This window comes from Symphalangus syndactylus, chromosome 3 (assembly GCF_028878055.3).
Source record: "Symphalangus syndactylus isolate Jambi chromosome 3, NHGRI_mSymSyn1-v2.1_pri, whole genome shotgun sequence".
In the NCBI taxonomy this organism is placed as follows: domain Eukaryota; kingdom Metazoa; phylum Chordata; class Mammalia; order Primates; family Hylobatidae; genus Symphalangus; species Symphalangus syndactylus.
In genome coordinates this window covers 5,338,977-5,411,065 of record NC_072425.2, presented here as the reverse complement: position 1 = coordinate 5,411,065, position 72,089 = coordinate 5,338,977, and positions in this window count along the sequence as shown.

Genomic DNA, 72,089 nt, shown 5'->3' with positions numbered 1-72,089 from the left:
AAAAGGAATATATTCAAATATAAACTACACAGAAGCATTGTATGAAACTTCTTTCTGTTCTGTGCATTTAACTAACAGAGTTGAACCTTACGTTTGATTGAGCCTTTCTGAATCACTCTTTCTGTAGAAACTGCAATTTAACATTCTGAGCGCTAAGAGGCCTATATTGGGAAAAAGAATGTCTACAAATAAAAACTACACAGAAGCATTGTGTGAAACTTCTTTCTGTTCTGTTTGTTCAACTAAAAGAGATGAACCTTAGTTTTGATTGCGCAGTTCTGAACACTCTTTCTGTAGAAAATGCAAGTGGACATTCGGAGCGCTAAGAGGGTAATAGTGGAAAAAGGAATATATTCAAATATAAACTACACAGTAGCATTCTGTGAAAATTCTTCCTGTTCTGTGCATTCAACTAACAGAGTTGAACCTTACTTTTGATTGAGCCGTTCTGAAACACTCTTTCTGTAGAAACTGCTATTGGACATGCTAAGCGCTAAGAGGCCTACATTGGGAAAAAGAATATCTTCAAATAAAAATTACACATATGCATTCTGTGAAACTTATTTCTGATCTGTAAATTCAGTTAACAGAGATAAAACATATTTTTGATTGAGCAGTTATGAAACACTCTTTTTGTAGAAAATGCAAGTGGAGATTCGGAGCGCTAAGAGGGTAATAGTGGAAAAAGGAATGTCTTCAAATATAAACTACACAGAATCATTCGGTGAAACTTCTTTCTGATCTGTGCATTCAGCTAACAGAGTTAAACCATACTTTTGATTGAGCAGATCTGAACACTCTTTCTGTAGAAAATGCAACTGGACATTTGGAGCGCTAAGAGCGTAGTAGTGGAAAAAGGAATATATTCAAATATAAACTACACAGAAGCATTCTGTGAAACTTCTTTCTGATCTGAGCATTCAGCTAACAGAGTTAAACCATACTTTTGATTGAGCAGTTTTGAAACACTCTGTCTGTAGAAAATGCAACTGGACATTCGTAGCGCTAAGTGGGTAATAGTGGAAAAAAGAATATGTTCAAATATAAACTACACAGAAGCATTCTGTGAAACTTCTTTCTGTTCTGTGCATTCAACTAACAGAGTTGAACCTTACGTTTGATTGAGCCGTTCTGAATCACTCTTTCTGTAGAAACTGCAATTGGACATTCTGAGCGCTAAGAGGCCTATATTGGGAAAAAGAATGTCTACAAATAAAAACTACACAGAAGCATTGTGTGAAACTTCTTTCTGTTCTGTTTGTTCAACTAAAAGAGTTGAACCTTAGTTTTGATTGCGCAGTTCTGAACACTCTTTCTGTAGAAAATGCAAGTGGACATTCGGAGCGCTAAGAGGGTAATAGTGGAAAAAGGAATATATTCAAATATAAACTACACAGTAGCATTCTGTGAAAATTCTTCCTGTTCTGTGCATTCAACTAACAGAGTTGAACCTTACTTTTGATTGAGCCGTTCTGAAACACTCTTTCTCTAGAAACTGCAATTGGACATGCTAAGCGCTAAGAGGCCTACATTGGGAAAAAGAATATCTTCAAATAAAAACTACACAGATGCATTCTGTGAAACTTATTTCTGATCTGTAAATTCAGTTAAAAGAGATAAAACATATTTTTGATTGAGCAGTTATGAAACACTCTTTTTGAAGAAAATGCAATTGGAGATTCGGAGCGCTAAGAGGGTAATAGTGGAAAAAGGAATGTCTTCACATATAAACTACACAGAATCATTCTGTGAAACTTCTTTCTGATCTGTGCATTCAGCTAACAGAGTTAAACCATACTTTTGATTGAGCAGATCTGAACACTCTTTCTGTAGAAAATGCAACTGGACATTTGGAGCGCTAAGAGCGTAATAGTGGAAAATGGAACATATTCAAATATAAACTACACAGAAGCATTCTGTGAAACTTCTTTCTGATCTGAGCATTCAGCTAACAGAGTTAAACCATACTTTTGATTGAGCAGTTTTGAAACTCTCTGTCTGTAGAAAATGCAACTGGACATTCGTAGCGCTAAGTGGGTAATAGTGGAAAAAAGAATATCTTCAAATATAAACTACACAGAAGCATTGTATGAAACTTCTTTCTGTTCTGTGCATTCAACTAACAGAGTTGAACCTTACGTTTGATTGAGCCGTTCTGAATCACTATTTCTGTAGAAACTGCAATTGGACATTCTGAGCGCTAAGAGGCCTATATTGGGAAAAAGAATGTCTACAAATAAAAACTACACAGAAGCATTGTGTGAAACTTCTTTCTGTTCTGTTTGTTCAACTAAAAGAGTTGAACCTTAGTTTTGATTGCGCAGTTCTGAACACTCTTTCTGTAGAAAATGCAAGTGGACATTCGGAGCGCTAAGAGGGTAATAGTGGAAAAAGGAATATATTCAAATATAAACTACACAGTAGCATTCTGTGAAAATTCTTCCTGTTCTGTGCATTCAACTAACAGAGTTGAACCTTACTTTTGATTGAGCCGTTCTGAAACACTCTTTCTGTAGAAACTGCAATTGGACATGCTAAGCGCTAAGAGGCCTACATTGGGAAAAAGAATATCTTCAAATAAAAACTACACAGATGCATTCTGTGAAACTTATTTCTGATCTGTAAATTCAGTTAACAGAGATAAAACATATTTTTGATTGAGCAGTTATGAAACACTCTTTTTGTAGAAAATGCAAGTGGAGATTCGGAGCGCTAAGAGGGTAATAGTGGAAAAAGGAATGTCTTCAAATATAAACTACACAGAATCATTCGGTGAAACTTCTTTCTGATCTGTGCATTCAGCTAACAGAGTTAAACCATACTTTTGATTGAGCAGATCTGAACACTCTTTCTTTAGAAAATGCAACTGGACATTTGGAGCGCTAAGACCGTAGTAGTGGAAAAAGGAATATATTCAAATATAAACTACACAGAAGCATTCTGTGAAACTTCTTTCTGATCTGAGCATTCAGCTAACAGAGTTAAACCATACTTTTGATTGAGCAGTTTTGAAACACTCTGTCTGTAGAAAATGCAACTGGACATTCGTAGCGCTAAGTGGGTAATAGTGGAAAAAAGAATATGTTCAAATATAAACTACACAGAAGCATTGTATGAAACTTCTTTCTGTTCTGTGCATTCAACTAACAGAGTTGAACCTTACTTTTGATTGAGCCGTTCTGAAACACTCTTTCTGTAGAAACTGCAATTGGACATTCTGAGCGCTAAGAGGCCTATATTGGGAAAAAGAATATCTACAAATAAAAACTACACAGAAGAATTGTGTGAAACTTCTTTATGTTCTGTTTGTTCAACTAAAAGAGTTGAACCTTAGTTTTGATTGAGCCGTTCTGAAACACTCTTTCTGTAGAAAATGCAAGTGGAGATTCGGAGCGCTAAGAGGGTAATAGTGGAAAAAGGAATGTCTCCAAATATAAACTACACAGAATCATTCTGTGAAACTTCTTTCTGATCTGTGCATTCAGCTAACAGAGTTAAAACATACTTTTGATTGAGCAGATCTGAACACTCTTTCTGTAGAAAATGCAACTGGACATTTGGAGCGCTAAGAGAGTAGTAGTGGAAAAAGGAATATATTTAAATATAAACTACACAGAAGCATTCTGTGAAACTTCTTTCTGATCTGAGCATTCAGCTAACAGAGTTAAACCATACTTTTGATTGAGCAGTTTTGAAACACTCTGTCTGTAGAAAATGCAACTGGACATTCGTAGCGCTAAGTGGGTAATAGTGGAAAAAAGAATATGTTCAAATATAAACTACACAGAAGCATTGTATGAAACTTCTTTCTGTTCTGTGCATTTAACTAACAGAGTTGAACCTTACATTTGATTGAGCCTTTCTGAAACACTCTTTCTGTAGAAACTGCAATTGGACATTCTGAGCGCTAAGAGGCCTCTATTGGGAAAAATAATATCTTCAAATAAAAACTACACAGAAGCATTGTGTGAAACTTATTTCTGATATGTTCATTAAGCTAACAGAGTTAAACCATACTTTTGATTGCGCAGTTCTGAACACTCTTTCTGTAGAAAATGCAAGTGGACATACGGAGCGCTAAGAGGGTAGTAGTGGAAAAAGGAATATATTTAAATATAAACTACACAGAAGCATTCTGTGAAACTTCTTTCTGATCTGAGCATTCAGCTAACAGAGTTAAACCATACTTTTGATTGAGCAGTTTTGAAACACTCTGTCTGTAGAAAATGCAACTGGACATTCGTAGCGCTAAGTGGGTAATAGTGGAAAAAAGAATATGTTCAAATATAAACTACACAGAAGCATTGTATGAAACTTCTTTCTGTTCTGTGCATTTAACTAACAGAGTTGAACCTTACTTTTGATTGAGCCTTTCTGAAACACTCTTTCTGTAGAAACTGCAATTGGACATTCTGAGCGCTAAGAGGCCTCTATTGGGAAAAATAATATCTTCAAATAAAAACTACACAGAAGCATTGTGTGAAACTTATTTCTGATATGTTCATTAAGCTAACAGAGTTAAACCATACTTTTGATTGCGCAGTTCTGAACACTCTTTCTGTAGAAAATGCAAGTGGACATACGGAGCGCTAAGAGGGTAATAGTGGAAAAAGGAATATATTCAAATATAAACTACACAGTAGCATTCTGTGAAAATTCTTTCTGTTCTGTGCATTCAACTAACAGAGTTGAACCTTACTTTTGATTGAGCCGTTCTGAAACACTCTTTCTGTAGAAACTGCAATTGGACATGCTAAGCGCTAGGAGGCCTACATTGGGAAAAAGAATATCTTCAAATAAAAACTACACAGATGCATTCTGTGAAAGTTATTTCTGATCTGTAAATTCAGTTAACAGAGATAAAACATATTTTTGATTGAGCAGTTATGAAACACTCTTTTTGTAGAAAATGCAAGTGGAGATTCGGAGCGCTAAGGGGGTAATAGTGGAAAAAGGAATGTCTTCAAATATAAACTACACAGAATCATTCGGTGAAACTTCTTTCTGATCTGTGCATTCAGCTAACAGAGTTAAACCATACTTTTGATTGAGCAGATCTGAACACTCTTTCTGTAGAAAATGCAACTGGACATTTGGAGCGCTAAGAGCGTAGTAGTGGAAAAAGGAATATATTCAAATATAAACTACACAGAAGCATTCTGTGAAACTTCTTTCTGATCTGAGCATTCAGCTAACAGAGTTAAACCATACTTTTGATTGAGCAGTTTTGAAACACTCTGTCTGTAGAAAATGCAACTGGACATTCGTAGCGCTAAGTGGGTAATAGTGGAAAAAAGAATATGTTCAAATATAAACTACACAGAAGCATTCTGTGAAACTTCTTTCTGTTCTGTGCATTCAACTAACAGAGTTGAACCTTACGTTTGATTGAGCCGTTCTGAATCACTCTTTCTGTAGAAACTGCAATTGGACATTCTGAGCGCTAAGAGGCCTATATTGGGAAAAAGAATGTCTACAAATAAAAACTACACAGAAGCATTGTGTGAAACTTCTTTCTGTTCTGTTTGTTCAACTAAAAGAGTTGAACCTTAGTTTTGATTGCGCAGTTCTGAACACTCTTTCTGTAGAAAATGCAAGTGGACATTCGGAGCGCTAAGAGGGTAATAGTGGAAAAAGGAATATATTCAAATATAAACTACACAGTAGCATTCTGTGAAAATTCTTCCTGTTCTGTGCATTCAACTAACAGAGTTGAACCTTACTTTTGATTGAGCCGTTCTGAAACACTCTTTCTGTAGAAACTGCAATTGGACATGCTAAGCGCTAAGAGGCCTACATTGGGAAAAAGAATATCTTCAAATAAAAACTACACAGATGCATTCTGTGAAACTTATTTCTGATCTGTAAATTCAGTTAACAGAGATAAAACATATTTTTGATTGAGCAGTTATGAAACACTCTTTTTGAAGAAAATGCAAGTGGAGATTCGGAGCGCTAAGAGGGTAATAGTGGAAAAAGGAATGTCTTCAAATATAAACTACACAGAATCATTCGGTGAAACTTCTTTCTGATCTGTGCATTCAGCTAACAGAGTTAAACCATACTTTTGATTGAGCAGATCTGAACACTCTTTCTGTAGAAAATGCAACTGGACATTTGGAGCGCTAAGACCGTAGTAGTGGAAAAAGGAATATATTCAAATATAAACTACACAGAAGCATTCTGTGAAACTTCTTTCTGATCTGAGCATTCAGCTAACAGAGTTAAACCATACTTTTGATTGAGCAGTTTTGAAACACTCTGTCTGTAGAAAATGCAACTGGACATTCGTAGCGCTAAGTGGGTAATAGTGGAAAAAAGAATATGTTCAAATATAAACTACACAGAAGCATTGTATGAAAATTCTTTCTGTTCTGTGCATTCAACTAACAGAGTTGAACCTTACTTTTGATTGAGCCGTTCTGAAACACTCTTTCTGTAGAAACTGCAATTGGACATTCTGAGCGCTAAGAGGCCTATATTGGGAAAAAGAATGTCTACAAATAAAAACTACACAGAAGAATTGTGTGAAACTTCTTTATGTTCTGTTTGTTCAACTAAAAGAGTTGAACCTTAGTTTTGATTGAGCCGTTCTGAAACACTCTTTCTGTAGAAAATGCAAGTGGAGATTCGGAGCGCTAAGAGGGTAATAGTGGAAAAAGGAATGTCTCCAAATATAAACTACACAGAATCATTCTGTGAAACTTCTTTCTGATCTGTGCATTCAGCTAACAGAGTTAAACCATACTTTTGATTGAGCAGATCTGAACACTCTTTCTGTAGAAAATGCAACTGGACATTTGTAGCGCTAAGAGAGTAGTAGTGGAAAAAGGAATATATTTAAATATAAACTACACAGAAGCATTCTGTGAAACTTCTTTCTGATCTGAGCATTCAGCTAACAGAGTTAAACCATACTTTTGATTGAGCAGTTTTGAAACACTCTGTCTGTAGAAAATGCAACTGGACATTCGTAGCGCTAAGTGGGTAATAGTGGAAAAAAGAATATGTTCAAATTTAAACTACACAGAAGCATTGTATGAAACTTCTTTCTGTTCTGTGCATTCAACTAACAGAGTTGAACCTTACTTTTGATTGAGCCTTTCTGAAACACTCTTTCTGTAGAAACTGCAATTGGACATTCTGAGCGCTAAGAGGCCTCTATTGGGAAAAATAATATCTTCAAATAAAAACTACACAGAAGCATTGTGTGAAACTTATTTCTGATATGTTCATTAAGCTAACAGAGTTAAACCATACTTTTGATTGCGCAGTTCTGAACACTCTTTCTGTAGAAAATGCAAGTGGACATACGGAGCGCTAAGAGGGTAATAGTGGAAAAAGGAATATATTCAAATATAAACTACACAGTAGCATTCTGTGAAAATTCTTTCTGTTCTGTGCATTCAACTAACAGAGTTGAACCTTACTTTTGATTGAGCCGTTCTGAAACACTCTTTCTGTAGAAACTGCAATTGGACATTCTAAGCGCTAGGAGGCCTACATTGGGTAAAAGAATATCTTCAAATAAAAACTACACAGATGCATTCTGTGAAACTTATTTCTGATCTGTAAATTCAGTTAACAGAGATAAAACATATTTTTGATTGAGCAGTTATGAAACACTCTTTTTGAAGAAAATGCAAGTGGAGATTCGGAGTGCTAAGAGGGTAATAGTGGAAAAAGGAATGTCTTCAAATATAAACTACACAGAATCATTCGGTGAAACTTCTTTCTGATCTGTGCATTCAGCTAACAGAGTTAAACCATACTTTTGATTGAGCAGATCTGAACACTCTTTCTGTAGAAAATGCAACTGGACATTTGGAGCGCTAAGAGCGTAGTAGTGGAAAAAGTATATATTCAAATATAAACTACACAGAAGCATTCTGTGAAACTTCTTTCTGATCTGAGCATTCAGCTAACAGAGTTAAACCATACTTTTGATTGAGCAGGTTTGAAACACTCTGTCTGTAGAAAATGCAACTTGACATTCGTAGCGCTAAGTGGGTAATAGTGGAAAAAAGAATATGTTCAAATATAAACTACACAGAAGCATTGTATGAAACTTCTTTCTGTTCTGTGCATTCAACTAACAGAGTTGAACCTTACGTTTGATTGAGCCGTTCTGAATCACTCTTTCTGTAGAAACTTCAATTGGACATTCTGAGCGCTAAGAGGACTATATTGGGAAAAAGAATGTCTACAAATAAAAACTACACAGAAGCATTGTGTGAAACTTCTTTCTGTTCTGTTTGTTCATCTAAAAGAGTTGAACCTTAGTTTTGATTGCGCAGTTCTGAACACTCTTTCTGTAGAAAATGCAAGTGGACATTCGGAGCGCTAAGAGGGTAATAGTGGAAAAAGGAATATATTCAAATATAAACTACACAGAAGCATTCTGTGAAAATTCTTCCTGTTCTGTGCATTCAACTAACAGAGTTGAACCTTACTTTTGATTGAGCCGTTCTGAAACACTCTTTTTGTAGAAACTGCAATTGGACATGTTAAGCGCTAAGAGGCCTACATTGGGAAAAAGAATATCTTCAAATAAAAACTACACAGATGCATTCTGTGAAACTTATTTCTGATCTGTAATTTCAGTTAACAGAGATAAAACATATTTTTGATTGAGCAGATATGAAACACTCTTTTTGTAGAAAATGCAAGTGGAGATTCGGAGCGCTAAGAGGGTAATAGTGGAAAAAGGAATGTCTTCAAATATAAACTACACAGAATCATTCGGTGAAACTTCTTTCTGATCTGTGCATTCAGCTAACCGAGTTAAACCATACTTTTGATTGAGCAGATCTGAACACTCTTTCTGTAGAAAATGCAACTGGACATTTGGAGCGCTAAGAGCGTAGTAGTGTAAAAAGTATATATTCAAATATAAACTACACAGAAGCATTCTGTGAAACTTCTTTCTGATCTGAGCATTCAGCTAACAGAGTTAAACCATACTTTTGATTGAGCAGGTTTGAAACACTCTGTCTGTAGAAAATGCAACTGGACATTCGTAGCGCTAAGTGGGTAATAGTGGAAAAAAGAATATCTTCAAATATAAACTACACAGAAGCATTGTATGAAACTTCTTTCTGTTCTGTGCATTCAACTAACAGAGTTGAACCTTACGTTTGATTGAGCCGTTCTGAATCACTATTTCTGTAGAAACTGCAATTGGACATTCTGAGCGCTAAGAGGCCTATATTGGGAAAAAGAATGTCTACAAATAAAAACTACACAGAAGCATTGTGTGAAACTTCTTTCTGTTCTGTTTGTTCAACTAAAAGAGTTGAACCTTAGTTTTGATTGCGCAGTTCTGAACACTCTTTCTGTAGAAAATGCAAGTGGACATTCGGAGCGCTAAGAGGGTAATAGTGGAAAAAGGAATATATTCAAATATAAACTACACAGTAGCATTCTGTGAAAATTCTTCCTGTTCTGTGCATTCAACTAACAGAGTTGAACCTTACTTTTGATTGAGCCGTTCTGAAACACTCTTTCTGTAGAAACTGCAATTGGACATGCTAAGCGCTAAGAGGCCTACATTGGGAAAAAGAATATCTTCAAATAAAAACTACACAGATGCATTCTGTGAAACTTATTTCTGATCTGTAAATTCAGTTAACAGAGATAAAACATATTTTTGATTGAGCAGTTATGAAACACTCTTTTTGTAGAAAATGCAAGTGGAGATTCGGAGCGCTAAGGGGGTAATAGTGGAAAAAGGAATGTCTTCAAATATAAACTACACAGAATCATTCGGTGAAACTTCTTTCTGATCTGTGCATTCAGCTAACAGAGTTAAACCATACTTTTGATTGAGCAGATCTGAACACTCTTTCTGTAGAAAATGCAACTGGACATTTGGAGCGCTAAGAGCGTAGTAGTGGAAAAAGGAATATATTCAAATATAAACTACACAGAAGCATTCTGTGAAACTTCTTTCTGATCTGAGCATTCAGCTAACAGAGTTAAACCATACTTTTGATTGAGCAGTTTTGAAACACTCTGTCTGTAGAAAATGCAACTGGACATTCGTAGCGCTAAGTGGGTAATAGTGGAAAAAAGAATATGTTCAAATATAAACTACACAGAAGCATTCTGTGAAACTTCTTTCTGTTCTGTGCATTCAACTAACAGAGTTGAACCTTACGTTTGATTGAGCCGTTCTGAATCACTCTTTCTGTAGAAACTGCAATTGGACATTCTGAGCGCTAAGAGGCCTATATTGGGAAAAAGAATGTCTACAAATAAAAACTACACAGAAGCATTGTGTGAAACTTCTTTCTGTTCTGTTTGTTCAACTAAAAGAGTTGAACCTTAGTTTTGATTGCGCAGTTCTGAACACTCTTTCTGTAGAAAATGCAAGTGGACATTCGGAGCGCTAAGAGGGTAATAGTGGAAAAAGGAATATATTCAAATATAAACTACACAGTAGCATTCTGTGAAAATTCTTCCTGTTCTGTGCATTCAACTAACAGAGTTGAACCTTACTTTTGATTGAGCCGTTCTGAAACACTCTTTCTGTAGAAACTGCAATTGGACATGCTAAGCGCTAAGAGGCCTACATTGGGAAAAAGAATATCTTCAAATAAAAACTACACAGATGCATTCTGTGAAACTTATTTCTGATCTGTAAATTCAGTTAACAGAGATAAAACATATTTTTGATTGAGCAGTTATGAAACACTCTTTTTGTAGAAAATGCAAGTGGAGATTCGGAGCGCTAAGAGGGTAATAGTGGAAAAAGGAATGTCTTCAAATATAAACTACACAGAATCATTCGGTGAAACTTCTTTCTGATCTGTGCATTCAGCTAACAGAGTTAAACCATACTTTTGATTGAGCAGATCTGAACACTCTTTCTGTAGAAAATGCAACTGGACATTTGGAGCGCTAAGACCGTAGTAGTGGAAAAAGGAATATATTCAAATATAAACTACACAGAAGCATTCTGTGAAACTTCTTTCTGATCTGAGCATTCAGCTAACAGAGTTAAACCATACTTTTGATTGAGCAGTTTTGAAACACTCTGTCTGTAGAAAATGCAACTGGACATTCGTAGCGCTAAGTGGGTAATAGTGGAAAAAAGAATATGTTCAAATATAAACTACACAGAAGCATTGTATGAAACTTCTTTCTGTTCTGTGCATTCAACTAACAGAGTTGAACCTTACTTTTGATTGAGCCGTTCTGAAACACTCTTTCTGTAGAAACTGCAATTGGACATTCTGAGCGCTAAGAGGCCTATATTGGGAAAAAGAATATCTACAAATAAAAACTACACAGAAGAATTGTGTGAAACTTCTTTATGTTCTGTTTGTTCAACTAAAAGAGTTGAACCTTAGTTTTGATTGAGCCGTTCTGAAACACTCTTTCTGTAGAAAATGCAAGTGGAGATTCGGAGCGCTAAGAGGGTAATAGTGGAAAAAGGAATGTCTCCAAATATAAACTACACAGAATCATTCTGTGAAACTTCTTTCTGATCTGTGCATTCAGCTAACAGAGTTAAACCATACTTTTGATTGAGCAGATCTGAACACTCTTTCTGTAGAAAATGCAACTGGACATTTGGAGCGCTAAGAGAGTAGTAGTGGAAAAAGGAATATATTTAAATATAAACTACACAGAAGCATTCTGTGAAACTTCTTTCTGATCTGAGCATTCAGCTAACAGAGTTAAACCATACTTTTGATTGAGCAGTTTTGAAACACTCTGTCTGTAGAAAATGCAACTGGACATTCGTAGCGCTAAGTGGGTAATAGTGGAAAAAAGAATATGTTCAAATATAAACTACACAGAAGCATTGTATGAAACTTCTTTCTGTTCTGTGCATTTAACTAACAGAGTTGAACCTTACTTTTGATTGAGCCTTTCTGAAACACTCTTTCTGTAGAAACTGCAATTGGACATTCTGAGCGCTAAGAGGCCTCTATTGGGAAAAATAATATCTTCAAATAAAAACTACACAGAAGCATTGTGTGAAACTTATTTCTGATATGTTCATTAAGCTAACAGAGTTAAACCATACTTTTGATTGCGCAGTTCTGAACACTCTTTCTGTAGAAAATGCAAGTGGACATACGGAGCGCTAAGAGGGTAATAGTGGAAAAAGGAATATATTCAAATATAAACTACACAGTAGCATTCTGTGAAAATTCTTTCTGTTCTGTGCATTCAACTAACAGAGTTGAACCTTACTTTTGATTGAGCCGTTCTGAAACACTCTTTCTGTAGAAACTGCAATTGGACATGCTAAGCGCTAGGAGGCCTACATTGGGAAAAAGAATATTTTCAAATAAAAACTACACAGATGCATTCTGTGAAACTTATTTCTGATCTGTAAATTCAGTTAACAGAGATAAAACATATTTTTGATTGAGCAGTTATGAAACACTCTTTTTGAAGAAAATGCAAGTGGAGATTCGGAGTGCTAAGAGGGTAATAGTGGAAAAAGGAATGTCTTCAAATATAAACTACACAGAATCATTCGGTGAAACTTCTTTCTGATCTGTGCATTCAGCTAACAGAGTTAAACCATACTTTTGATTGAGCAGATCTGAACACTCTTTCTGTAGAAAATGCAACTGGACATTTTGAGCGCTAAGAGCGTAGTAGTGGAAAAAGTATATATTCAAATATAAACTACACAGAAGCATTCTGTGAAACTTCTTTCTGATCTGAGCATTCAGCTAACAGAGTTAAACCATACTTTTGATTGAGCAGGTTTGAAACACTCTGTCTGTAGAAAATGCAACTGGACATTCGTAGCGCTAAGTGGGTAATAGTGGAAAAAAGAATATGTTCAAATATAAACTACACAGAAGCATTGTATGAAACTTCTTTCTGTTCTGTGCATTCAACTAACAGAGTTGAACCTTACGTTTGATTGAGCCGTTCTGAATCACTCTTTCTGTAGAAACTGCAATTGGACATTCTGAGCGCTAAGAGGCCTATATTGGGAAAAAGAATGTCTACAAATAAAAACTACACAGAAGCATTGTGTGAAACTTCTTTCTGTTCTGTTTGTTCAACTAAAAGAGTTGAACCTTAGTTTTGATTGCGCAGTTCTGAACACTCTTTCTGTAGAAAATGCAAGTGGACATTCGGAGCGCTAAGAGGGTAATAGTGGAAAAAGGAATATATTCAAATATAAACTACACAGTAGCATTCTGTGAAAATTCTTCCTGTTCTGTGCATTCAACTAACAGAGTTGAACCTTACTTTTGATTGAGCCGTTCTGAAACACTCTTTCTGTAGAAACTGCAATTGGACATGCTAAGCGCTAAGAGGCCTACATTGGGAAAAAGAATATCTTCAAATAAAAACTACACAGATGCATTCTGTGAAACTTATTTCTGATCTGTAAATTCAGTTAACAGAGATAAAACATATTTTTGATTGAGCAGTTATGAAACACTCTTTTTGTAGAAAATGCAAGTGGAGATTCGGAGCGCTAAGGGGGTAATAGTGGAAAAAGGAATGTCTTCAAATATAAACTACACAGAATCATTCGGTGAAACTTCTTTCTGATCTGTGCATTCAGCTAACAGATTTAAACCATACTTTTGATTGAGCAGATCTGAACACTCTTTCTGTAGAAAATGCAACTGGACATTTGGAGCGCTAAGAGCGTAGTAGTGGAAAAAGGAATATATTCAAATATAAACTACACAGAAGCATTCTGTGAAACTTCTTTCTGATCTGAGCATTCAGCTAACAGAGTTAAACCATACTTTTGATTGAGCAGTTTTGAAACACTCTGTCTGTAGAAAATGCAACTGGACATTCGTAGCGCTAAGTGGGTAATAGTGGAAAAAAGAATATGTTCAAATATAAACTACACAGAAGCATTCTGTGAAACTTCTTTCTGTTCTGTGCATTCAACTAACAGAGTTGAACCTTACGTTTGATTGAGCCGTTCTGAATCACTCTTTCTGTAGAAACTGCAATTGGACATTCTGAGCGCTAAGAGGCCTATATTGGGAAAAAGAATGTCTACAAATAAAAACTACACAGAAGCATTGTGTGAAACTTCTTTCTGTTCTGTTTGTTCAACTAAAAGAGTTGAACCTTAGTTTTGATTGCGCAGTTCTGAACACTCTTTCTGTAGAAAATGCAAGTGGACATTCGGAGCGCTAAGAGGGTAATAGTGGAAAAAGGAATATATTCAAATATAAACTACACAGTAGCATTCTGTGAAAATTCTTCCTGTTCTGTGCATTCAACTAACAGAGTTGAACCTTACTTTTGATTGAGCCGTTCTGAAACACTCTTTCTGTAGAAACTGCAATTGGACATGCTAAGCGCTAAGAGGCCTACATTGGGAAAAAGAATATCTTCAAATAAAAACTACACAGATGCATTCTGTGAAACTTATTTCTGATCTGTAAATTCAGTTAACAGAGATAAAACATATTTTTGATTGAGCAGTTATGAAACACTCTTTTTGAAGAAAATGCAAGTGGAGATTCGGAGCGCTAAGAGGGTAATAGTGGAAAAAGGAATGTCTTCACATATAAACTACACAGAATCATTCTGTGAAACTTCTTTCTGATCTGTGCATTCAGCTAACAGAGTTAAACCATACTTTTGATTGAGCAGATCTGAACACTCTTTCTGTAGAAAATGCAACTGGACATTTGGAGCGCTAAGAGCGTAGTAGTGGAAAATGGAATATATTCAAATATAAACTACACAGAAGCATTCTGTGAAACTTCTTTCTGATCTGAGCATTCAGCTAACAGAGTTAAACCATACTTTTGATTGAGCAGTTTTGAAACTCTCTGTCTGTAGAAAATGCAACTGGACATTCGTAGCGCTAAGTGGGTAATAGTGGAAAAAAGAATATCTTCAAATATAAACTAAACAGAAGCATTGTATGAAACTTCTTTCTGTTCTGTGCATTCAACTAACAGAGTTGAACCTTACGTTTGATTGAGCCGTTCTGAATCACTATTTCTGTAGAAACTGCAATTGGACATTCTGAGCGCTAAGAGGCCTATATTGGGAAAAAGAATGTCTACAAATAAAAACTACACAGAAGCATTGTGTGAAACTTCTTTCTGTTCTGTTTGTTCAACTAAAAGAGTTGAACCTTAGTTTTGATTGCGCAGTTCTGAACACTCTTTCTGTAGAAAATGCAAGTGGACATTCGGAGCGCTAAGAGGGTAATAGTGGAAAAAGGAATATATTCAAATATAAACTACACAGTAGCATTCTGTGAAAATTCTTCCTGTTCTGTGCATTCAACTAACAGAGTTGAACCTTACTTTTGATTGAGCCGTTCTGAAACACTCTTTCTGTAGAAACTGCAATTGGACATGCTAAGCGCTAAGAGGCCTACATTGGGAAAAAGAATATCTTCAAATAAAAACTACACAGATGCATTCTGTGAAACTTATTTCTGATCTGTAAATTCAGTTAACAGAGATAAAACATATTTTTGATTGAGCAGTTATGAAACACTCTTTTTGTAGAAAATGCAAGTGGAGATTCGGAGCGCTAAGAGGGTAATAGTGGAAAAAGGAATGTCTTCAAATATAAACTACACAGAATCATTCGGTGAAACTTCTTTCTGATCTGTGCATTCAGCTAACAGAGTTAAACCATACTTTTGATTGAGCAGATCTGAACACTCTTTCTGTAGAAAATGCAACTGGACATTTGGAGCGCTAAGACCGTAGTAGTGGAAAAAGGAATATATTCAAATATAAACTACACAGAAGCATTCTGTGAAACTTCTTTCTGATCTGAGCATTCAGCTAACAGAGTTAAACCATACTTTTGATTGAGCAGTTTTGAAACACTCTGTCTGTAGAAAATGCAACTGGACATTCGTAGCGCTAAGTGGGTAATAGTGGAAAAAAGAATATGTTCAAATATAAACTACACAGAAGCATTGTATGAAACTTCTTTCTGTTCTGTGCATTCAACTAACAGAGTTGAACCTTACTTTTGATTGAGCCGTTCTGAAACACTCTTTCTGTAGAAACTGCAATTGGACATTCTGAGCGCTAAGAGGCCTATATTGGGAAAAAGAATATCTACAAATAAAAACTACACAGAAGAATTGTGTGAAACTTCTTTATGTTCTGTTTGTTCAACTAAAAGAGTTGAACCTTAGTTTTGATTGAGCCGTTCTGAAACACTCTTTCTGTAGAAAATGCAAGTGGAGATTCGGAGCGCTAAGAGGGTAATAGTGGAAAAAGGAATGTCTCCAAATATAAACTACACAGAATCATTCTGTGAAACTTCTTTCTGATCTGTGCATTCAGCTAACAGAGTTAAACCATACTTTTGATTGAGCAGATCTGAACACTCTTTCTGTAGAAAATGCAACTGGACATTTGGAGCGCTAAGAGAGTAGTAGTGGAAAAAGGAATATATTTAAATATAAACTACACAGAAGCATTCTGTGAAACTTCTTTCTGATCTGAGCATTCAGCTAACAGAGTTAAACCATACTTTTGATTGAGCAGTTTTGAAACACTCTGTCTGTAGAAAATGCAACTGGACATTCGTAGCGCTAAGTGGGTAATAGTGGAAAAAAGAATATGTTCAAATATAAACTACACAGAAGCATTGTATGAAACTTCTTTCTGTTCTGTGCATTTAACTAACAGAGTTGAACCTTACTTTTGATTGAGCCTTTCTGAAACACTCTTTCTGTAGAAACTGCAATTGGACATTCTGAGCGCTAAGAGGCCTCTATTGGGAAAAATAATATCTTCAAATAAAAACTACACAGAAGCATTGTGTGAAACTTATTTCTGATATGTTCATTAAGCTAACAGAGTTAAACCATACTTTTGATTGCGCAGTTCTGAACACTCTTTCTGTAGAAAATGCAAGTGGACATACGGAGCGCTAAGAGGGTAATAGTGGAAAAAGGAATATATTCAAATATAAACTACACAGTAGCATTCTGTGAAAATTCTTTCTGTTCTGTGCATTCAACTAACAGAGTTGAACCTTACTTTTGATTGAGCCGTTCTGAAACACTCTTTCTGTAGAAACTGCAATTGGACATGCTAAGCGCTAGGAGGCCTACATTGGGAAAAAGAATATTTTCAAATAAAAACTACACAGATGCATTCTGTGAAACTTATTTCTGATCTGTAAATTCAGTTAACAGAGATAAAACATATTTTTGATTGAGCAGTTATGAAACACTCTTTTTGAAGAAAATGCAAGTGGAGATTCGGAGTGCTAAGAGGGTAATAGTGGAAAAAGGAATGTCTTCAAATATAAACTACACAGAATCATTCGGTGAAACTTCTTTCTGATCTGTGCATTCAGCTAACAGAGTTAAACCATACTTTTGATTGAGCAGATCTGAACACTCTTTCTGTAGAAAATGCAACTGGACATTTTGAGCGCTAAGAGCGTAGTAGTGGAAAAAGTATATATTCAAATATAAACTACACAGAAGCATTCTGTGAAACTTCTTTCTGATCTGAGCATTCAGCTAACAGAGTTAAACCATACTTTTGATTGAGCAGGTTTGAAACACTCTGTCTGTAGAAAATGCAACTGGACATTCGTAGCGCTAAGTGGGTAATAGTGGAAAAAAGAATATGTTCAAATATAAACTACACAGAAGCATTGTATGAAACTTCTTTCTGTTCTGTGCATTCAACTAACAGAGTTGAACCTTACGTTTGATTGAGCCGTTCTGAATCACTCTTTCTGTAGAAACTTCAATTGGACATTCTGAGCGCTAAGAGGACTATATTGGGAAAAAGAATGTCTACAAATAAAAACTACACAGAAGCATTGTGTGAAACTTCTTTCTGTTCTGTTTGTTCAACTAAAAGAGTTGAACCTTAGTTTTGATTGCGCAGTTCTGAACACTCTTTCTGTAGAAAATGCAAGTGGACATTCGGAGCGCTAAGAGGGTAATAGTGGAAAAAGGAATATATTCAAATATAAACTACACTGAAGCATTCTGTGAAAATTCTTCCTGTTCTGTGCATTCAACTAACAGAGTTGAACCTTACTTTTGATTGAGCCGTTCTGAAACACTCTTTCTGTAGAAACTACAATTGGACATGCTAAGCGCTAAGAGGCCTACATTGGGAAAAAGAATATCTTCAAATAAAAACTACACAGATGCATTCTGTGAAACTAATTTCTGATCTGTAAATTCAGTTAACAGAGATAAAACATATTTTTGATTGAGCAGTTATGAAACACTCTTTTTGAAGAAAATGCAAGTGGAGATTCGGAGCGCTAAGAGGGTAATAGTGGAAAAAGGAATGTCTTCAAATATAAACTACACAGAATCATTCGGTGAAACTTCTTTCTGATCTGTGCATTCAGCTAACAGAGTTAAACCATACTTTTGATTGAGCAGATCTGAACACTCTTTCTGTAGAAAATGCAACTGGACATTTGGAGCGCTAAGAGCGTAGTAGTGGAAAAAGGAATATATTCAAATATAAACTACACAGAAGCATTCTGTGAAACTTCTTTCTGATCTGAGCATTCAGCTAACAGAGTTAAACCATACTTTTGATTGAGCAGTTTTGAAACACTCTGTCTGTAGAAAATGCAACTTTACATTCGTAGCGCTAAGTGGGTAATAGTGGAAAAAAGAATATGTTCAAATATAAACTACACAGAAGCATTGTATGAAACTTCTTTCTGTTCTGTGCATTTAACTAACAGAGTTGAACCTTACGTTTGATTGAGCCGTTCTGAATCACTCTTTCTGTAGAAACTGCAATTGGACATTCTGAGCGCTAAGAGGCCTATATTGGGAAAAAGAATGTCTACAAATAAAAACTACACAGAAGCATTGTGTGAAACTTCTTTCTGTTCTGTTTGTTCAACTAAAAGAGTTGAACCTTAGTTTTGATTGCGCAGTTCTGAACACTCTTTCTGTAGAAAATGTAAGTGGACATTCGGAGCGCTAAGAGGGTAATAGTGGAAAAAGGAATATATTCAAATATAAACTACACAGTAGCATTCTGTGAAAATTCTTCCTGTTCTGTGCATTCAACTAACAGAGTTGAACCTTACTTTTGATTGAGCCGTTCTGAAACACTCTTTCTGTAGAAACTGCAATTGGACATGCTAAGCGCTAAGAGGCCTACATTGGGAAAAAGAATATCTTCAAATAAAAACTACACAGATGCATTCTGTGAAACTTATTTCTGATCTGTAAATTCAGTTAACAGAGATAAAACATATTTTTGATTGAGCAGTTATGAAACACTCTTTTTGTAGAAAATGCAAGTGGAGATTCGGAGCGCTAAGGGGGTAATAGTGGAAAAAGGAATGTCTTCAAATATAAACTACACAGAATCATTCGGTGAAACTTCTTTCTGATCTGTGCATTCAGCTAACAGAGTTAAACCATACTTTTGATTGAGCAGATCTGAACACTCTTTCTGTAGAAAATGCAACTGGACATTTGGAGCGCTAAGAGCGTAGTAGTGGAAAAAGGAATATATTCAAATATAAACTACACAGAAGCATTCTGTGAAACTTCTTTCTGATCTGAGCATTCAGCTAACAGAGTTAAACCATACTTTTGATTGAGCAGTTTTGAAACACTCTGTCTGTAGAAAATGCAACTGGACATTCGTAGCGCTAAGTGGGTAATAGTGGAAAAAAGAATATGTTCAAATATAAACTACACAGAAGCATTCTGTGAAACTTCTTTCTGTTCTGTGCATTCAACTAACAGAGTTGAACCTTACGTTTGATTGAGCCGTTCTGAATCACTCTTTCTGTAGAAACTGCAATTGGACATTCTGAGCGCTAAGAGGCCTATATTGGGAAAAAGAATGTCTACAAATAAAAACTACACAGAAGCATTGTGTGAAACTTCTTTCTGTTCTGTTTGTTCAACTAAAAGAGTTGAACCTTAGTTTTGATTGCGCAGTTCTGAACACTCTTTCTGTAGAAAATGCAAGTGGACATTCGGAGCGCTAAGAGGGTAATAGTGGAAAAAGGAATATATTCAAATATAAACTACACAGTAGCATTCTGTGAAAATTCTTCCTGTTCTGTGCATTCAACTAACAGAGTTGAACCTTACTTTTGATTGAGCCGTTCTGAAACACTCTTTCTGTAGAAACTGCAATTGGACATGCTAAGCGCTAAGAGGCCTACATTGGGAAAAAGAATATCTTCAAATAAAAACTACACAGATGCATTCTGTGAAACTTATTTCTGATCTGTAAATTCAGTTAACAGAGATAAAACATATTTTTGATTGAGCAGTTATGAAACACTCTTTTTGAAGAAAATGCAAGTGGAGATTCGGAGCGCTAAGAGGGTAATAGTGGAAAAAGGAATGTCTTCACATATAAACTACACAGAATCATTCTGTGAAACTTCTTTCTGATCTGTGCATTCAGCTAACAGAGTTAAACCATACTTTTGATTGAGCAGATCTGAACACTCTTTCTGTAGAAAATGCAACTGGACATTTGGAGCGCTAAGAGCGTAGTAGTGGAAAATGGAATATATTCAAATATAAACTACACAGAAGCATTCTGTGAAACTTCTTTCTGATCTGAGCATTCAGCTAACAGAGTTAAACCATACTTTTGATTGAGCAGTTTTGAAACTCTCTGTCTGTAGAAAATGCAACTGGACATTCGTAGCGCTAAGTGGGTAATAGTGGAAAAAAGAATATCTTCAAATATAAACTAAACAGAAGCATTGTATGAAACTTCTTTCTGTTCTGTGCATTCAACTAACAGAGTAGAACCTTACGTTTGATTGAGCCGTTCTGAATCACTATTTCTGTAGAAACTGCAATTGGACATTCTGAGCGCTAAGAGGCCTATATTGGGAAAAAGAATGTCTACAAATAAAAACTACACAGAAGCATTGTGTGAAACTTCTTTCTGTTCTGTTTGTTCAACTAAAAGAGTTGAACCTTAGTTTTGATTGCGCAGTTCTGAACACTCTTTCTGTAGAAAATGCAAGTGGACATTCGGAGCGCTAAGAGGGTAATAGTGGAAAAAGGAATATATTCAAATATAAACTACACAGTAGCATTCTGTGAAAATTCTTCCTGTTCTGTGCATTCAACTAACAGAGTTGAACCTTACTTTTGATTGAGCCGTTCTGAAACACTCTTTCTGTAGAAACTGCAATTGGACATGCTAAGCGCTAAGAGGCCTACATTGGGAAAAAGAATATCTTCAAATAAAAACTACACAGATGCATTCTGTGAAACTTATTTCTGATCTGTAAATTCAGTTAACAGAGATAAAACATATTTTTGATTGAGCAGTTATGAAACACTCTTTTTGTAGAAAATGCAAGTGGAGATTCGGAGCGCTAAGAGGGTAATAGTGGAAAAAGGAATGTCTTCAAATATAAACTACACAGAATCATTCGGTGAAACTTCTTTCTGATCTGTGCATTCAGCTAACAGAGTTAAACCATACTTTTGATTGAGCAGATCTGAACACTCTTTCTGTAGAAAATGCAACTGGACATTTGGAGCGCTAAGACCGTAGTAGTGGAAAAAGGAATATATTCAAATATAAACTACACAGAAGCATTCTGTGAAACTTCTTTCTGATCTGAGCATTCAGCTAACAGAGTTAAACCATACTTTTGATTGAGCAGTTTTGAAACACTCTGTCTGTAGAAAATGCAACTGGACATTCGTAGCGCTAAGTGGGTAATAGTGGAAAAAAGAATATGTTCAAATATAAACTACACAGAAGCATTGTATGAAACTTCTTTCTGTTCTGTGCATTCAACTAACAGAGTTGAACCTTACTTTTGATTGAGCCGTTCTGAAACACTCTTTCTGTAGAAACTGCAATTGGACATTCTGAGCGCTAAGAGGCCTATATTGGGAAAAAGAATATCTACAAATAAAAACTACACAGAAGAATTGTGTGAAACTTCTTTATGTTCTGTTTGTTCAACTAAAAGAGTTGAACCTTAGTTTTGATTGAGCCGTTCTGAAACACTCTTTCTGTAGAAAATGCAAGTGGAGATTCGGAGCGCTAAGAGGGTAATAGTGGAAAAAGGAATGTCTCCAAATATAAACTACACAGAATCATTCTGTGAAACTTCTTTCTGATCTGTGCATTCAGCTAACAGAGTTAAACCATACTTTTGATTGAGCAGATCTGAACACTCTTTCTGTAGAAAATGCAACTGGACATTTGGAGCGCTAAGAGAGTAGTAGTGGAAAAAGGAATATATTTAAATATAAACTACACAGAAGCATTCTGTGAAACTTCTTTCTGATCTGAGCATTCAGCTAACAGAGTTAAACCATACTTTTGATTGAGCAGTTTTGAAACACTCTGTCTGTAGAAAATGCAACTGGACATTCGTAGCGCTAAGTGGGTAATAGTGGAAAAAAGAATATGTTCAAATATAAACTACACAGAAGCATTGTATGAAACTTCTTTCTGTTCTGTGCATTTAACTAACAGAGTTGAACCTTACTTTTGATTGAGCCTTTCTGAAACACTCTTTCTGTAGAAACTGCAATTGGACATTCTGAGCGCTAAGAGGCCTCTATTGGGAAAAATAATATCTTCAAATAAAAACTACACAGAAGCATTGTGTGAAACTTATTTCTGATATGTTCATTAAGCTAACAGAGTTAAACCATACTTTTGATTGCGCAGTTCTGAACACTCTTTCTGTAGAAAATGCAAGTGGACATACGGAGCGCTAAGAGGGTAATAGTGGAAAAAGGAATATATTCAAATATAAACTACACAGTAGCATTCTGTGAAAATTCTTTCTGTTCTGTGCATTCAACTAACAGAGTTGAACCTTACTTTTGATTGAGCCGTTCTGAAACACTCTTTCTGTAGAAACTGCAATTGGACATGCTAAGCGCTAGGAGGCCTACATTGGGAAAAAGAATATTTTCAAATAAAAACTACACAGATGCATTCTGTGAAACTTATTTCTGATCTGTAAATTCAGTTAACAGAGATAAAACATATTTTTGATTGAGCAGTTATGAAACACTCTTTTTGAAGAAAATGCAAGTGGAGATTCGGAGTGCTAAGAGGGTAATAGTGGAAAAAGGAATGTCTTCAAATATAAACTACACAGAATCATTCGGTGAAACTTCTTTCTGATCTGTGCATTCAGCTAACAGAGTTAAACCATACTTTTGATTGAGCAGATCTGAACACTCTTTCTGTAGAAAATGCAACTGGACATTTTGAGCGCTAAGAGCGTAGTAGTGGAAAAAGTATATATTCAAATATAAACTACACAGAAGCATTCTGTGAAACTTCTTTCTGATCTGAGCATTCAGCTAACAGAGTTAAACCATACTTTTGATTGAGCAGGTTTGAAACACTCTGTCTGTAGAAAATGCAACTGGACATTCGTAGCGCTAAGTGGGTAATAGTGGAAAAAAGAATATGTTCAAATATAAACTACACAGAAGCATTGTATGAAACTTCTTTCTGTTCTGTGCATTCAACTAACAGAGTTGAACCTTACGTTTGATTGAGCCGTTCTGAATCACTCTTTCTGTAGAAACTTCAATTGGACATTCTGAGCGCTAAGAGGACTATATTGGGAAAAAGAATGTCTACAAATAAAAACTACACAGAAGCATTGTGTGAAACTTCTTTCTGTTCTGTTTGTTCAACTAAAAGAGTTGAACCTTAGTTTTGATTGCGCAGTTCTGAACACTCTTTCTGTAGAAAATGCAAGTGGACATTCGGAGCGCTAAGAGGGTAATAGTGGAAAAAGGAATATATTCAAATATAAACTGCACTGAAGCATTCTGTGAAAATTCTTCCTGTTCTGTGCATTCAACTAACAGAGTTGAACCTTACTTTTGATTGAGCCGTTCTGAAACACTCTTTCTGTAGAAACTGCAATTGGACATGCTAAGCGCTAAGAGGCCTACATTGGGAAAAAGAATATCTTCAAATAAAAACTACACAGATGCATTCTGTGAAACTAATTTCTGATCTGTAAATTCAGTTAACAGAGATAAAACATATTTTTGATTGAGCAGTTATGAAACACTCTTTTTGAAGAAAATGCAAGTGGAGATTCGGAGCGCTAAGAGGGTAATAGTGGAAAAAGGAATGTCTTCAAATCTAAACTACACAGAATCATTCGGTGAAACTTCTTTCTGATCTGTGCATTCAGCTAACAGAGTTAAACCATACTTTTGATTGAGCAGATCTGAACACTCTTTCTGTAGAAAATGCAACTGGACATTTGGAGCGCTAAGAGCGTAGTAGTGGAAAAAGGAATATATTCAAATATAAACTACACAGAAGCATTCTGTGAAACTTCTTTCTGATCTGAGCATTCAGCTAACAGAGTTAAACCATACTTTTGATTGAGCAGTTTTGAAACACTCTGTCTGTAGAAAATGCAACTTTACATTCGTAGCGCTAAGTGGGTAATAGTGGAAAAAAGAATATGTTCAAATATAAACTACACAGAAGCATTGTATGAAACTTCTTTCTGTTCTGTGCATTTAACTAACAGAGTTGAACCTTACGTTTGATTGAGCCGTTCTGAATCACTCTTTCTGTAGAAACTGCAATTGGACATTCTGAGCGCTAAGAGGCCTATATTGGGAAAAAGAATGTCTACAAATAAAAACTACACAGAAGCATTGGGTGAAACTTCTTTCTGTTCTGTTTGTTCAACTAAAAGAGTTGAACCTTAGTTTTGATTGCGCAGTTCTGAACACTCTTTCTGTAGAAAATGCAAGTGGACATTCGGAGCGCTAAGAGGGTAATAGTGGAAAAAGGAATATATTCAAATATAAACTACACAGTAGCATTCTGTGAAAATTCTTCCTGTTCTGTGCATTCAACTAACAGAGTTGAACCTTACTTTTGATTGAGCCGTTCTGAAACACTCTTTCTGTAGAAACTGCAATTGGACATGCTAAGCGCTAAGAGGCCTACATTGGGAAAAAGAATATCTTCAAATAAAAACTACACAGATGCATTCTGTGAAACTTATTTCTGATCTGTAAATTCAGTTAACAGAGATAAAACATATTTTTGATTGAGCAGTTATGAAACACTCTTTTTGTAGAAAATGCAAGTGGAGATTCGGAGCGCTAAGAGGGTAATAGTGGAAAAAGGAATGTCTTCAAATATAAACTACACAGAATCATTCGGTGAAACTTCTTTCTGATCTGTGCATTCAGCTAACAGAGTTAAACCATACTTTTGATTGAGCAGATCTGAACACTCTTTCTGTAGAAAATGCAACTGGACATTTGGAGCGCTAAGAGCGTAGTAGTGGAAAAAGGAATATATTCAAATATAAACAACACAGAAGCATTCTGTGAAACTTCTTTCTGATCTGAGCATTCAGCTAACAGAGTTAAACCATACTTTTGATTGAGCAGTTTTGAAACACTCTGTCTGTAGAAAATGCAACTGGACATTCGTAGCGCTAAGTGGGTATGGTGGAAAAAAGAATATGTTCAAATATAAACTACACAGAAGCATTGTATGAAACTTCTTTCTGTTCTGTGCATTCAACTAACAGAGTTGAACCTTACTTTTGATTGAGCCGTTCTGAAACACTCTTTCTGTAGAAACTGCAATTGGACATTCTGAGCGCTAGGAGGCCTATATTGGGAAAAAGAATGTCTACAAATAAAAACTAGCCAGAAGAATTGTGTGAAACTTCTTTCTGTTCTGTTTGTTCAACTAAAAGAGTTGAACCTTAGTTTTGATTGAGCCGTTCTGAAACACTCTTTCTGTAGAAAATGCAAGTGGAGATTCGGAGCGCTAAGACGGTAATAGTGGAAAAAGGAATGTCTCCAAATATAAACTACACAGAATCATTCTGTGAAACTTCTTTCTGATCTGTGCATTCAGCTAACAGAGTTAAACCATACTTTTGATTGAGCAGATCTGAACACTCTTTCTGTAGAAAATGCAACTGGACATTTGGAGCGCTAAGAGAGTAGTAGTGGAAAAAGGAATATATTCAAATATAAACTACACAGAAGCATTCTGTGAAACTTCTTTCTGATCTGAGCATTCAGCTAACAGAGTTAAACCATACTTTTGATTGAGCAGTTTTGAAACACTCTGTCTGTAGAAAATGCAACTGGACATTCGTAGCGCTAAGTGGGTAATAGTGGAAAAAAGAATATGTTCAAATATAAACTACACAGAAGCATTGTATGAAACTTCTTTCTGTTCTGTGCATTCAACTAACAGAGTTGAACCTTACTTTTGATTGAGCCTTTCTGAAACACTCTTTCTGTAGAAACTGCAATTGGACATTTTGAGAGCTAGGAGGCCTATATTGGGAAAAAGAATGTCTACAAATAAAAACTACACAGCAGAATTGTGTGAAACTTCTTTCTGTTCTGTTTGTTCAACTAAAAGATTTGAACCTTAGTTTTGATTGAGCCATTCTGAAACACTCTTTCTGTAGAAAATGCAAGTGGAGATTCGGAGCGCTAAGAGGGTAATAGTGGAAAAAGGAATGTCTCCAAATATAAACTACACAGAATCATTCTGTGAAACTTCTTTCTGATCTGTGCATTCAGCTAACAGAGTTAAACCATACTTTTGATTGAGCAGATCTGAACACTCTTTCTGTAGAAAATGCAACTGGACATTTGGAGCGCTAAGAGAGTAGTAGTGGAAAAAGGAATATATTCAAATATAAACTACACAGAAGCATTCTGTGAAACTTCATTCTGATCTGAGCATTCAGCTAACAGAGTTAAACCATACATTTGATTGAGCAGTTTTGAAACACTCTGTCTGTAGAAAATGCAACTGGACATTCGTAGCGCTAAGTGGGTAATAGTGGAAAAAAGAATATGTTCAAATATAAACTACACAGAAGCATTTTATGAAACTTCTTTCTGTTCTGTGCATTCAACTAACAGAGTTGAACCTTACTTTTGATTGAGCCTTTATGAAACACTCTTTCTGTAGAAACTGCAATTGGACATTCTGAGCGCTAAGAGGCCTATATTGGGAAAAATAATATCTTCAAATAAAAACTACACAGAAGCATTGTGTGAAACTTATTTCTGATATGTTCATTAAGATAACAGAGTTAAACCATACTTTTGATTGCACAGTTCTGAACACTCTTTCTGTAGAAAATGCAAGTGGACATTCGGAGCGCTAAGAGGGTAATAGTGGAAAAAGGAATATATTCAAATATAAACTGCACAGTAGCATTCTGTGAAACTTCTTTCTGTTCTGTGCATTCAACTAACAGATTTGAACCTTACTTTTGATTCAGCCGTTCTGAAACACTCTTTCTGTAGAAACTGCAATTGGACATGCTAAGCGCTAAGAGGCCTACATTGGGAAAAAGAATATCTTCAAATAAAAACTACACAGATGCATTCTGTGAAACTTATTTCTGATCTGTAAATTCAGTTAACAGAGATAAAACATATTTTTGATTGAGCAGTTATGAAACCCTCTTTTTGTAGAAAATGCAAGTGGAGATTCGGAGCGCTAAGAGGGTAATAGTGGAAAAAGGAATGTCTTCAAATATAAACTACACAGAATGATTCGGTGAAACTTCTTTCTGATCTGTGCATTCAGCTAACAGAGTTAAACCATACTTTTGATTGAGCAGATCTGAACACTCTTTCTGTAGAAAATGCAACTGGACATTTGGAGCGCTAAGAGCGTAGTAGTGGAAAAAGGAATATATTCAAATATAAACAACACAGAAGCATTCTGTGAAACTTCTTCCTGATCTGAGCATTCAGCTAACAGAGTTAAACCATACTTTTGATTGAGCAGTTTTGAAACACTCTGTCTGTAGAAAATGCAACTGGACATTCTTAGCGCTAAGTGGGTATGGTGGAAAAAAGAATATGTTCAAATATAAACTACACAGAAGCATTGTATGAAACTTCTTTCTGTTCTGTGCATTCAACTAACAGAGTTGAACCTTACTTTTGATTGAGCCGTTCTGAAACACTCTTTCTGTAGAAACTGCAATTGGACATTCTGAGCGCTAGGAGGCCTATATTGGGAAAAAGAATGTCTACAAATAAAAACTACACAGAAGAATTGTGTGAAACTTCTTTCTGTTCTGTTTGTTCAACTAAAAGAGTTGAACGTTAGTTTTGATTGAGCCGTTCTGAAACACTCTTTCTGTAGAAAATGCAAGTGGAGATTCGGAGCGCTAAGACGGTAATAGTGGAAAAAGGAATGTCTCCAAATATAAACTACACAGAATCATTCTGTGAAACTTCTTTCTGATCTGTGCATTCAGCTAACAGAGTTAAACCATACTTTTGATTGAGCAGATCTGAACACTCTTTCTGTAGAAAATGCAACTGGACATTTGGAGCGCTAAGAGAGTAGTAGTGGAAAAAGGAATATATTCAAATATAAACTACACAGAAGCATTCTGTGAAACTACTTTCTGATCTGAGCATTCAGCTAACAGAGTTAAACCATACTTTTGATTGAGCAGTTTTGAAACACTCTGTCTGTAGAAAATGCAACTGGACATTCGTAGCGCTAAGTGGGTAATAGTGGAAAAAAGAATATGTTCAAATATAAACTACACAGAAGCATTGTATGAAACTTCTTTCTGTTCTGTGCATTCAACTAACAGAGTTGAACCTTACGTTTGATTGAGCCTTTCTGAAACACTCTTTCTGTAGAAACTGCAATTGGACATTTTGAGAGCTAGGAGGCCTATATTGGGAAAAATAATGTCTACAAATAAAAACTACACAGCAGAATTGTGTGAAACTTCTTTCTGTTCTGTTTGTTCAACTAAAAGATTTGAACCTTAGTTTTGATTGAGCCGTTCTGAAACACTCTTTCTGTAGAAAATGCAAGTGGAGATTCGGAGCGCTAAGAGGGTAATAGTGGAAAAAGGAATGTCTCCAAATATAAACTACACAGAATCATTCTGTGAAACTTCTTTCTGATCTGTGCATTCAGCTAACAGAGTTAAACCATACTTTTGATTGAGCAGATCTGAACACTCTTTCTGTAGAAAATGCAACTGGACATTTGGAGCGCTAAGAGAGTAGTAGTGGAAAAAGGAATATATTCAAATATAAACTACACAGAAGCATTCTGTGAAACTTCATTCTGATCTGAGCATTCAGCTAACAGAGTTAAACCATACTTTTGATTGAGCAGTTTTGAAACACTCTGTCTGTAGAAAATGCAACTGGACATTCGTAGCGCTAAGTGGGTAAAAGTGGAAAAAAGAATATGTTCAAATATAAACTACACAGAAGCATTGTATGAAACTTCTTTCTGTTCTGTGCATTCAATTAACAGAGTTGAACCTTACTTTTGATTGAGCCTTTATGAAACACTCTTTCTGTAGAAACTGCAATTGGACATTCTGAGCGCTAAGAGGCCTATATTGGGAAAAATAATATCTTCAAATAAAAACTACACAGAAGCATTGTGTGAAACTTATTTCTGATATGTTCATTAAGCTAACAGAGTTAAACCATACTTTTGATTGCACAGTTCTGAACACTCTTTCTGTAGAAAATGCAAGTGGACATTCGGAGCGCTAAGAGGGTAATAGTGGAAAAAGGAATATATTCAAATATAAACTACACAGTAGCATTCTGTGAAAATTCTTTCTGTTCTGTGCATTCAACTAACAGAGTTGAACCTTACTTTTGATTCAGCCGTTCTGAAACACTCTTTCTGTAGAAACTGCAATTGGACATGCTAAGCGCTAAGAGGCCTACATTGGGAAAAAGAATATCTTCAAATAAAAACTACACAGATGCATTCTGTGAAACTTATTTCTGATCTGTAAATTCAGCTAACAGAGATAAAACATATTTTTGATTGAGCAGTTATGAAACACTCTTTTTGTAGAAAATGCAAGTGGAGATTCGGGGCGCTAAGAGGGTAATAGTGGAAAAAGGAATGTCTTCAAATATAAACTACACAGAATCATTCGGTGAAACTTCTTTCTGATCTGTGCATTCGGCTAACAGAGTTAAACCATACTTTTGATTGAGCAGATCTGAACACTCTTTCTGTAGAAAATGCAACTGGACATTTGGAGCGCTAAGAGCGTAGTAGTGGAAAAAGGAATATATTCAAATATAAACTACACAGAAGCATTCTGTGAAACTTCTTTCTGATCTGAGCATTCAGCTAACAGAGTTAAACCATACTTTTGATTGAGCAGTTTTGAAACACTCTGTCTGTAGAAAATGCAACTGGACATTCGTAGCGCTAAGTGGGTAATAGTGGAAAAAAGAATATGTTCAAATATAAACTACACAGAAGCATTGTATGAAACTTCTTTCTGCTCTGTGCATTCAACTAACAGAGTTGAACCTTACTTTTGATTGAGCCGTTCTGAAACACTCTTTCTGTAGAAACTGCAATTGGACATTCTGAGCGCTAGGAGGCCTATATTGGGAAAAAGAATGTCTACAAATAAAAACTACACAGAAGAATTGTGTGAAACTTCTTTCTGTTCTGTTTGTTCAACTAAAAGAGTTGAACGTTAGTTTTGATTGAGCCGTTCTGAAACACTCTTTCTGTAGAAAATGCAAGTGGAGATTCGGAGCGCTAAGACGGTAATAGTGGAAAAAGGAATGTCTCCAAATATAAACTACACAGAATCATTCTGTGAAACTTCTTTCTGATCTGTGCATTCAGCTAACAGAGTTAAACCATACTTTTGATTGAGCAGATCTGAACACTCTTTCTGTAGAAAATGCAACTGGACATTTGGAGCGCTAAGAGAGTAGTAGTGGAAAAAGGAATATATTCAAATATAAACTACACAGAAGCATTCTGTGAAACTTCTTTCTGATCTGAGCATTCAGCTAACAGAGTTAAACCATACTTTTGATTGAGCAGTTTAGAAACACTCTGTCTGTAGAAAATGCAACTGGACATTCGTAGCGCTAAGTGGGTAATAGTGGAAAAAAGAATATGTTCAAATATAAACTACACAGAAGCATTGTATGAAACTTCTTTCTGTTCTGTGCATTCAACTAACAGAGTTGAACCTTACTTTTGATTGAGCCTTTCTGAAACACTCTTTCTGTAGAAACTGCAATTGGACATTCTGAGCGCTAGGAGGCCTATATTGGGAAAAAGAATGTCTACAAATAAAAACTACACAGAAGAATTGTGTGAAACTTCTTTCTGTTCTGTTTGTTCAACTAAAAGAGTTGAACGTTAGTTTTGATTGAGCCGTTCTGAAACACTCTTTCTGTAGAAAATGCAAGTGGAGATTCGGAGCGCTAAGACGGTAATAGTGGAAAAAGGAATGTCTCCAAATATAAACTACACAGAATCATTCTGTGAAACTTCTTTCTGATCTGTGCATTCAGCTAACAGAGTTAAACCATACTTTTGATTGAGCAGATCTGAACACTCTTTCTGTAGAAAATGCAACTGGACATTTGGAGCGCTAAGAGAGTAGTAGTGGAAAAAGGAATATATTCAAATATAAACTACACAGAAGCATTCTGTGAAACTACTTTCTGATCTGAGCATTCAGCTAACAGAGTTAAACCATACTTTTGATTGAGCAGTTTTGAAACACTCTGTCTGTAGAAAATGCAACTGGACATTCGTAGCGCTAAGTGGGTAATAGTGGAAAAAAGAATATATTCAAATATAAACTACACAGAAGCATTGTATGAAACTTCTTTCTGTTCTGTGCATTCAACTAACAGAGTTGAACCTTACGTTTGATTGAGCCTTTCTGAAACACTCTTTCTGTAGAAACTGCAATTGGACATTTTGAGAGCTAGGAGGCCTATATTGGGAAAAAGAATGTCTACAAATAAAAACTACACAGCAGAATTGTGTGAAACTTCTTTCTGTTCTGTTTGTTCAACTAAAAGATTTGAACCTTAGTTTTGATTGAGCCGTTCTGAAACACTCTTTCTGTAGAAAATGCAAGTGGAGATTCGGAGCGCTAAGAGGGTAATAGTGGAAAAAGGAATGTCTCCAAATATAAACTACACAGAATCATTCTGTGAAACTTCTTTCTGATCTGTGCATTCAGCTAACAGAGTTAAACCATACTTTTGATTGAGCAGATCTGAACACTCTTTCTGTAGAAAATGCAACTGGACATTTGGAGCGCTAAGAGAGTAGTAGTGGAAAAAGGAATATATTCAAATATAAACTACACAGAAGCATTCTGTGAAACTTCATTCTGATCTGAGCATTCAGCTAACAGAGTTAAACCATACTTTTGATTGAGCAGTTTTGAAACACTCTGTCTGTAGAAAATGCAACTGGACATTCGTAGCGCTAAGTGGGTAAAAGTGGAAAAAAGAATATGTTCAAATATAAACTACACAGAAGCATTGTATGAAACTTCTTTCTGTTCTGTGCATTCAACTAACAGAGTTGAACCTTACTTTTGATTGAGCCTTTATGAAACACTCTTTCTGTAGAAACTGCAATTGGACATTCTGAGCGCTAAGAGGCCTATATTGGGAAAAATAATATCTTCAAATAAAAACTACACAGAAGCATTGTGTGAAAATTATTTCTGATATGTTCATTAAGCTAACAGAGTTAAACCATACTTTTGATTGCACAGTTCTGAACACTCTTTCTGTAGAAAATGCAAGTGGACATTCGGAGCGCTAAGAGGGTAATAGTGGAAAAAGGAATATATTCAAATATAAACTACACAGTAGCATTCTGTGAAAATTCTTTCTGTTCTGTGCATTCAACTAACAGAGTTGAACCTTACTTTTGATTCAGCCGTTCTGAAACACTCTTTCTGTAGAAACTGCAATTGGACATGCTAAGCGCTAAGAGGCCTACATTGGGAAAAAGAATATCTTCAAATAAAAACTACACAGATGCATTCTGTGAAACTTATTTCTGATCTGTAAATTCAGCTAACAGAGATAAAACATATTATTGATTGAGCAGTTATGAAACACTCTTTTTGTAGAAAATGCAAGTGGAGATTCGGGGCGCTAAGAGGGTAATAGTGGAAAAAGGAATGTCTTCAAATATAAACTACACAGAATCATTCGGTGAAACTTCTTTCTGATCTGTGCATTCGGCTAACAGAGTTAAACCATACTTTTGATTGAGCAGATCTGAACACTCTTTCTGTAGAAAATGCAACTGGACATTTGGAGCGCTAAGAGCGTAGTAGTGGAAAAAGGAATATATTCAAATATAAACTACACAGAAGCATTCTGTGAAACTTCTTTCTGATCTGAGCATTCAGCTAACAGAGTTAAACCATACTTTTGATTGAGCAGTTTTGAAACACTCTGTCTGTAGAAAATGCAACTGGACATTCGTAGCGCTAAGTGGGTAATAGTGGAAAAAAGAATATGTTCAAATATAAACTACACAGAAGCATTGTATGAAACTTCTTTCTGCTCTGTGCATTCAACTAACAGAGTTGAACCTTACTTTTGATTGAGCCGTTCTGAAACACTCTTTCTGTAGAAACTGCAATTGGACATTCTGAGCGCTAGGAGGCCTATATTGGGAAAAAGAATGTCTACAAATAAAAACTACACAGAAGAATTGTGTGAAACTTCTTTCTGTTCTGTTTGTTCAACTAAAAGAGTTGAACGTTAGTTTTGATTGAGCCGTTCTGAAACACTCTTTCTGTAGAAAATGCAAGTGGAGATTCGGAGCGCTAAGACGGTAATAGTGGAAAAAGGAATGTCTCCAAATATAAACTACACAGAATCATTCTGTGAAACTTCTTTCTGATCTGTGCATTCAGCTAACAGAGTTAAACCATACTTTTGATTGAGCAGATCTGAACACTCTTTCTGTAGAAAATGCAACTGGACATTTGGAGCGCTAAGAGAGTAGTAGTGGAAAAAGGAATATATTCAAATATAAACTACACAGAAGCATTCTGTGAAACTTCTTTCTGATCTGAGCATTCAGCTAACAGAGTTAAACCATACTTTTGATTGAGCAGTTTTGAAACACTCTGTCTGTAGAAAATGCAACTGGACATTCGTAGCGCTAAGTGGGTAATAGTGGAAAAAAGAATATGTTCAAATATAAACTACACAGAAGCATTGTATGAAACTTCTTTCTGTTCTGTGCATTCAACTAACAGAGTTGAACCTTACTTTTGATTGAGCCTTTCTGAAACACTCTTTCTGTAGAAACTGCAATTGGACATTTTGAGAGCTAGGAGGCCTATATTGGGAAAAAGAATGTCTACAAATAAAAACTACACAGCAGAATTGTGTGAAACTTCTTTCTGTTCTGTTTGTTCAACTAAAAGATTTGAACCTTAGTTTTGATTGAGCCGTTCTGAAACACTCTTTCTGTAGAAAATGCAAGTGGAGATTCGGAGCACTAAGAGGTTAATAGTGGAAAAAGGAATGTCTCAAAATATAAACTACACAGAATCATTCTGTGAAACTTCTTTCTGATCTGTGCATTCAGCTAACAGAGTTAAAACATACTTTTGATTGAGCAGATCTGAACACTCTTTCTGTAGAAAATGCAACTGGACATTTGGAGCGCTAACAGAGTAGTAGTGGAAAAAGGAATATATTCAAATATAAACTACACAGAAGCATTCTGTGAAACTTCATTCTGATCTGAGCATTCAGCTAACAGAGTTAAACCATACATTTGATTGAGCAGTTTTGAAACACTCTGTCTGTAGAAAATGCAACTGGACATTCGTAGCGCTAAGTGGGTAATAGTGGAAAAAAGAATATGTTCAAATATAAACTACACAGAAGCATTGTATGAAACTTCTTTCTGTTCTGTGCATTCAACTAACAGAGTTGAACCTTACTTTTGATTGAGCCTTTATGAAACACTCTTTCTGTAGAAACTGCAATTGGACATTCTGAGCGCTAAGAGGCCTATATTGGGAAAAATAATATCTTCAAATAAAAACTACACAGAAGCATTGTGTGAAACTTATTTCTGATATGTTCATTAAGCTAACAGAGTTAAACCATACTTTTGATTGCACAGTTCTGAACACTCTTTCTGTAGAAAATGCAAGTGGACATTCGGAGCGCTAAGAGGGTAATAGTGGAAAAAGGAATATATTCAAATATAAACTACACAGTAGCATTCTGTGAAAATTCTTTCTGTTCTGTGCATTCAACTAACAGAGTTGAACCTTACTTTTGATTCAGCCGTTCTGAAACACTCTTTCTGTAGAAACTGCAATTGGACATGCTAAGCGCTAAGAGGCCTACATTGGGAAAAAGAATATCTTCAAATAAAAATTACACAGATGCATTCTGTGAAACTTATTTCTGATCTGTAAATTCAGCTAACAGAGATAAAACATATTTTTGATTGAGCAGTTATGAAACACTCTTTTTGTAGAAAATGCAAGTGGAGATTCGGGGCGCTAAGAGGGTAATAGTGGAAAAAGGAATGTCTTCAAATATAAACTACACAGAATCATTCGGTGAAACTTCTTTCTGATCTGTGCATTCGGCTAACAGAGTTAAACCATACTTTTGATTGAGCAGATCTGAACACTCTTTCTGTAGAAAATGCAACTGGACATTTGGAGCGCTCAGAGCGTAGTAGTGGAAAAAGGAATATATTCAAATATAAACTACACAGAAGCATTCTGTGAAACTTCTTTCTGATCTGAGCATTCAGCTAACAGAGTTAAACCATACTTTTGATTGAGCAGTTTTGAAACACTCTGTCTGTAGAAAATGCAACTGGACATTCGTAGCGCTAAGTGGGTAATAGTGGAAAAAAGAATATGTTCAAATATAAACTACACAGAAGCATTGTATGAAACTTCTTTCTGCTCTGTGCATTCAACTAACAGAGTTGAACCTTACTTTTGATTGAGCCGTTCTGAAACACTCTTTCTGTAGAAACTGCAATTGGACATTCTGAGCGCTAGGAGGCCTATATTGGGAAAAAGAATGTCTACAAATAAAAACTACAGACAAGAATTGTGTGAAACTTCTTTCTGTTCTGTTTGTTCAACTAAAAGAGTTGAACCTTAGTTTTGATTGAGCCGTTCTGAGAAACTCTTTCTGTAGAAAATGCAAGTGGAGATTCGGAGCGATAAGAGGGTAATAGTGGAAAAAGGAATGTCTCCAAATATAAACTACACAGAATCATTCTGTGAAACTTTTTTCTGATCTGTGCATTCAGCTAACAGAGTTAAACCATACTTTTGATAGAGCAGATCTGAACACTCTTTCTGTAGAAAATGCAACTGGACATTTGGAGCGCTAAGAGAGTAGTAGTGGAAAAAGGAATATATTCAAATATAAACTACACAGAAGCATTCTGTGAAACTTCTTTCTGATCTGAGCATTCAGCTAACAGAGTTAAACCATACTTTTGATTGAGCAGTTTTGAAACACTCTGTCTGTAGAAAATGCAACTGGACATTCGTAGCGCTAAGTGGGTAATAGTGGAAAAAAGAATATGTTCAAATATAAACTACACAGAAGCATTGTATGAAACTTCTTTCTGTTCTGTGCATTCAACTACAAGAGTTGAACCTTACTTTTGATTGAGCCTTTCTGAAACACTCTTTCTGTAGAAACTGCAATAGGACATTCTGAGCGCTAAGAGGCCTCTATTGGGAAAAATAATATCTTCAAATAAAAACTACACAGAAGCATTGTGTGAAACTTATTTCTGATATGTTCATTAAGCTAACAGAGTTAAACCATACTTTTGATTGCGCAGTTCTGAACACTCTTTCTGTAGAAAATGCAAGTGGACATTCGGAGCGCTAAGAGGGTAATAGTGGAAAAAGGAATATATTCAAATATAAACTACACAGTAGCATTCTGTGAAAATTCTTTCTGTTCTGTGCATTCAACTAACAGAGTTGAACCTTACTTTTGATTGAGCCGTTCTGAAACACTCTTTCTGTAGAAACTGCAATTGGACATGCTAAGCGCTAAGAGGCCTACATTGGGAAAAAGAATATCTTCAAATAAAAACTACACAGATGCATTCTGTGAAACTTATTTCTGATCTGTAAATTCAGTTAACAGAGATAAAACATATTTTTGATTGAGCAGTTATGAAACACTCTTTTTGTAGAAAATGCAAGTGGAGATTCGGAGCGCTAAGAGGGTAATAGTGGAAAAAGGAATGTCTTCAAATATAAACTACACAGAATCATTCGGTGAAACTTCTTTCTGATCTGTGCATTCAGCTAACAGAGTTAAACCATACTTTTGATTGAGCAGATCTGAACACTCTTTCTGTAGAAAATGCAACTGGACATTTGGAGCGCTAAGAGCGTAGTAGTGGAAAAAGGAATATATTCAAATATAAACTACACAGAAGCATTCTGTGAAACTTCATTCTGATCTGAGCATTCAGCTAACAGAGTTAAACCATACTTTTGATTGAGCAGTTTTGAAACACTCTGTCTGTAGAAAATGCAACTGGACATTCTTAGCGCTAAGTGGGTAAAAGTGGAAAAAAGAATATGTTCAAATATAAACTACACAGAAGCATTGTATGAAACTTCTTTCTGTTCTGTGCATTCAACTAACAGAGTTGAACCTTACTTTTGATTGAGCCTTTATGAAACACTCTTTCTGTAGAAACTGCAATTGGACATTCTGAGCGCTAAGAGGCCTATATTGGGAAAAACAATATCTTCAAATAAAAACTACACAGAAGCATTGTGTGAAACTTATTTCTGATATGTTCATTAAGCTAACAGAGTTAAACCATACTTTTGATTGCACAGTTCTGAACACTCTTTCTGTAGAAAATGCAAGTGGACATTCGGAGCGCTAAGAGGGTAATAGTGGAAAAAGGAATATATTCAAATATAAACTACACAGTAGCATTCTGTGAAAATTCTTTCTGTTCTGTGCATTCAACTAACAGAGTTGAACCTTACTTTTGATTCAGCCGTTCTGAAACACTCTTTCTGTAGAAACTGCAATTGGACATGCTAAGCGCTAAGAGGCCTACATTGGGAAAAAGAATATCTTCAAATAAAAACTACACAGATGCATTCTGTGAAACTTATTTCTGATCTGTAAATTCAGCTAACAGAGATAAAACATATTTTTGATTGAGCAGTTATGAAACACTCTTTTTGTAGAAAATGCAAGTGGAGATTCGGGGCGCTAAGAGGGTAATAGTGGAAAAAGGAATGTCTTCAAATATAAACTACACAGAATCATTCGGTGAAACTTCTTTCTGATCTGTGCATTCGGCTAACAGAGTTAAACCATACTTTTGATTGAGCAGATCTGAACACTCTTTCTGTAGAAAATGCAACTGGACATTTGGAGCGCTAAGAGCGTAGTAGTGGAAAAAGGAATATATTCAAATATAAACTACACAGAAGCATTCTGTGAAACTTCTTTCTGATCTGAGCATTCAGCTAACAGAGTTAAACCATACTTTTGATTGAGCAGTTTTGAAACACTCTGTCTGTAGAAAATGCAACTGGACATTCGTAGCGCTAAGTGGGTAATAGTGGAAAAAAGAATATGTTCAAATATAAACTACACAGAAGCATTGTATGAAACTTCTTTCTGCTCTGTGCATTCAACTAACAGAGTTGAACCTTACTTTTGATTGAGCCGTTCTGAAACACTCTTTCTGTAGAAACTGCAATTGGACATTCTGAGCGCTAGGAGGCCTATATTGGGAAAAAGAATGTCTACAAATAAAAACTACACAGAAGAATTGTGTGAAACTTCTTTCTGTTCTGTTTGTTCAACTAAAAGAATTGAACGTTAGTTTTGATTGAGCCGTTCTGAAACACTCTTTCTGTAGAAAATGCAAGTGGAGATTCGGAGCGCTAAGACGGTAATAGTGGAAAAAGGAATGTCTCCAAATATAAACTACACAGAATCATTCTGTGAAACTTCTTTCTGATCTGTGCATTCAGCTAACAGAGTTAAACCATACTTTTGATTGAGCAGATCTGAACACTCTTTCTGTAGAAAATGCAACTGGACATTTGGAGCGCTAAGAGAGTAGTAGTGGAAAAAGGAATATATTCAAATATAAACTACACAGAAGCATTCTGTGAAACTTCTTTCTGATCTGAGCATTCAGCTAACAGAGTTAAACCATACTTTTGATTGAGCAGTTTTGAAACACTCTGTCTGTAGAAAATGCAACTGGACATTCGTAGCGCTAAGTGGGTAATAGTGGAAAAAAGAATATGTTCAAATATAAACTACACAGAAGCATTGTATGAAACTCCTTTCTGTTCTGTGCATTCAACTAACAGAGTTGAACCTTACTTTTGATTGAGCCTTTCTGAAACACTCTTTCTGTAGAAACTGCAATTGGACATTTTGAGAGCTAGGAGGCCTATATTGGGAAAAAGAATGTCTACAAATAAAAACTACACAGCAGAATTGTGTGAAACTTCTTTCTGTTCTGTTTGTTCAACTAAAAGATTTGAACCTTAGTTTTGATTGAGCCGTTCTGAAACACTCTTTCTGTAGAAAATGCAAGTGGAGATTCGGAGCACTAAGAGGGTAATAGTGGAAAAAGGAATGTCTCAAAATATAAACTACACAGAATCATTCTGTGAAACTTCTTTCTGATCTGTGCATTCAGCTAACAGAGTTAAAACATACTTTTGATTGAGCAGATCTGAACACTCTTTCTGTAGAAAATGCAACTGGACATTTGGAGCGCTAACAGAGTAGTAGTGGAAAAAGGAATATATTCAAATATAAACTACACAGAAGCATTCTGTGAAACTTCATTCTGATCTGAGCATTCAGCTAACAGAGTTAAACCATACATTTGATTGAGCAGTTTTGAAACACTCTGTCTGTAGAAAATGCAACTGGACATTCGTAGCGCTAAGTGGGTAATAGTGGAAAAAAGAATATGTTCAAATATAAACTACACAGAAGCATTGTATGAAACTTCTTTCTGTTCTGTGCATTCAACTAACAGAGTTGAACCTTACTTTTGATTGAGCCTTTATGAAACACTCTTTCTGTAGAAACTGCAATTGGACATTCTGAGCGCTAAGAGGCCTATATTGGGAAAAATAATATCTTCAAATAAAAACTACACAGAAGCATTGTGTGAAACTTATTTCTGATATGTTCATTAAGCTAACAGAGTTAAACCATACTTTTGATTGCACAGTTCTGAACACTCTTTCTGTAGAAAATGCAAGTGGACATTCGGAGCGCTAAGAGGGTAATAGTGGAAAAAGGAATATATTCAAATATAAACTACACAGTAGCATTCTGTGAAAATTCTTTCTGTTCTGTGCATTCAACTAACAGAGTTGAACCTTACTTTTGATTCAGCCGTTCTGAAACACTCTTTCTGTAGAAACTGCAATTGGACATGCTAAGCGCTAAGAGGCCTACATTGGGAAAAAGAATATCTTCAAATAAAAATTACACAGATGCATTCTGTGAAACTTATTTCTGATCTGTAAATTTAGCTAACAGAGATAAAACATATTTTTGATTGAGCAGTTATGAAACACTCTTTTTGTAGAAAATGCAAGTGGAGATTCGGGGCGCTAAGAGGGTAATAGTGGAAAAAGGAATGTCTTCAAATATAAACTACACAGAATCATTCGGTGAAACTTCTTTCTGATCTGTGCATTCGGCTAACAGAGTTAAACCATACTTTTGATTGAGCAGATCTGAACACTCTTTCTGTAGAAAATGCAACTGGACATTTGGAGCGCTAAGAGCGTAGTAGTGGAAAAAGGAATATATTCAAATATAAACTACACAGAAGCATTCTGTGAAACTTCTTTCTGATCTGAGCATTCAGCTAACAGAGTTAAACCATACTTTTGATTGAGCAGTTTTGAAACACTCTGTCTGTAGAAAATGCAACTGGACATTCGTAGCGCTAAGTGGGTAATAGTGGAAAAAAGAATATGTTCAAATATAAACTACACAGAAGCATTGTATGAAACTTCTTTCTGCTCTGTGCATTCAACTAACAGAGTTGAACCTTACTTTTGATTGAGCCGTTCTGAAACACTCTTTCTGTAGAAACTGCAATTGGACATTCTGAGCGCTAGGAGGCCTATATTGGGAAAAAGAATGTCTACAAATAAAAACTACAGACAAGAATTGTGTGAAACTTCTTTCTGTTCTGTTTGTTCAACTAAAAGAGTTGAACCTTAGTTTTGATTGAGCCGTTCTGAGAAACTCTTTCTGTAGAAAATGCAAGTGGAGATTCGGAGCGATAAGAGGGTAATAGTGGAAAAAGGAATGTCTCCAAATATAAACTACACAGAATCATTCTGTGAAACTTTTTTCTGATCTGTGCATTCAGCTAACAGAGTTAAACCATACTTTTGATAGAGCAGATCTGAACACTCTTTCTGTAGAAAATGCAACTGGACATTTGGAGCGCTAAGAGAGTAGTAGTGGAAAAAGGAATATATTCAAATATAAACTACACAGAAGCATTCTGTGAAACTTCTTTCTGATCTGAGCATTCAGCTAACAGAGTTAAACCATACTTTTGATTGAGCAGTTTTGAAACACTCTGTCTGTAGAAAATGCAACTGGACATTCGTAGCGCTAAGTGGGTAATAGTGGAAAAAAGAATATGTTCAAATATAAACTACACAGAAGCATTGTATGAAACTTCTTTCTGTTCTGTGCATTCAACTACAAGAGTTGAACCTTACTTTTGATTGAGCCTTTCTGAAACACTCTTTCTGTAGAAACTGCAATAGGACATTCTGAGCGCTAAGAGGCCTCTATTGGGAAAAATAATATCTTCAAATAAAAACTACACAGAAGCATTGTGTGAAACTTATTTCTGATATGTTCATTAAGCTAACAGAGTTAAACCATACTTTTGATTGCGCAGTTCTGAACACTCTTTCTGTAGAAAATGCAAGTGGACATTCGGAGCGCTAAGAGGGTAATAGTGGAAAAAGGAATATATTCAAATATAAACTACACAGTAGCATTCTGTGAAAATTCTTTCTGTTCTGTGCATTCAACTAACAGAGTTGAACCTTACTTTTGATTGAGCCGTTCTGAAACACTCTTTCTGTAGAAACTGCAATTGGACATGCTAAGCGCTAAGAGGCCTACATTGGGAAAAAGAATATCTTCAAATAAAAACTACACAGATGCATTCTGTGAAACTTATTTCTGATCTGTAAATTCAGTTAACAGAGATAAAACATATTTTTGATTGAGCAGTTATGAAACACTCTTTTTGAAGAAAATGCAAGTGGAGATTCGGAGCGCTAAGAGGGTAATAGTGGAAAAAGGAATGTCTTCACATATAAACTACACAGAATCATTCTGTGAAACTTCTTTCTGATCTGTGCATTCAGCTAACAGAGTTAAACCATACTTTTGATTGAGCAGATCTGAACACTCTTTCTGTAGAAAATGCAACTGGACATTTGGAGCGCTAAGAGCGTAGTAGTGGAAAATGGAATATATTCAAATATAAACTACACAGAAGCATTCTGTGAAACTTCTTTCTGATCTGAGCATTCAGCTAACAGAGTTAAACCATACTTTTGATTGAGCAGTTTTGAAACTCTCTGTCTGTAGAAAATGCAACTGGACATTCGTAGCGCTAAGTGGGTAATAGTGGAAAAAAGAATATCTTCAAATATAAACTAAACAGAAGCATTGTATGAAACTTCTTTCTGTTCTGTGCATTCAACTAACAGAGTAGAACCTTACGTTTGATTGAGCCGTTCTGAATCACTATTTCTGTAGAAACTGCAATTGGACATTCTGAGCGCTAAGAGGCCTATATTGGGAAAAAGAATGTCTACAAATAAAAACTACACAGAAGCATTGTGTGAAACTTCTTTCTGTTCTGTTTGTTCAACTAAAAGAGTTGAACCTTAGTTTTGATTGCGCAGTTCTGAACACTCTTTCTGTAGAAAATGCAAGTGGACATTCGGAGCGCTAAGAGGGTAATAGTGGAAAAAGGAATATATTCAAATATAAACTACACAGTAGCATTCTGTGAAAATTCTTCCTGTTCTGTGCATTCAACTAACAGAGTTGAACCTTACTTTTGATTGAGCCGTTCTGAAACACTCTTTCTGTAGAAACTGCAATTGGACATGCTAAGCGCTAAGAGGCCTACATTGGGAAAAAGAATATCTTCAAATAAAAACTACACAGATGCATTCTGTGAAACTTATTTCTGATCTGTAAATTCAGTTAACAGAGATAAAACATATTTTTGATTGAGCAGTTATGAAACACTCTTTTTGTAGAAAATGCAAGTGGAGATTCGGAGCGCTAAGAGGGTAATAGTGGAAAAAGGAATGTCTTCAAATATAAACTACACAGAATCATTCGGTGAAACTTCTTTCTGATCTGTGCATTCAGCTAACAGAGTTAAACCATACTTTTGATTGAGCAGATCTGAACACTCTTTCTGTAGAAAATGCAACTGGACATTTGGAGCGCTAAGACCGTAGTAGTGGAAAAAGGAATATATTCAAATATAAACTACACAGAAGCATTCTGTGAAACTTCTTTCTGATCTGAGCATTCAGCTAACAGAGTTAAACCATACTTTTGATTGAGCAGTTTTGAAACACTCTGTCTGTAGAAAATGCAACTGGACATTCGTAGCGCTAAGTGGGTAATAGTGGAAAAAAGAATATGTTCAAATATAAACTACACAGAAGCATTGTATGAAACTTCTTTCTGTTCTGTGCATTCAACTAACAGAGTTGAACCTTACTTTTGATTGAGCCGTTCTGAAACACTCTTTCTGTAGAAACTGCAATTGGACATTCTGAGCGCTAAGAGGCCTATATTGGGAAAAAGAATATCTACAAATAAAAACTACACAGAAGAATTGTGTGAAACTTCTTTATGTTCTGTTTGTTCAACTAAAAGAGTTGAACCTTAGTTTTGATTGAGCCGTTCTGAAACACTCTTTCTGTAGAAAATGCAAGTGGAGATTCGGAGCGCTAAGAGGGTAATAGTGGAAAAAGGAATGTCTCCAAATATAAACTACACAGAATCATTCTGTGAAACTTCTTTCTGATCTGTGCATTCAGCTAACAGAGTTAAACCATACTTTTGATTGAGCAGATCTGAACACTCTTTCTGTAGAAAATGCAACTGGACATTTGGAGCGCTAAGAGAGTAGTAGTGGAAAAAGGAATATATTTAAATATAAACTACACAGAAGCATTCTGTGAAACTTCTTTCTGATCTGAGCATTCAGCTAACAGAGTTAAACCATACTTTTGATTGAGCAGTTTTGAAACACTCTGTCTGTAGAAAATGCAACTGGACATTCGTAGCGCTAAGTGGGTAATAGTGGAAAAAAGAATATGTTCAAATATAAACTACACAGAAGCATTGTATGAAACTTCTTTCTGTTCTGTGCATTTAACTAACAGAGTTGAACCTTACTTTTGATTGAGCCTTTCTGAAACACTCTTTCTGTAGAAACTGCAATTGGACATTCTGAGCGCTAAGAGGCCTCTATTGGGAAAAATAATATCTTCAAATAAAAACTACACAGAAGCATTGTGTGAAACTTATTTCTGATATGTTCATTAAGCTAACAGAGTTAAACCATACTTTTGATTGCGCAGTTCTGAACACTCTTTCTGTAGAAAATGCAAGTGGACATACGGAGCGCTAAGAGGGTAATAGTGGAAAAAGGAATATATTCAAATATAAACTACACAGTAGCATTCTGTGAAAATTCTTTCTGTTCTGTGCATTCAACTAACAGAGTTGAACCTTACTTTTGATTGAGCCGTTCTGAAACACTCTTTCTGTAGAAACTGCAATTGGACATGCTAAGCGCTAGGAGGCCTACATTGGGAAAAAGAATATTTTCAAATAAAAACTACACAGATGCATTCTGTGAAACTTATTTCTGATCTGTAAATTCAGTTAACAGAGATAAAACATATTTTTGATTGAGCAGTTATGAAACACTCTTTTTGAAGAAAATGCAAGTGGAGATTCGGAGTGCTAAGAGGGTAATAGTGGAAAAAGGAATGTCTTCAAATATAAACTACACAGAATCATTCGGTGAAACTTCTTTCTGATCTGTGCATTCAGCTAACAGAGTTAAACCATACTTTTGATTGAGCAGATCTGAACACTCTTTCTGTAGAAAATGCAACTGGACATTTTGAGCGCTAAGAGCGTAGTAGTGGAAAAAGTATATATTCAAATATAAACTACACAGAAGCATTCTGTGAAACTTCTTTCTGATCTGAGCATTCAGCTAACAGAGTTAAACCATACTTTTGATTGAGCAGGTTTGAAACACTCTGTCTGTAGAAAATGCAACTGGACATTCGTAGCGCTAAGTGGGTAATAGTGGAAAAAAGAATATGTTCAAATATAAACTACACAGAAGCATTGTATGAAACTTCTTTCTGTTCTGTGCATTCAACTAACAGAGTTGAACCTTACGTTTGATTGAGCCGTTCTGAATCACTCTTTCTGTAGAAACTTCAATTGGACATTCTGAGCGCTAAGAGGACTATATTGGGAAAAAGAATGTCTACAAATAAAAACTACACAGAAGCATTGTGTGAAACTTCTTTCTGTTCTGTTTGTTCAACTAAAAGAGTTGAACCTTAGTTTTGATTGCGCAGTTCTGAACACTCTTTCTGTAGAAAATGCAAGTGGACATTCGGAGCGCTAAGAGGGTAATAGTGGAAAAAGGAATATATTCAAATATAAACTGCACTGAAGCATTCTGTGAAAATTCTTCCTGTTCTGTGCATTCAACTAACAGAGTTGAACCTTACTTTTGATTGAGCCGTTCTGAAACACTCTTTCTGTAGAAACTGCAATTGGACATGCTAAGCGCTAAGAGGCCTACATTGGGAAAAAGAATATCTTCAAATAAAAACTACACAGATGCATTCTGTGAAACTAATTTCTGATCTGTAAATTCAGTTAACAGAGATAAAACATATTTTTGATTGAGCAGTTATGAAACACTCTTTTTGAAGAAAATGCAAGTGGAGATTCGGAGCGCTAAGAGGGTAATAGTGGAAAAAGGAATGTCTTCAAATCTAAACTACACAGAATCATTCGGTGAAACTTCTTTCTGATCTGTGCATTCAGCTAACAGAGTTAAACCATACTTTTGATTGAGCAGATCTGAACACTCTTTCTGTAGAAAATGCAACTGGACATTTGGAGCGCTAAGAGCGTAGTAGTGGAAAAAGGAATATATTCAAATATAAACTACACAGAAGCATTCTGTGAAACTTCTTTCTGATCTGAGCATTCAGCTAACAGAGTTAAACCATACTTTTGATTGAGCAGTTTTGAAACACTCTGTCTGTAGAAAATGCAACTTTACATTCGTAGCGCTAAGTGGGTAATAGTGGAAAAAAGAATATGTTCAAATATAAACTACACAGAAGCATTGTATGAAACTTCTTTCTGTTCTGTGCATTTAACTAACAGAGTTGAACCTTACGTTTGATTGAGCCGTTCTGAATCACTCTTTCTGTAGAAACTGCAATTGGACATTCTGAGCGCTAAGAGGCCTATATTGGGAAAAAGAATGTCTACAAATAAAAACTACACAGAAGCATTGGGTGAAACTTCTTTCTGTTCTGTTTGTTCAACTAAAAGAGTTGAACCTTAGTTTTGATTGCGCAGTTCTGAACACTCTTTCTGTAGAAAATGCAAGTGGACATTCGGAGCGCTAAGAGGGTAATAGTGGAAAAAGGAATATATTCAAATATAAACTACACAGTAGCATTCTGTGAAAATTCTTCCTGTTCTGTGCATTCAACTAACAGAGTTGAACCTTACTTTTGATTGAGCCGTTCTGAAACACTCTTTCTGTAGAAACTGCAATTGGACATGCTAAGCGCTAAGAGGCCTACATTGGGAAAAAGAATATCTTCAAATAAAAACTACACAGATGCATTCTGTGAAACTTATTTCTGATCTGTAAATTCAGTTAACAGAGATAAAACATATTTTTGATTGAGCAGTTATGAAACACTCTTTTTGTAGAAAATGCAAGTGGAGATTCGGAGCGCTAAGAGGGTAATAGTGGAAAAAGGAATGTCTTCAAATATAAACTACACAGAATCATTCGGTGAAACTTCTTTCTGATCTGTGCATTCAGCTAACAGAGTTAAACCATACTTTTGATTGAGCAGATCTGAACACTCTTTCTGTAGAAAATGCAACTGGACATTTGGAGCGCTAAGAGCGTAGTAGTGGAAAAAGGAATATATTCAAATATAAACAACACAGAAGCATTCTGTGAAACTTCTTTCTGATCTGAGCATTCAGCTAACAGAGTTAAACCATACTTTTGATTGAGCAGTTTTGAAACACTCTGTCTGTAGAAAATGCAACTGGACATTCGTAGCGCTAAGTGGGTATGGTGGAAAAAAGAATATGTTCAAATATAAACTACACAGAAGCATTGTATGAAACTTCTTTCTGTTCTGTGCATTCAACTAACAGAGTTGAACCTTACTTTTGATTGAGCCGTTCTGAAACACTCTTTCTGTAGAAACTGCAATTGGACATTCTGAGCGCTAGGAGGCCTATATTGGGAAAAAGAATGTCTACAAATAAAAACTAGCCAGAAGAATTGTGTGAAACTTCTTTCTGTTCTGTTTGTTCAACTAAAAGAGTTGAACCTTAGTTTTGATTGAGCCGTTCTGAAACACTCTTTCTGTAGAAAATGCAAGTGGAGATTCGGAGCGCTAAGACGGTAATAGTGGAAAAAGGAATGTCTCCAAATATAAACTACACAGAATCATTCTGTGAAACTTCTTTCTGATCTGTGCATTCAGCTAACAGAGTTAAACCATACTTTTGATTGAGCAGATCTGAACACTCTTTCTGTAGAAAATGCAACTGGACATTTGGAGCGCTAAGAGAGTAGTAGTGGAAAAAGGAATATATTCAAATATAAACTACACAGAAGCATTCTGTGAAACTTCTTTCTGATCTGAGCATTCAGCTAACAGAGTTAAACCATACTTTTGATTGAGCAGTTTTGAAACACTCTGTCTGTAGAAAATGCAACTGGACATTCGTAGCGCTAAGTGGGTAATAGTGGAAAAAAGAATATGTTCAAATATAAACTACACAGAAGCATTGTATGAAACTTCTTTCTGTTCTGTGCATTCAACTAACAGAGTTGAACCTTACTTTTGATTGAGCCTTTCTGAAACACTCTTTCTGTAGAAACTGCAATTGGACATTTTGAGAGCTAGGAGGCCTATATTGGGAAAAAGAATGTCTACAAATAAAAACTACACAGCAGAATTGTGTGAAACTTCTTTCTGTTCTGTTTGTTCAACTAAAAGATTTGAACCTTAGTTTTGATTGAGCCATTCTGAAACACTCTTTCTGTAGAAAATGCAAGTGGAGATTCGGAGCGCTAAGAGGGTAATAGTGGAAAAAGGAATGTCTCCAAATATAAACTACACAGAATCATTCTGTGAAACTTCTTTCTGATCTGTGCATTCAGCTAACAGAGTTAAACCATACTTTTGATTGAGCAGATCTGAACACTCTTTCTGTAGAAAATGCAACTGGACATTTGGAGCGCTAAGAGAGTAGTAGTGGAAAAAGGAATATATTCAAATATAAACTACACAGAAGCATTCTGTGAAACTTCATTCTGATCTGAGCATTCAGCTAACAGAGTTAAACCATACATTTGATTGAGCAGTTTTGAAACACTCTGTCTGTAGAAAATGCAACTGGACATTCGTAGCGCTAAGTGGGTAATAGTGGAAAAAAGAATATGTTCAAATATAAACTACACAGAAGCATTTTATGAAACTTCTTTCTGTTCTGTGCATTCAACTAACAGAGTTGAACCTTACTTTTGATTGAGCCTTTATGAAACACTCTTTCTGTAGAAACTGCAATTGGACATTCTGAGCGCTAAGAGGCCTATATTGGGAAAAATAATATCTTCAAATAAAAACTACACAGAAGCATTGTGTGAAACTTATTTCTGATATGTTCATTAAGATAACAGAGTTAAACCATACTTTTGATTGCACAGTTCTGAACACTCTTTCTGTAGAAAATGCAAGTGGACATTCGGAGCGCTAAGAGGGTAATAGTGGAAAAAGGAATATATTCAAATATAAACTACACAGTAGCATTCTGTGAAACTTCTTTCTGTTCTGTGCATTCAACTAACAGATTTGAACCTTACTTTTGATTCAGCCGTTCTGAAACACTCTTTCTGTAGAAACTGCAATTGGACATGCTAAGCGCTAAGAGGCCTACATTGGGAAAAAGAATATCTTCAAATAAAAACTACACAGATGCATTCTGTGAAACTTATTTCTGATCTGTAAATTCAGTTAACAGAGATAAAACATATTTTTGATTGAGCAGTTATGAAACCCTCTTTTTGTAGAAAATGCAAGTGGAGATTCGGAGCGCTAAGAGGGTAATAGTGGAAAAAGGAATGTCTTCAAATATAAACTACACAGAATGATTCGGTGAAACTTCTTTCTGATCTGTGCATTCAGCTAACAGAGTTAAACCATACTTTTGATTGAGCAGATCTGAACACTCTTTCTGTAGAAAATGCAACTGGACATTTGGAGCGCTAAGAGCGTAGTAGTGGAAAAAGGAATATATTCAAATATAAACAACACAGAAGCATTCTGTGAAACTTCTTCCTGATCTGAGCATTCAGCTAACAGAGTTAAACCATACTTTTGATTGAGCAGTTTTGAAACACTCTGTCTGTAGAAAATGCAACTGGACATTCTTAGCGCTAAGTGGGTATGGTGGAAAAAAGAATATGTTCAAATATAAACTACACAGAAGCATTGTATGAAACTTCTTTCTGTTCTGTGCATTCAACTAACAGAGTTGAACCTTACTTTTGATTGAGCCGTTCTGAAACACTCTTTCTGTAGAAACTGCAATTGGACATTCTGAGCGCTAGGAGGCCTATATTGGGAAAAAGAATGTCTACAAATAAAAACTACACAGAAGAATTGTGTGAAACTTCTTTCTGTTCTGTTTGTTCAACTAAAAGAGTTGAACGTTAGTTTTGATTGAGCCGTTCTGAAACACTCTTTCTGTAGAAAATGCAAGTGGAGATTCGGAGCGCTAAGACGGTAATAGTGGAAAAAGGAATGTCTCCAAATATAAACTACACAGAATCATTCTGTGAAACTTCTTTCTGATCTGTGCATTCAGCTAACAGAGTTAAACCATACTTTTGATTGAGCAGATCTGAACACTCTTTCTGTAGAAAATGCAACTGGACATTTGGAGCGCTAAGAGAGTAGTAGTGGAAAAAGGAATATATTCAAATATAAACTACACAGAAGCATTCTGTGAAACTACTTTCTGATCTGAGCATTCAGCTAACAGAGTTAAACCATACTTTTGATTGAGCAGTTTTGAAACACTCTGTCTGTAGAAAATGCAACTGGACATTCGTAGCGCTAAGTGGGTAATAGTGGAAAAAAGAATATGTTCAAATATAAACTACACAGAAGCATTGTATGAAACTTCTTTCTGTTCTGTGCATTCAACTAACAGAGTTGAACCTTACGTTTGATTGAGCCTTTCTGAAACACTCTTTCTGTAGAAACTGCAATTGGACATTTTGAGAGCTAGGAGGCCTATATTGGGAAAAATAATGTCTACAAATAAAAACTACACAGCAGAATTGTGTGAAACTTCTTTCTGTTCTGTTTGTTCAACTAAAAGATTTGAACCTTAGTTTTGATTGAGCCGTTCTGAAACACTCTTTCTGTAGAAAATGCAAGTGGAGATTCGGAGCGCTAAGAGGGTAATAGTGGAAAAAGGAATGTCTCCAAATATAAACTACACAGAATCATTCTGTGAAACTTCTTTCTGATCTGTGCATTCAGCTAACAGAGTTAAACCATACTTTTGATTGAGCAGATCTGAACACTCTTTCTGTAGAAAATGCAACTGGACATTTGGAGCGCTAAGAGAGTAGTAGTGGAAAAAGGAATATATTCAAATATAAACTACACAGAAGCATTCTGTGAAACTTCATTCTGATCTGAGCATTCAGCTAACAGAGTTAAACCATACTTTTGATTGAGCAGTTTTGAAACACTCTGTCTGTAGAAAATGCAACTGGACATTCGTAGCGCTAAGTGGGTAAAAGTGGAAAAAAGAATATGTTCAAATATAAACTACACAGAAGCATTGTATGAAACTTCTTTCTGTTCTGTGCATTCAACTAACAGAGTTGAACCTTACTTTTGATTGAGCCTTTATGAAACACTCTTTCTGTAGAAACTGCAATTGGACATTCTGAGCGCTAAGAGGCCTATATTGGGAAAAATAATATCTTCAAATAAAAACTACACAGAAGCATTGTGTGAAACTTATTTCTGATATGTTCATTAAGCTAACAGAGTTAAACCATACTTTTGATTGCACAGTTCTGAACACTCTTTCTGTAGAAAATGCAAGTGGACATTCGGAGCGCTAAGAGGGTAATATTGGAAAAAGGAATATATTCAAATATAAACTACACAGTAGCATTCTGTGAAAATTCTTTCTGTTCTGTGCATTCAACTAACAGAGTTGAACCTTACTTTTGATTCAGCCGTTCTGAAACACTCTTTCTGTAGAAACTGCAATTGGACATGCTAAGCGCTAAGAGGCCTACATTGGGAAAAAGAATATCTTCAAATAAAAACTACACAGATGCATTCTGTGAAACTTATTTCTGATCTGTAAATTCAGCTAACAGAGATAAAACATATTTTTGATTGAGCAGTTATGAAACACTCTTTTTGTAGAAAATGCAAGTGGAGATTCGGGGCGCTAAGAGGGTAATAGTGGAAAAAGGAATGTCTTCAAATATAAACTACACAGAATCATTCGGTGAAACTTCTTTCTGATCTGTGCATTCGGCTAACAGAGTTAAACCATACTTTTGATTGAGCAGATCTGAACACTCTTTCTGTAGAAAATGCAACTGGACATTTGGAGCGCTAAGAGCGTAGTAGTGGAAAAAGGAATATATTCAAATATAAACTACACAGAAGCATTCTGTGAAACTTCTTTCTGATCTGAGCATTCAGCTAACAGAGTTAAACCATACTTTTGATTGAGCAGTTTTGAAACACTCTGTCTGTAGAAAATGCAACTGGACATTCGTAGCGCTAAGTGGGTAATAGTGGAAAAAAGAATATGTTCAAATATAAACTACACAGAAGCATTGTATGAAACTTCTTTCTGCTCTGTGCATTCAACTAACAGAGTTGAACCTTACTTTTGATTGAGCCGTTCTGAAACACTCTTTCTGTAGAAACTGCAATTGGACATTCTGAGCGCTAGGAGGCCTATATTGGGAAAAAGAATGTCTACAAATAAAAACTACACAGAAGAATTGTGTGAAACTTCTTTCTGTTCTGTTTGTTCAACTAAAAGAGTTGAACGTTAGTTTTGATTGAGCCGTTCTGAAACACTCTTTCTGTAGAAAATGCAAGTGGAGATTCGGAGCGCTAAGACGGTAATAGTGGAAAAAGGAATGTCTCCAAATATAAACTACACAGAATCATTCTGTGAAACTTCTTTCTGATCTGTGCATTCAGCTAACAGAGTTAAACCATACTTTTGATTGAGCAGATCTGAACACTCTTTCTGTAGAAAATGCAACTGGACATTTGGAGCGCTAAGAGAGTAGTAGTGGAAAAAGGAATATATTCAAATATAAACTACACAGAAGCATTCTGTGAAACTTCTTTCTGATCTGAGCATTCAGCTAACAGAGTTAAACCATACTTTTGATTGAGCAGTTTTGAAACACTCTGTCTGTAGAAAATGCAACTGGACATTCGTAGCGCTAAGTGGGTAATAGTGGAAAAAAGAATATGTTCAAATATAAACTACACAGAAGCATTGTATGAAACTTCTTTCTGTTCTGTGCATTCAACTAACAGAGTTGAACCTTACTTTTGATTGAGCCTTTCTGAAACACTCTTTCTGTAGAAACTGCAATTGGACATTCTGAGCGCTAGGAGGCCTATATTGGGAAAAAGAATGTCTACAAATAAAAACTACACAGAAGAATTGTGTGAAACTTCTTTCTGTTCTGTTTGTTCAACTAAAAGAGTTGAACGTTAGTTTTGATTGAGCCGTTCTGAAACACTCTTTCTGTAGAAAATGCAAGTGGAGATTCGGAGCGCTAAGACGGTAATAGTGGAAAAAGGAATGTCTCCAAATATAAACTACACAGAATCATTCTGTGAAACTTCTTTCTGATCTGTGCATTCAGCTAACAGAGTTAAACCATACTTTTGATTGAGCAGATCTGAACACTCTTTCTGTAGAAAATGCAACTGGACATTTGGAGCGCTAAGAGAGTAGTAGTGGAAAAAGGAATATATTCAAATATAAACTACACAGAAGCATTCTGTGAAACTACTTTCTGATCTGAGCATTCAGCTAACAGAGTTAAACCATACTTTTGATTGAGCAGTTTTGAAACACTCTGTCTGTAGAAAATGCAACTGGACATTCGTAGCGCTAAGTGGGTAATAGTGGAAAAAAGAATATATTCAAATATAAACTACACAGAAGCATTGTATGAAACTTCTTTCTGTTCTGTGCATTCAACTAACAGAGTTGAACCTTACGTTTGATTGAGCCTTTCTGAAACACTCTTTCTGTAGAAACTGCAATTGGACATTTTGAGAGCTAGGAGGCCTATATTGGGAAAAAGAATGTCTACAAATAAAAACTACACAGCAGAATTGTGTGAAACTTCTTTCTGTTCTGTTTGTTCAACTAAAAGATTTGAACCTTAGTTTTGATTGAGCCGTTCTGAAACACTCTTTCTGTAGAAAATGCAAGTGGAGATTCGGAGCGCTAAGAGGGTAATAGTGGAAAAAGGAATGTCTCCAAATATAAACTACACAGAATCATTCTGTGAAACTTCTTTCTGATCTGTGCATTCAGCTAACAGAGTTAAACCATACTTTTGATTGAGCAGATCTGAACACTCTTTCTGTAGAAAATGCAACTGGACATTTGGAGCGCTAAGAGAGTAGTAGTGGAAAAAGGAATATATTCAAATATAAACTACACAGAAGCATTCTGTGAAACTACTTTCTGATCTGAGCATTCAGCTAACAGAGTTAAACCATACTTTTGATTGAGCAGTTTTGAAACACTCTGTCTGTAGAAAATGCAACTGGACATTCGTAGCGCTAAGTGGGTAATAGTGGAAAAAAGAATATGTTCAAATATAAACTACACAGAAGCATTGTATGAAACTTCTTTCTGTTCTGTGCATTCAACTAACAGAGTTGAACCTTACGTTTGATTGAGCCTTTCTGAAACACTCTTTCTGTAGAAACTGCAATTGGACATTTTGAGAGCTAGGAGGCCTATATTGGGAAAAAGAATGTCTACAAATAAAAACTACACAGCAGAATTGTGTGAAACTTCTTTCTGTTCTGTTTGTTCAACTAAAAGATTTGAACCTTAGTTTTGATTGAGCCGTTCTGAAACACTCTTTCTGTAGAAAATGCAAGTGGAGATTCGGAGCGCTAAGAGGGTAATAGTGGAAAAAGGAATGTCTCCAAATATAAACTACACAGAATCATTCTGTGAAACTTCTTTCTGATCTGTGCATTCAGCTAACAGAGTTAAACCATACTTTTGATTGAGCAGATCTGAACACTCTTTCTGTAGAAAATGCAACTGGACATTTGGAGCGCTAAGAGAGTAGTAGTGGAAAAAGGAATATATTCAAATATAAACTACACAGAAGCATTCTGTGAAACTTCATTCTGATCTGAGCATTCAGCTAACAGAGTTAAACCATACTTTTGATTGAGCAGTTTTGAAACACTCTGTCTGTAGAAAATGCAACTGGACATTCGTAGCGCTAAGTGGGTAAAAGTGGAAAAAAGAATATGTTCAAATATAAACTACACAGAAGCATTGTATGAAACTTCTTTCTGTTCTGTGCATTCAACTAACAGAGTTGAACCTTACTTTTGATTGAGCCTTTATGAAACACTCTTTCTGTAAAAACTGCAATTGGACATTCTGAGCGCTAAGAGGCCTATATTGGGAAAAATAATATCTTCAAATAAAAACTACACAGAAGCATTGTGTGAAAATTATTTCTGATATGTTCATTAAGCTAACAGAGTTAAACCATACTTTTGATTGCACAGTTCTGAACACTCTTTCTGTAGAAAATGCAAGTGGACATTCGGAGCGCTAAGAGGGTAATAGTGGAAAAAGGAATATATTCAAATATAAACTACACAGTAGCATTCTGTGAAAATTCTTTCTGTTCTGTGCATTCAACTAACAGAGTTGAACCTTACTTTTGATTCAGCCGTTCTGAAACACTCTTTCTGTAGAAACTGCAATTGGACATGCTAAGCGCTAAGAGGCCTACATTGGGAAAAAGAATATCTTCAAATAAAAACTACACAGATGCGTTCTGTGAAACTTATTTCTGATCTGTAAATTCAGCTAACAGAGATAAAACATATTATTGATTGAGCAGTTATGAAACACTCTTTTTGTAGAAAATGCAAGTGGAGATTCGGGGCGCTAAGAGGGTAATAGTGGAAAAAGGAATGTCTTCAAATATAAACTACACAGAATCATTCGGTGAAACTTCTTTCTGATCTGTGCATTCGGCTAACAGAGTTAAACCATACTTTTGATTGAGCAGATCTGAACACTCTTTCTGTAGAAAATGCAACTGGACATTTGGAGCGCTAAGAGAGTAGTAGTGGAAAAAGGAATATATTCAAATATAAACTACACAGAAGCATTCTGTGAAACTTCTTTCTGATCTGAGCATTCAGCTAACAGAGTTAAACCATACTTTTGATTGAGCAGTTTTGAAACACTCTGTCTGTAGAAAATGCAACTGGACATTCGTAGCGCTAAGTGGGTAATAGTGGAAAAAAGAATATGTTCAAATATAAACTACACAGAAGCATTGTATGAAACTTCTTTCTGTTCTGTGCATTCAACTAACAGAGTTGAACCTTACTTTTGATTGAGCCTTTCTGAAACACTCTTTCTGTAGAAACTGCAATTGGACATTTTGAGAGCTAGGAGGCCTATATTGGGAAAAAGAATGTCTACAAATAAAAACTACACAGCAGAATTGTGTGAAACTTCTTTCTGTTCTGTTTGTTCAACTAAAAGATTTGAACCTTAGTTTTGATTGAGCCGTTCTGAAACACTCTTTCTGTAGAAAATGCAAGTGGAGATTCGGAGCACTAAGAGGTTAATAGTGGAAAAAGGAATGTCTCAAAATATAAACTACACAGAATCATTCTGTGAAACTTCTTTCTGATCTGTGCATTCAGCTAACAGAGTTAAAACATACTTTTGATTGAGCAGATCTGAACACTCTTTCTGTAGAAAATGCAACTGGACATTTGGAGCGCTAACAGAGTAGTAGTGGAAAAAGGAATATATTCAAATATAAACTACACAGAAGCATTCTGTGAAACTTCATTCTGATCTGAGCATTCAGCTAACAGAGTTAAACCATACATTTGATTGAGCAGTTTTGAAACACTCTGTCTGTAGAAAATGCAACTGGACATTCGTAGCGCTAAGTGGGTAATAGTGGAAAAAAGAATATGTTCAAATATAAACTACACAGAAGCATTGTATGAAACTTCTTTCTGTTCTGTGCATTCAACTAACAGAGTTGAACCTTACTTTTGATTGAGCCTTTATGAAACACTCTTTCTGTAGAAACTGCAATTGGACATTCTGAGCGCTAAGAGGCCTATATTGGGAAAAATAATATCTTCAAATAAAAACTACACAGAAGCATTGTGTGAAACTTATTTCTGATATGTTCATTAAGCTAACAGAGTTAAACCATACTTTTGATTGCACAGTTCTGAACACTCTTTCTGTAGAAAATGCAAGTGGACATTCGGAGCGCTAAGAGGGTAATAGTGGAAAAAGGAATATATTCAAATATAAACTACACAGTAGCATTCTGTGAAAATTCTTTCTGTTCTGTGCATTCAACTAACAGAGTTGAACCTTACTTTTGATTCAGCCGTTCTGAAACACTCTTTCTGTAGAAACTGCAATTGGACATGCTAAGCGCTAAGAGGCCTACATTGGGAAAAAGAATATCTTCAAATAAAAATTACACAGATGCATTCTGTGAAACTTATTTCTGATCTGTAAATTCAGCTAACAGAGATAAAACATATTTTTGATTGAGCAGTTATGAAACACTCTTTTTGTAGAAAATGCAAGTGGAGATTCGGGGCGCTAAGAGGGTAATAGTGGAAAAAGGAATGTCTTCAAATATAAACTACACAGAATCATTCGGTGAAACTTCTTTCTGATCTGTGCATTCGGCTAACAGAGTTAAACCATACTTTTGATTGAGCAGATCTGAACACTCTTTCTGTAGAAAATGCAACTGGACATTTGGAGCGCTCAGAGCGTAGTAGTGGAAAAAGGAATATATTCAAATATAAACTACACAGAAGCATTCTGTGAAACTTCTTTCTGATCTGAGCATTCAGCTAACAGAGTTAAACCATACTTTTGATTGAGCAGTTTTGAAACACTCTGTCTGTAGAAAATGCAACTGGACATTCGTAGCGCTAAGTGGGTAATAGTGGAAAAAAGAATATGTTCAAATATAAACTACACAGAAGCATTGTATGAAACTTCTTTCTGCTCTGTGCATTCAACTAACAGAGTTGAACCTTACTTTTGATTGAGCCGTTCTGAAACACTCTTTCTGTAGAAACTGCAATTGGACATTCTGAGCGCTAGGAGGCCTATATTGGGAAAAAGAATGTCTACAAATAAAAACTACAGACAAGAATTGTGTGAAACTTCTTTCTGTTCTGTTTGTTCAACTAAAAGAGTTGAACCTTAGTTTTGATTGAGCCGTTCTGAGAAACTCTTTCTGTAGAAAATGCAAGTGGAGATTCGGAGCGATAAGAGGGTAATAGTGGAAAAAGGAATGTCTCCAAATATAAACTACACAGAATCATTCTGTGAAACTTTTTTCTGATCTGTGCATTCAGCTAACAGAGTTAAACCATACTTTTGATAGAGCAGATCTGAACACTCTTTCTGTAGAAAATGCAACTGGACATTTGGAGCGCTAAGAGAGTAGTAGTGGAAAAAGGAATATATTCAAATATAAACTACACAGAAGCATTCTGTGAAACTTCTTTCTGATCTGAGCATTCAGCTAACAGAGTTAAACCATACTTTTGATTGAGCAGTTTTGAAACACTCTGTCTGTAGAAAATGCAACTGGACATTCGTAGCGCTAAGTGGGTAATAGTGGAAAAAAGAATATGTTCAAATATAAACTACACAGAAGCATTGTATGAAACTTCTTTCTGTTCTGTGCATTCAACTACAAGAGTTGAACCTTACTTTTGATTGAGCCTTTCTGAAACACTCTTTCTGTAGAAACTGCAATAGGACATTCTGAGCGCTAAGAGGCCTCTATTGGGAAAAATAATATCTTCAAATAAAAACTACACAGAAGCATTGTGTGAAACTTATTTCTGATATGTTCATTAAGCTAACAGAGTTAAACCATACTTTTGATTGCGCAGTTCTGAACACTCTTTCTGTAGAAAATGCAAGTGGACATTCGGAGCGCTAAGAGGGTAATAGTGGAAAAAGGAATATATTCAAATATAAACTACACAGTAGCATTCTGTGAAAATTCTTTCTGTTCTGTGCATTCAACTAACAGAGTTGAACCTTACTTTTGATTGAGCCGTTCTGAAACACTCTTTCTGTAGAAACTGCAATTGGACATGCTAAGCGCTAAGAGGCCTACATTGGGAAAAAGAATATCTTCAAATAAAAACTACACAGATGCATTCTGTGAAACTTATTTCTGATCTGTAAATTCAGTTAACAGAGATAAAACATATTTTTGATTGAGCAGTTATGAAACACTCTTTTTGTAGAAAATGCAAGTGGAGATTCGGAGCGCTAAGAGGGTAATAGTGGAAAAAGGAATGTCTTCAAATATAAACTACACAGAATCATTCGGTGAAACTTCTTTCTGATCTGTGCATTCAGCTAACAGAGTTAAACCATACTTTTGATTGAGCAGATCTGAACACTCTTTCTGTAGAAAATGCAACTGGACATTTGGAGCGCTAAGAGCGTAGTAGTGGAAAAAGGAATATATTCAAATATAAACTACACAGAAGCATTCTGTGAAACTTCATTCTGATCTGAGCATTCAGCTAACAGAGTTAAACCATACTTTTGATTGAGCAGTTTTGAAACACTCTGTCTGTAGAAAATGCAACTGGACATTCTTAGCGCTAAGTGGGTAAAAGTGGAAAAAAGAATATGTTCAAATATAAACTACACAGAAGCATTGTATGAAACTTCTTTCTGTTCTGTGCATTCAACTAACAGAGTTGAACCTTACTTTTGATTGAGCCTTTATGAAACACTCTTTCTGTAGAAACTGCAATTGGACATTCTGAGCGCTAAGAGGCCTATATTGGGAAAAACAATATCTTCAAATAAAAACTACACAGAAGCATTGTGTGAAACTTATTTCTGATATGTTCATTAAGCTAACAGAGTTAAACCATACTTTTGATTGCACAGTTCTGAACACTCTTTCTGTAGAAAATGCAAGTGGACATTCGGAGCGCTAAGAGGGTAATAGTGGAAAAAGGAATATATTCAAATATAAACTACACAGTAGCATTCTGTGAAAATTCTTTCTGTTCTGTGCATTCAACTAACAGAGTTGAACCTTACTTTTGATTCAGCCGTTCTGAAACACTCTTTCTGTAGAAACTGCAATTGGACATGCTAAGCGCTAAGAGGCCTACATTGGGAAAAAGAATATCTTCAAATAAAAACTACACAGATGCATTCTGTGAAACTTATTTCTGATCTGTAAATTCAGCTAACAGAGATAAAACATATTTTTGATTGAGCAGTTATGAAACACTCTTTTTGTAGAAAATGCAAGTGGAGATTCGGGGCGCTAAGAGGGTAATAGTGGAAAAAGGAATGTCTTCAAATATAAACTACACAGAATCATTCGGTGAAACTTCTTTCTGATCTGTGCATTCGGCTAACAGAGTTAAACCATACTTTTGATTGAGCAGATCTGAACACTCTTTCTGTAGAAAATGCAACTGGACATTTGGAGCGCTAAGAGCGTAGTAGTGGAAAAAGGAATATATTCAAATATAAACTACACAGAAGCATTCTGTGAAACTTCTTTCTGATCTGAGCATTCAGCTAACAGAGTTAAACCATACTTTTGATTGAGCAGTTTTGAAACACTCTGTCTGTAGAAAATGCAACTGGACATTCGTAGCGCTAAGTGGGTAATAGTGGAAAAAAGAATATGTTCAAATATAAACTACACAGAAGCATTGTATGAAACTTCTTTCTGCTCTGTGCATTCAACTAACAGAGTTGAACCTTACTTTTGATTGAGCCTTTCTGAAACACTCTTTCTGTAGAAACTGCAATTGGACATTCTGAGCGCTAGGAGGCCTATATTGGGAAAAAGAATGTCTACAAATAAAAACTACACAGAAGAATTGTGTGAAACTTCTTTCTGTTCTGTTTGTTCAACTAAAAGAATTGAACGTTAGTTTTGATTGAGCCGTTCTGAAACACTCTTTCTGTAGAAAATGCAAGTGGAGATTCGGAGCGCTAAGACGGTAATAGTGGAAAAAGGAATGTCTCCAAATATAAACTACACAGAATCATTCTGTGAAACTTCTTTCTGATCTGTGCATTCAGCTAACAGAGTTAAACCATACTTTTGATTGAGCAGATCTGAACACTCTTTCTGTAGAAAATGCAACTGGACATTTGGAGCGCTAAGAGAGTAGTAGTGGAAAAAGGAATATATTCAAATATAAACTACACAGAAGCATTCTGTGAAACTTCTTTCTGATCTGAGCATTCAGCTAACAGAGTTAAACCATACTTTTGATTGAGCAGTTTTGAAACACTCTGTCTGTAGAAAATGCAACTGGACATTCGTAGCGCTAAGTGGGTAATAGTGGAAAAAAGAATATGTTCAAATATAAACTACACAGAAGCATTGTATGAAACTTCTTTCTGTTCTGTGCATTCAACTAACAGAGTTGAACCTTACTTTTGATTGAGCCTTTCTGAAACACTCTTTCTGTAGAAACTGCAATTGGACATTTTGAGAGCTAGGAGGCCTATATTGGGAAAAAGAATGTCTACAAATAAAAACTACACAGCAGAATTGTGTGAAACTACTTTCTGTTCTGTTTGTTCAACTAAAAGATTTGAACCTTAGTTTTGATTGAGCCGTTCTGAAACACTCTTTCTGTAGAAAATGCAAGTGGAGATTCGGAGCACTAAGAGGGTAATAGTGGAAAAAGGAATGTCTCAAAATATAAACTACACAGAATCATTCTGTGAAACTTCTTTCTGATCTGTGCATTCAGCTAACAGAGTTAAAACATACTTTTGATTGAGCAGATCTGAACACTCTTTCTGTAGAAAATGCAACTGGACATTTGGAGCGCTAACAGAGTAGTAGTGGAAAAAGGAATATATTCAAATATAAACTACACAGAAGCATTCTGTGAAACTTCATTCTGATCTGAGCATTCAGCTAACAGAGTTAAACCATACATTTGATTGAGCAGTTTTGAAACACTCTGTCTGTAGAAAATGCAACTGGACATTCGTAGCGCTAAGTGGGTAATAGTGGAAAAAAGAATATGTTCAAATATAAACTACACAGAAGCATTGTATGAAACTTCTTTCTGTTCTGTGCATTCAACTAACAGAGTTGAACCTTACTTTTGATTGAGCCTTTATGAAACACTCTTTCTGTAGAAACTGCAATTGGACATTCTGAGCGCTAAGAGGCCTATATTGGGAAAAATAGTATCTTCAAATAAAAACTACACAGAAGCATTGTGTGAAACTTATTTCTGATATGTTCATTAAGCTAACAGAGTTAAACCATACTTTTGATTGCACAGTTCTGAACACTCTTTCTGTAGAAAATGCAAGTGGACATTCGGAGCGCTAAGAGGGTAATAGTGGAAAAAGGAATATATTCAAATATAAACTACACAGTAGCATTCTGTGAAAATTCTTTCTGTTCTGTGCATTCAACTAACAGAGTTGAACCTTACTTTTGATTCAGCCGTTCTGAAACACTCTTTCTGTAGAAACTGCAATTGGACATGCTAAGCGCTAAGAGGCCTACATTGGGAAAAAGAATATCTTCAAATAAAAATTACACAGATGCATTCTGTGAAACTTATTTCTGATCTGTAAATTTAGCTAACAGAGATAAAACATATTTTTGATTGAACAGTTATGAAACACTCTTTTTGTAGAAAATGCAAGTGGAGATTCGGGGCGCTAAGAGGGTAATAGTGGAAAAAGGAATGTCTTCAAATATAAACTACACAGAATCATTCGGTGAAACTTCTTTCTGATCTGTGCATTCGGCTAACAGAGTTAAACCATACTTTTGATTGAGCAGATCTGAACACTCTTTCTGTAGAAAATGCAACTGGACATTTGGAGCGCTAAGAGCGTAGTAGTGGAAAAAGGAATATATTCAAATATAAACTACACAGAAGCATTCTGTGAAACTTCTTTCTGATCTGAGCATTCAGCTAACAGAGTTAAACCATACTTTTGATTGAGCAGTTTTGAAACACTCTGTCTGTAGAAAATGCAACTGGACATTCGTAGCGCTAAGTGGGTAATAGTGGAAAAAAGAATATGTTCAAATATAAACTACACAGAAGCATTGTATGAAACTACTTTCTGCTCTGTGCATTCAACTAACAGAGTTGAACCTTACTTTTGATTGAGCCGTTCTGAAACACTCTTTCTGTAGAAACTGCAATTGGACATTCTGAGCGCTAGGAGGCCTATATTGGGAAAAAGAATGTCTACAAATAAAAACTACAGACAAGAATTGTGTGAAACTTCTTTCTGTTCTGTTTGTTCAACTAAAAGAGTTGAACCTTAGTTTTGATTGAGCCGTTCTGAGAAACTCTTTCTGTAGAAAATGCAAGTGGAGATTCGGAGCGATAAGAGGGTAATAGTGGAAAAAGGAATGTCTCCAAATATAAACTACACAGAATCATTCTGTGAAACTTTTTTCTGATCTGTGCATTCAGCTAACAGAGTTAAACCATACTTTTGATAGAGCAGATCTGAACACTCTTTCTGTAGAAAATGCAACTGGACATTTGGAGCGCTAAGAGAGTAGTAGTGGAAAAAGGAATATATTCAAATATAAACTACACAGAAGCATTCTGTGAAACTTCTTTCTGATCTGAGCATTCAGCTAACAGAGTTAAACCATACTTTTGATTGAGCAGTTTTGAAACACTCTGTCTGTAGAAAATGCAACTGGACATTCGTAGCGCTAAGTGGGTAATAGTGGAAAAAAGAATATGTTCAAATATAAACTACACAGAAGCATTGTATGAAACTTCTTTCTGTTCTGTGCATTCAACTACAAGAGTTGAACCTTACTTTTGATTGAGCCTTTCTGAAACACTCTTTCTGTAGAAACTGCAATAGGACATTCTGAGCGCTAAGAGGCCTCTATTGGGAAAAATAATATCTTCAAATAAAAACTACACAGAAGCATTGTGTGAAACTTATTTCTGATATGTTCATTAAGCTAACAGAGTTAAACCATACTTTTGATTGCGCAGTTCTGAACACTCTTTCTGTAGAAAATGCAAGTGGACATTCGGAGCGCTAAGAGGGTAATAGTGGAAAAAGGAATATATTCAAATATAAACTACACAGTAGCATTCTGTGAAAATTCTTTCTGTTCTGTGCATTCAACTAACAGAGTTGAACCTTACTTTTGATTGAGCCGTTCTGAAACACTCTTTCTGTAGAAACTGCAATTGGACATGCTAAGCGCTAAGAGGCCTACATTGGGAAAAAGAATATCTTCAAATAAAAACTACACAGATGCATTCTGTGAAACTTATTTCTGATCTGTAAATTCAGTTAACAGAGATAAAACATATTTTTGATTGAGCAGTTATGAAACACTCTTTTTGTAGAAAATGCAAGTGGAGATTCGGAGCGCTAAGAGGGTAATAGTGGAAAAAGGAATGTCTTCAAATATAAACTACACAGAATCATTCGGTGAAACTTCTTTCTGATCTGTGCATTCAGCTAACAGAGTTAAACCATACTTTTGATTGAGCAGATCTGAACACTCTTTCTGTAGAAAATGCAACTGGACATTTGGAGCGCTAAGAGCGTAGTAGTGGAAAAAGGAATATATTCAAATATAAACTACACAGAAGCATTCGGTGAAACTTCTTTCTGATCTGAGCATTCAGCTAACAGAGTTAAACCATACTTTTGATTGAGCAGTTTTGAAACACTCTGTCTGTAGAAAATGCAACTGGACATTCGTAGCGCTAAGTGGGTAATAGTGGAAAAAAGAATATGTTCAAATATAAACTACACAGAAGCATTGTATGAAACTTCTTTCTGTTCTGTGCATTCAACTAACAGAGTTGAACCTTACTTTTGATTCAGCGGTTCTGAAACACTCTTTCTGTAGAAACTGCAATTGGACATTCTGAGCGCTAGGAGGCCTATATTGGGAAAAAGAATGTCTAAAAATAAAAACTACAGAGAAGAATTGTGTGAAACTTCTTTCTGTTCTGTTTGTTCAACTAAAAGAGTTGAACCTTAGTTTTGATTGAGCCGTTCTGAGAAACTCTTTCTGTAGAAAATGCAAGTGGAGATTCGGAGCGATAAGAGGGTAATAGTGGAAAAAGGAATGTCTCCAAATATAAACTACACAGAATCATTCTGTGAAAATTTTTTCTGATCTGTGCATTCAGCTAACAGAGTTAAACCATACTTTTGATAGAGCAGATCTGAACACTCTTTCTGTAGAAAATGCAACTGGACATTTGGAGCGCTAAGAGAGTAGTAGTGGAAAAAGGAATATATTCAAATATAAACTACACAGAAGCATTCTGTGAAACTTCTTTCTGATCTGAGCATTCAGCTAACAGAGTTAAACCATACTTTTGATTGAGCAGTTTTGAAACACTCTGTCTGTAGAAAATGCAACTGGACATTCGTAGCGCTAAGTGGGTAATAGTGGAAAAAAGAATATGTTCAAATATAAACTACACAGCAGCATTGTATGAAACTTCTTTCTGTTCTGTGCATTCAACTACAAGAGTTGAACCTTACTTTTGATTGAGCCTTTCTGAAACACTCTTTCTGTAGAAACTGCAATAGGACATTCTGAGCGCTAAGAGGCCTCTATTGGGAAAAATAATAACTTCAAATAAAAACTACACAGAAGCATTGTGTGAAAATTATTTCTGATATGTTCATTAAGCTAACAGAGTTAAACCATACTTTTGATTGCGCAGTTCTGAACACTCTTTCTGTAGAAAATGCAAGTGGACATTCGGAGCGCTAAGAGGGTAATAGTGGAAAAAGGAATATATTCAAATATAAACTACACAGTAGCATTCTGTGAAAATTCTTTCTGTTCTGTGCATTCAACTAACAGAGTTGAACCTTACTTTTGATTGAGCCGTTCTGAAACACTCTTTCTGTAGAAACTGCAATTGGACATGCTAAGCGCTAAGAGGCCTACATTGGGAAAAAGAATATCTTCAAATAAAAACTACACAGATGCATTCTGCGAAACTTATTTCTGATCTGTAAATTCAGTTAACAGAGATAAAATATATTTTTGATTGAGCAGTTATTAAACACTCTTTTTGTAGAAAATGCAAGTGGAGATTCGGAGCGCTAAGAGGGTAATAGTGGAAAAAGGAATGTCTTCAAATATAAACTACACAGAATCATTCGGTGAAACTTCTTTCTGATCTGTGCATTCAGCTAACAGAGTTAAAACATACTTTTGATTGAGCAGATCTGAACACTCTTTCTGTAGAAAATGCAACTGGAAATTTGGAGCGCTAAGAGCGTAGTAGTGGAAAAAGGAATATATTCAAATATAAACTACACAGAAGCATTCTGTGAAACTTCTTTCTGATCTGAGTATTCAGCTAACAGATTTAAACCATACTTTTGATTGAGCAGTTTTGAAACACTCTGTCTGTAGAAAATGCAACTGGACATTGGTAGCGCTAAGTGGGAAATAGTGGAAAAAAGAATATGTTCAAATATAAACTACACAGAAGCATTGTATGAAACTTCTTTCTGTTCTGTGCATTCAACTATCAGAGTTGAACCTTACTTTTGATTGAGCCGTTCTGAAACACTCTTTCTGTAGAAACTGCAATTGGACATTCTGAGCGCTAGGAGGCCTATATTGGGAAAAAGAATGTCTACAAATAAAAACTACACAGAAGAATTGTGTGAAACTTCTTTCTGTTCTGTTTGTTCAACTAAAAGAGTTGAACCTTAGTTTTGATTGAGCCGTTCTGAAACACTCTTTCTGTAGAAAATGCAAGTGGAGATTCGGAGCGCTAAGAGGGTAATAGTGGAAAAAGGAATGTCTCCAAATATAAACTACACAGAATCATTCTGTGAAACTTCTTTCTGATCTGTGCATTCAGCTAACAGAGTTAAACCATACTTTTGATTGAGCAGATCTGAACACTCTTTCGGTAGAAAATGCAACTGGACATTTGGAGCGCTAAGAGAGTACTAGTGGAAAAAGGAATATATTCAAATATAAACTACACAGAAGCATTCTGTGAAACTTCTTTCTGATCTGAGCATTCAGCTAACAGAGTTAAACCATACTTTTGATTGAGCAGTTTTGAAACACTCTGTCTGTAGAAAATGCAACTGGACATTCGTAGCGATAAGTGGGTAATAGTGGAAAAAAGAATATGTTCAAATATAAACTACACAGAAGCATTGTATGAAACTTCTTTCTTTTCTGTGCATTCAACTACCAGAGTTCAACCTTACTTTTGATTGAGCCGTTCTGAAACACTCTTTCTGTAGAAACTGCATTTGGACATGCTAAGCGCTAAGAGGCCTACATTGGGAAAAAGAATATCTTCAAATAAAAACTACACAGATGCGTTCTGTGAAACTTATTTCTGATCTGTAAATTCAGTTAACAGAGATAAAACATATTTTTGATTGAGCAGTTATGAAACACTCTTTTTGTAGAAAATGCAAGTGGAGATTCGGAGCGCTAAGTGGGTAATAGGGGAAAAAGAATGTCTTCAAATATAAACTACACAGAATCATTCGGTGAAACTTCTTTCTGATCTGTGCATTCAGCTAACAGAGTTAAACCATACTTTTGATTGAGCAGATCTGAACACTCTTTCTGTAGAAAATGCAACTGGAAATTTGGAGCGCTAAGAGCGTAGTAGTGGAAAAAGGAATATATTCAAATATAAACTACACAGAAGCATTCTGTGAAACTTCATTCTGATCTGAGTATTCAGCTAACAGAGTTAAACCATACTTTTGATTGAGCAGTTTTGAAACACTCTGTCTGTAGAAAATGCAACTGGACATTCGTAGCGCTAAGTGGGTAATAGTGGAAAAAAGAATATGTTCAAATATAAACTACACAGAAGCATTGTATGAAACTACTTTCTGTTCTGTGCATTCAACTATCAGAGTTGAACCTTACTTTTGATTGAGCCGTTCTGAAACACTCTTTCTGTAGAAACTGCAATTGGACATTCTGAGCGCTAGGAGGTCTATATTGGGAAAAAGAATGTCTACAAATAAAAACTACACAGAAGAATTGTGTGAAACTTCTTTCTGTTCTGTTTGTTCAACTAAAAGAGTTGAACCTTAGTTTTGATTGAGCCGTTCTGAGAAACTCTTTCTGTAGAAAATGCAAGTGGAGATTCGGAGCGATAAGAGGGTAATAGTGGAAAAAGGAATGTCTCCAAATATAAACTACACAGAATCATTCTGTGAAAATTTTTTCTGATCTGTGCATTCAGCTAACAGAGTTAAACCATACTTTTGATAGAGCAGATCTGAACACTCTTTCTGTAGAAAATGCAACTGGACATTTGGAGCGCTAAGAGAGTAGTAGTGGAAAAAGGAATATATTCAAATATAAACTACACAGAAGCATTCTGTGAAACTTCTTTCTGATCTGAGCATTCAGCTAACAGAGTTAAACCATACTTTTGATTGAGCAGTTTTGAAACACTCTGTCTGTAGAAAATGCAACTGGACATTCGTAGCGCTAAGTGGGTAATAGTGGAAAAAAGAATATGTTCAAATATAAACTACACAGCAGCATTGTATGAAACTTCTTTCTGTTCTGTGCATTCAACTACAAGAGTTGAACCTTACTTTTGATTGAGCCTTTCTGAAACACTCTTTCTGTAGAAACTGCAATAGGACATTCTGAGCGCTAAGAGGCCTCTATTGGGAAAAATAATAACTTCAAATAAAAACTACACAGAAGCATTGTGTGAAAATTATTTCTGATATGTTCATTAAGCTAACAGAGTTAAACCATACTTTTGATTGCGCAGTTCTGAACACTCTTTCTGTAGAAAATGCAAGTGGACATTCGGAGCGCTAAGAGGGTAATAGTGGAAAAAGGAATATATTCAAATATAAACTACACAGTAGCATTCTGTGAAAATTCTTTCTGTTCTGTGCATTCAACTAACAGAGTTGAACCTTACTTTTGATTGAGCCGTTCTGAAACACTCTTTCTGTAGAAACTGCAATTGGACATGCTAAGCGCTAAGAGGCCTACATTGGGAAAAAGAATATCTTCAAATAAAAACTACACAGATGCATTCTGCGAAACTTATTTCTGATCTGTAAATTCAGTTAACAGAGATAAAATATATTTTTGATTGAGCAGTTATTAAACACTCTTTTTGTAGAAAATGCAAGTGGAGATTCGGAGCGCTAAGAGGGTAATAGTGGAAAAAGGAATGTCTTCAAATATAAACTACACAGAATCATTCGGTGAAACTTCTTTCTGATCTGTGCATTCAGCTAACAGAGTTAAAACATACTTTTGATTGAGCAGATCTGAACACTCTTTCTGTAGAAAATGCAACTGGAAATTTGGAGCGCTAAGAGCGTAGTAGTGGAAAAAGGAATATATTCAAATATAAACTACACAGAAGCATTCTGTGAAACTTCTTTCTGATCTGAGTATTCAGCTAACAGATTTAAACCATACTTTTGATTGAGCAGTTTTGAAACACTCTGTCTGTAGAAAATGCAACTGGACATTGGTAGCGCTAAGTGGGAAATAGTGGAAAAAAGAATATGTTCAAATATAAACTACACAGAAGCATTGTATGAAACTTCTTTCTGTTCTGTGCATTCAACTATCAGAGTTGAACCTTACTTTTGATTGAGCCGTTCTGAAACACTCTTTCTGTAGAAACTGCAATTGGACATTCTGAGCGCTAGGAGGCCTATATTGGGAAAAAGAATGTCTACAAATAAAAACTACACAGAAGAATTGTGTGAAACTTCTTTCTGTTCTGTTTGTTCAACTAAAAGAGTTGAACCTTAGTTTTGATTGAGCCGTTCTGAAACACTCTTTCTGTAGAAAATGCAAGTGGAGATTCGGAGCGCTAAGAGGGTAATAGTGGAAAAAGGAATGTCTCCAAATATAAACTACACAGAATCATTCTGTGAAACTTCTTTCTGATCTGTGCATTCAGCTAACAGAGTTAAACCATACTTTTGATTGAGCAGATCTGAACACTCTTTCGGTAGAAAATGCAACTGGACATTTGGAGCGCTAAGAGAGTACTAGTGGAAAAAGGAATATATTCAAATATAAACTACACAGAAGCATTCTGTGAAACTTCTTTCTGATCTGAGCATTCAGCTAACAGAGTTAAACCATACTTTTGATTGAGCAGTTTTGAAACACTCTGTCTGTAGAAAATGCAACTGGACATTCGTAGCGATAAGTGGGTAATAGTGGAAAAAAGAATATGTTCAAATATAAACTACACAGAAGCATTGTATGAAACTTCTTTCTTTTCTGTGCATTCAACTACCAGAGTTCAACCTTACTTTTGATTGAGCCGTTCTGAAACACTCTTTCTGTAGAAACTGCATTTGGACATGCTAAGCGCTAAGAGGCCTACATTGGGAAAAAGAATATCTTCAAATAAAAACTACACAGATGCGTTCTGTGAAACTTATTTCTGATCTGTAAATTCAGTTAACAGAGATAAAACATATTTTTGATTGAGCAGTTATGAAACACTCTTTTTGTAGAAAATGCAAGTGGAGATTCGGAGCGCTAAGTGGGTAATAGGGGAAAAAGAATGTCTTCAAATATAAACTACACAGAATCATTCGGTGAAACTTCTTTCTGATCTGTGCATTCAGCTAACAGAGTTAAACCATACTTTTGATTGAGCAGATCTGAACACTCTTTCTGTAGAAAATGCAACTGGAAATTTGGAGCGCTAAGAGCGTAGTAGTGGAAAAAGGAATATATTCAAATATAAACTACACAGAAGCATTCTGTGAAACTTCATTCTGATCTGAGTATTCAGCTAACAGAGTTAAACCATACTTTTGATTGAGCAGTTTTGAAACACTCTGTCTGTAGAAAATGCAACTGGACATTCGTAGCGCTAAGTGGGTAATAGTGGAAAAAAGAATATGTTCAAATATAAACTACACAGAAGCATTGTATGAAACTACTTTCTGTTCTGTGCATTCAACTATCAGAGTTGAACCTTACTTTTGATTGAGCCGTTCTGAAACACTCTTTCTGTAGAAACTGCAATTGGACATTCTGAGCGCTAGGAGGTCTATATTGGGAAAAAGAATGTCTACAAATAAAAACTACACAGAAGAATTGTGTGAAACTTCTTTCTGTTCTGTTTGTTCAACTAAAAGAGTTGAACCTTAGTTTTGATTGAGCCGTTCTGAAACACTCTTTGTGTAGAAAATGCAAGTGGAAATTCGGAGCGCTAAGAGGGTAATAGTGGAAAAAGGAATGTCTCCAAATATAAACTACACAGAATCATTCTGTGAAACTTCTTTCTGATCTGTGCATTCAGCTAACAGAGTTAAACCATACTTTTGATTGAGCAGATCTGAACACTCTTTCTGTAGAAAATGCAACTGGACATTTGGAGCGCTAAGAGAGTACTAGTGGAAAAAGGAATATATTCAAATATAAACTACACAGAAGCATTCTGTGAAACTTCTTTCTGATCTGAGCATTCAGCTAACAGAGTTAAACCATACTTTTGATTGAGCCGTTTTGAAACACTCTGTCTGTAGAAAATGCAACTGGACATTCGTAGCGCTAAGTGGGTAATAGTGGAAAAAATAATATGTTCAAATATAAACTACACAGAAGCATTGTATGAAACTTCTTTCTGTTCTGTGCATTCAACTAACAGAGTTGAAACTTACTTTTGATTGAGCCTTTCTGAAACACTCTTTCTTTAGAAACTGCAATTGGACATTCTGAGTGCTAAGAGGCCTCTATTGGGAAAAATAATATCTTCAAATAAAAACTACACAGAAGCATTGTGTGAAACTTATTTCTGATATGTTCATTAAGCTAACAGAGTTAAACCATACTTTTGATTGCGCAGTTCTGAACACTCTTTCTGTAGAAAATGCAAGTGGACATTCGGAGCGCTAAGAGGGTAATAGTGGAAAAAGGAATATATTCAAATATAAACTACACAGTAGCATTCTGTGAAAACTCTTACTGTTCTGTGCATTCAGCTAACAGAGTTGAACCTTACTTTTGATTGAGCCGTTCTGAAACACTCTTTCTGTAGAAACTGCAATTGGACATGCTAAGGGCCAAGAGGCCTACATTGGGAAAAAGAATATCTTCAAATAAAAACTACACAGATGCATTCTGTGAAACTTATTTCTGATCTGTAAATTCAGTTAACAGAGATAAAACATATTTTTGATTGAGCAGTTATGAAACACTCTTTTTGTAGAAAATGCAAGTGGAGATTCGGAGCGCTAAGAGGGTAATAGTGGAAAAAGAATGTCTTCAAATATAAACTACACAGAATAATTCGGTGAAACTTCTTTCTGATCTGTGCATTCAGGTAACAGAATTAAACCATACTTTTGATTGAGCAGATCTGAACACTCTTTCTGTAGAAAATGCAACTGGACATTTGGAGCGCTAAGAGCGTAGTAGTGGAAAAAGGAATATATTCAAATATAAACTACACAGAAGCATTCTGTGAAACTTCTTTCTGATCTGAGCATT